The following is a 50,477-nucleotide window of genomic DNA, read 5'->3' on the forward strand; positions in this document are numbered from 1 at the left end:
TAGCCATTGCCACATAAACCCATGTCCTCCATGTCCACTGAAGTCCCTAATGCGTCTCTCTAGTAACATTTGTCTGGTCCAGGTAGCTTTCACAAGGCTACTTTTACTTCTATACTTAGTATAAGTAAATTTATAGTAAATAGTAAATTTCCAAGCCTGTACTTTGTTACTTTTACTTGAGTAAAGAAGTTTAATCAATACTTCCACTTTTACCGGAGTATTTTTTAACACAAGTATCTGTACTTCTACTTAAGTACGGAAAGTGAGTACTTTTGCCATTGGTAAGGTAATCAGAAATGGGTTTCTCTTTTCTTATATTACTACTACTACTATAAGGCCTTTTATCTTTGAGTCCCTGGCCCCCAAAATGTCTGCATGTCCCTGCTGGAGGCCTAGACCCCCCCCCCCCTCTATATCTAAATATGAGGAAACAAAAGCTAGAGTATATTGTGCGTTCAGGTGATCGGAAATATACAGTTCACATCTCCTGCAAAACTCATTCAAATCAACACAACTCTTAACACACGTCTCCAAACCGTCTCACTGCAGCAACACTCTGAACAACAAAGGTCGTCAGAAATGGGTTTCTCTCTGCATTTCATCACATGTGTTAATATCGGCCTATTTCAGATTGGGTTTAAATTTCTATTACTACTACTACTATAAGGCCTTTTATCTTTGACCCCCTGCCACCCAAAATGTCTGCACCACCTCCCCCCTGACAGAGAAATTCATTTTTATAAGTCTTTTATTTCATATTTCTCTGTATTAGTGTCTTAAAATATTATGACTTTCATTTATAGCTTTCATGATTATTATATTCATACCTTGATTTTCAAATGAACTTATATGCTTACTATATTTTATAATCCTAAATGCACATTTAACAATACTGCTTTTCTTTTAAACTGTTTTCTTTAGTCGCTGCTGCATAACCAAGAGGCAATAAATGTCTCGCTGTGGTATGTCATAGAGATAACCAGTGTCTTAGATTCGAGGTCAGTCAGAGGAGGCAGAGTGCAGGCCTGCACTTTGCCCTGGTTCTTTTAGGTAGCCATAAACCAAATAACAGATGTCCTCTCCTTGTTATCTCTATGTGTCTGACTTTCAATAAAGCAAGAACACTGCAGAGGAATCCCCGGAGTTCTGGAAAGGTCATGCTGCAGATAGGTGGCTATTCTGATTCTCCCCTCTTGCAATTGTCTTTTAACTGCTCATTACCGTCTGCGTCTCTTTTCTTGCTTGATCGTGTTTATTTAGTAAGTTAAAGTGTTATGAACCTGACACCCCCCTACCCCCCCATTTATATCTTAACACGAGGAAACAAAAGCTAACCACAGAGCTGCAGTAAGAGGAGGGCCAACGCTGACGGACAACATTCCTGCTCCAGTTTCCTTGGAATCAAACTCGAGGTGTGTACATGTTGTTATGAGGTCAGACTGTTACTCCTCAGTACATAATTAACAAAATGCAATCGAACAGAATTCTGGCCCGGGTCCCAGAGACCCGAAGGGCCAGGTCCGCTGTAGTAGACGTGACATGAACTGAAACCACCCTGAGTCCCGTGGACCCGAATGCCAATGCAAAACGTGAAATAAACGGAAGGTGTCTCTGTGACCCGATGGACAATACAAGGGTTATACTGTCAATATATCTGTGTGTGTGTGTGTGTGTGTGTGCGTGTTTGTGTGTGTGTGTGTGTGTGTGTGTCCAATAATTAAATTTAGTAGGCCGATACAAAAAGTCAAATAAACTGCACGGGTCCCCTTGACCCGATGGACAACACAAGGGTTAACTACAGTCTGACTACCAACAGTCACCTGAAATATACAGTTCACATCTCCTACAAAACTCGTTCAAATCAACACAACTCTTAACACACGTCTCCAAACCGTCTCCTGCAGCAACCGCTGAACAACAAAGGTCGTCAGAAATGGGTTTCTCTATGCATTTCATCACATGTGTTAATAAAGGCCTATTTCAGATTGGGTTTAAATTTCTATTACTACTACTACTATAAGGCCTTTAATCTTTGAGTCCCTGGCCCCCAAAATGTCTGCCCCCCCCCCCCCCATCTATATCTTAACACGAGGAAAAACAAAGCTAACCACAGAGCTGCAGTAAGAGGAAGCCAACGCTGACGGACAACATTCCTGCTCCAGTTTCCTTGGAATCAAACTCGAGGTGTGTACATGTTGTTATGAGGTCAGACTGTTACTCCCTCATTATATAATTAACCTGAAAACTGTCACGTGCCTTAGCTTGCTAACACAAAGCTAGCATTAGCTTAGCAGCAGATTCTAATGACCTGTACCAACAGGGTCAAAAACAAGAAATTCACACCTCACAGCTCAGTGTTTCTCCTCAAAATAACCTCACATAGAAGTTAGGTACAGTACCAACTTCACCTTATGTTAAGCCAGGGAAACATCTGTACACAAATAAAGTCATAAAAACATACGAGGAAACAGAAGCTAACCACAGAGCTGCAGTAAGAGGCGGGCCAACGCTGACGGACAACATTCCTGCTCCAATTTCCTTGGAATCAAACTCGAGGTGTGTACATCAATCAATCAATCAAACTTTATTTCTAAAACACATTTTAAAAACAACCAGGTTGACCAAAGTGCTGGACATAGACACGGAACAATACATAGACAGAATACAACACCGGACAAATACAACATACAGTTCTCATGCTGGATTAAAAGCCAGGGAATAAAAATGTGTTTTAAGTCGCGATTTAAAAACCGGAAGGCTGGGGGCAAGTTTGACATGTAGAGGCAGCTCATTCCACGGTCTCGGGGCTGCGGCGGAGAAAGCCCGATCCCCTCTGCTCTTCAGCCGTGTTTTAGGGGCAACAAGAAGAGACTGGTTTGCAGACCTTAAAGATCTTGAAGGAGCATGTGGCTTCAACAGATCAGTTATGTAGGCTGGAGCTAGTCCATGGAGGGCTTTAAAAACAAACAATAAAATCTTAAAATCAATCCTAAAAGTAACTGGGAGCTAGTGAAGAGAGGGAAGGACAGGGGTGATGTGATCTCGCTTACAAGTCCCAGTGAGGAGGCGAGCAGCAGCATTTTGAAGCAGCTGTAGTGGAGAGAGGGAGGCCTGACTAACACCTGCATACAGAGCATCACAATAATCAAGGCGTGTTGTAATAAAAGCATGTATAACCCTCTCAAAGTCTGTGAAGGATAAAAAGGCCTTAAGCTTGGTAGGAAGCCTCAGTTGAAAGAAACTTGCTTTCACAACAGAATTGATCTGCTTCTCCATTGTAAAATCACAATCCATTTTTACACCCAGGTTTGTTACAACAGACTTAACGTAGGGTTGAAAAATGCCCAGGTCTATTTGTGAGACATCAGAGGTGCCACTGGGTCTAAAAACCATAACCTCAGTTTTACTCTCGTTAAAGTTTAAAAAATGTAAGGCCATCCAGGCTTTAATATCATTAAAACAGTCAACTAATCTTGCTAAAGAACTACCATCATTTCTTTTGATGGGCAGGTAGATTTGTGAATCATCTGCATAAAGATGGAAGCTGAAGTTGTGTCTTTTTAAGATACATCCAAGGGGAAGCAGATAGAGTGAAAAAAGAATTGGCCCGAGAATCGAACCCTGTGGAACTCCACATGTGAGGGACACAGAAGGTGAAATAGAGCCACCAAAACTGACTCTAAAACCTCTGTCTGACAAGTATGACCTAAACCACTCTAAGGCAGTGCCCCTAATCCCCACGCCATGCTCGAGGCGAGAAATAAGGATGCTGTGGTCAACTGTGTCAAATGCTGCTGTAAGATCTGAAAGAATAAGAATTACATAAACTCCAGAATCAGTTGAGATTAAAAGATCGTTAAAAACTCTTAAAAGTGCAGATTCAGTGCTATGAAATGTCTTAAAACCCGATTGGAACACCTAAAGAACACCATGTTGTTATGAGGTCAGACTGTTACTCCTCAGTACATAATTAACAAAATGCAATTGAACAGAATTCTGGCCCGGGTCTCAGAGACCCGAAGGCCGAGGCCACGGCAGCAGAGATACGCAGTTGAATGCAGGACGAGTCCCAGAGACCCGAAGGGCCAGGTCCGCTGTAGTAGACGTGACATGAATTGAAACCAACGTTGGTCCCTGGGAACCGAATGCCAATGCAAAAAGTCAAATAAACGGAACGTGTCCCTGTGACCCGATGGACAACACAAGGGTTATACTGTCTACATGCCTGGGTGTGTGGTGGTGTGTGTGTGTGTGTGTGTGTGTAGTAAATAAACTTAGTGGACCAAGGACACGCATTTGGTTTTGTTTTTAATTTAATTTCCCCCTTTCATACAATACAACACAAAATGAGACCTGAAGGCCGATGCTGCGTTAGTAGAAAAATATGATCACATTCTTCCCCGGGTCTCAGAGACCCGAAGTTCGAAGCACTAGAGATAAGGCATCAAATGCAGGACGGGTCCCAGGGACCCGGGGGCCGATGCCGCTGTAGCGGAAATGCCAATGTAAGCAGTAAAATAAACTGAACGTGTCCCTGTGACCCAAGGGACTACACGAGGGTTATACTGTACATTTCTCTTTCTGTGTGTGTGTGTGTGTCTGTGTGTCTGTGTGTGTGTGATAAATATACTTAGAGGACCAACGTTGAGCATTTGCTTTTGTTTTTAATTTTATTTCCCTCTTTCATAATATAAAACCCAAAAAACAATCGACCAGATGGCATGGATGATGTGGAAGAACAACACAATCGCATTCTGCCCCGTGTCTCAGACACGCGAAGGCCGAGGCTAGAGATACGCAGTCAAATGTAGGACGGGTCCCAGGTACCCGAGGGCCGAGGCCGCGTTAGTGGAAAGATACTTTTGAAAACTGGCCGAAGGGCCAGGTCCGCTGTAGTAGACGTGACATGAATTGAAACCAACGTGGGTCCCGGGGACCCGAATGCCAATGCAAAAAGTCAAATAAACTGAACGTGTCCCTGTTACACAATGGACAACACAAGGGTTAACTACAGTCTGACTACCAACAGTCACCTGAAATATACAGTTCACATCTCCTGCAAAACTGATTCAAATCAACACAACTCTTAACACACGTCTCCAAACCGTCTCACTGCAGCAACACTCTGAACAACAAAGGTCGTCAGAAATGGGTTTCTCTCTGCATTTCATCACGTGTGTTAATAAAGGCCTATTTCAGATTTGGTTTAAATTTCTATTACTACTACTACTATAAGGCCTTTTATCTTTGAGCCCTTGGCCCCCAAAATGTCTGCACGTCCCTGCTGGAGCCCTGGAACCCCCCCCTCATCTATATCTAAATATGAGGAAACAGAAGCTAACCACAGAGCTGCAGTAAGAGGCGGCCAACGCTGACGGACAACATTCCTGCTCCAGTTTCCTTGGAATCAAACTCGAGGTGTGTACATGTTGTTATCAGGTCAGACTGTTCCTCCCTCATTACATAATTAACAAAATGCAATCAAACAGAATTCTGGCCCGGGTCCGAGAGACCGGAAGGCCGAGGCCGCGGCAGCAGAGATACGCAGTTGAATGCAGGACGAGTCCCAGAGACCCGAAGGGCCAGGTCCGCTGTAGTAGACGTGACATGATTCGAAACCAATGTGGGTCCCTGGGAACCGAATGCCAATGCAAGATGTCAAATAAACTGAACGTGTCCCTGTGACCCGATGGACAACACAAGGGTTATACTGTCTACAAGTCTGTGTGTGTGTGTGTGTGTGGTAAATAAACTTAGTGGACCGAGGACACGCATTTGTTTGTTTTTTTAATTTAATTTCCCCCTTTCATACAATACAACGCAAAATGAGACCCGAAGGCCGATGCTGCGTTAGTAGAAAAATACGATCACATTCTGCCCCTGGTCTCAGAGACACGAAGGCCAAGGCAGCGCCAGTAGAGCTATGCAGTCTAATGCAGGACGGGTCCCAGAGACCCAAAGGCTGAGGTCGCAGTAGTGGGGGGAAGAAGATTTAACACTGCCCCGGGTCTCAGAGACCCGAAGGCTGAGGTCCCAGAGACTCGAAGTTCAAGGCACTAGAGATAAGGCGATGAATGCAGGACGGGTCCCAGGGACCCGGGGGCCGATGCCGCTGTAGCCAATGCAAGGAGTCAAATAAACTGAACGTGTCCCCTGTGACCCAAGGGACCCAAGGGACTACATGAAGGTTATACTGTACATTTCTCTGTCTGTGTGTCTGTGTCTATGTGTCTGTGTGTGTGTGTCTGTGTGTGTGTGATAAACATACTTAGAGGACCAATGTCAAGCATTTGGTTTTTGTTTTTAATTTTATTTCCCTCTTTCATACAATAAAGCCCCCAAAACAATCGAACAGATGGCATGGATAATGTGGAAGAACAACACAATCGCATTCTGCCCCGGGGTCTCAGACACGCGAAGGCCGAGGCTAGAGATATGCAGTCAAATGTAGGACGGGTCCCAGGTACCCGAGGGCCGAGGCCGCGGTAGTGGAAAGATACTTTTGAAAACTGGCCAGGGTCCTAGAGACCTGAAGGGCCAGGTCCACTGTAGTGGACATGACATGAATTGAAATCCCGGGGACCCGAATGCCAATGCAAAAAGTCAAATAAACTGAACGTGTCCCGGTGACTCGATGGACAACACAAGGGTTGTACTGTAAATATGTCTGTCTGTGTGTGTGTGTGCGTGTGTTTTTGTGTGTATAATAATTATATTATAATGTGTTAATAAAGGCCTAGTTCAGATTTGGTTTAAATTCTATTACTTCTACTACTATAAGGCCTTTTATCTTTGAGTCCATGGCCCCCAAAATGTCTGCACGTCCCTGCTGGAGCCCTAGAAACCACCTCCCCCCCCCATCTATATCTAAATATGAGGAAACAAAAGCTAACACAGAGCTGCAGTAAGAGGCGGGCCAACGCTGACGGACAACATTCCTGCTCCAGTTTCCTTGGAATCAAACTCGAGGTGTGTACATGTTGTTATCAGGTCAGACTGTTCCTCCCTCATTACATAATTAACTAAATGCAATCGAACGGAACTCTGGCCCGGGTCTCAGAGACCCGAATGCCGAGGCCGCGGCAGCAGAGATACGCAGTTGAATGCAGGACGGGTCCCAGAGACCCAAAGGGCCCGGTCCGCTGTAGTAGACGTGACATGATTCGAAACCAATGTGGGTCCCTGGGAACCGAATGCCAATGCAAGATGTCAAATAAACTGAACGTGTCCCTGTGACCCAATGGACAACACAAGGGTTATACTGTCTACAAGTCTGTGTGTGTATGTGTGAGTGTGTGTGTGGTAAATAAACTTAGTGGACCGAGGACACGCATTTGTTTGTTTTTTTTAATTTAATTTCCCCCTTTCATACAATACAACGCAAAATGATACACATAGGCCAATGCCACAGCAGTAGAGATACGCAGTCGAATGCACGACGGGTCCCAGAGACCAGAAGACCAGTGTCTTGGTAGAAGTGAAATAAGGTGCACAGGTCCAAAACAATACGACATAAGTTGACGAGACATATGTGTCTACAGTTTATACTGTAAATATGTCCGTCTGTGTGTAAATGTGCTGTATTTATATAGCGCTTTTCAAGTCTTAACAACTACTCAAAGCGCTTTTACATCTACAAGAAACATTCACCATTCACACACATTCATACACTGTGGCCGGGGCTGCCGTACAAGGTGCCACCTGCTCATCAGATAAACACTCTCACACATTCACACTCCGATGCGCAACTCAGGGTTCAGTGTCTTGCCCAAGGATACTTCGAAATGGGACTGCAGGGCCAGGGATCGAACCACCAACCTTCCGATTGGCAGACAACCGCTCTACCACTGGGCCACAGCCGCCCGTGTGTGTGTGGTAAATATATTTAGTAGTCCTAGGTCAAGCCTTTGGTTTTGTTTTTAATTTTATTTCCCCCTTTCATACAATACAAAGCAAAATCCAATCGAACTGATGGCACAGATGTGGAAGAACAACACAATGGCATTCTGCCCGGGGTCTCAGAGACCCAAAAGGAGAGGTATGCAGTCAAATACAGGACGGGTCCCAGAGACCCAAGGGCTGATGCCACTGTAGTGGAAAGATACTTTTAAATACTGGCCCGGGTCCCAGAGACCCGAAGGGCCAGGTCCACTGTAGTAGACGTGACATGAACTGAAACCACCCTGAGTCCGTGGACCCGAATGCCAATGCAAAAAGTGAAATAAATGGAAGGTGTCTCTGTGACCCGATGGACAACACAAGGGTTATACTGTCAATATGTCTGTGTGTGTGTGTGTGTGTGGTGTGTGTGTGTGCGTGTGTTTTTGTGTGTATAATAATTATATTTAGTAGACCGATACAAAAAGTCAAATAAACTGCACGGGTCCCCTTGACCCGATGGACAACACAAGGGTTAACTACAGTCTGACTACCAACAGTCACCTGAACGCACCATAAACTCTACCAACAGTCACCTGAAATATACAGTTCACATCTCCTGCAAAACTGATTCAAATCAACACAACTCTTAACACACGTCTCCAAACCGTCTCACTGCAGCAACACTCTGAACAACAAAGGTCGTCAGAAATGGGTTTCTCTCTGCATTTCATCACATGTGTTAATAAAGGCCTATTTCAGATTGGGTTTAAATTTCTATTACTACTACTACTATAAGGCCTTTAATCTTTGAGTCCCTGGCCCCCAAAATGTCTGCACCCCCCCCCCATCTATATCTAAGTATGAGGAAACAAAAGCTAACCACAGAGCTGCAGTAAGAGGCGGGCCAACGCTGACGGACAACATTCCTGCTCCAAACTCGAGGTGTGTACATGTTGTTATGAGGTCAGACTGTTCCTCCCTCATTATATAATTAACCTGAAAACTGTCACGTGCCTTAGCTTGCTTACACAAAGCTAACATTAGCTTAGCAGAAGACCTTTTCTAATGACCTGTACCAACGGGGTCAAAAACAAGAAGTTCACACCTCACAGCTCAGTGTTTCTCCTCAAAATAACCTCACATAGAAGTTAGGTACAGTACCAACTTCACCTTATGTTAAGCCAGGGAAACATCTGTACACAAATAAAGTCATAAAAACATACGAGGAAACAAAAGCTAACACAGAGCTGCAGTAAGAGGCGAGCCAACGCTGACGGACAACATTCCTGCTCCAGTTTCCTCGGAATCAAACTCGAGGTGTGTACATGTTGTTATTAGTTCAGACCCTCATTGCATAATTAACCTGAAAACTGTCCAATCAGAGCGCTGACTGGCAGCCTACAGGTCCGACGGGTCCTGTTCTCAGGTCACATGACCTTTCTGGATATAAAGGTGTGGTGATGTGACGGATGTCAGTCAGATGAAGACAGACAGCAGCAGCATCTGTCAGTGTCTGCTGATGAAGGGACGACGTCTCTTTGACCTCATCTGAACGGGACTTTACAGGTAACATCACACACCTTTGATGGAGAAACTCGCCTATCATTTGGGAGATTTTGGGCTACATGATCTACTTTAAGATGAGAGCAGTGGTTCATTCTTTCAGCACTATTGTAAGATCTGAAGTAACTCAGTAATTATTCTATGATGTGGGACGTTTTGGCCAAAATGAGCCTTTTATGTTCAGTTGAGTCAGATTTAATCAGCACCAGGAAACAAGTTAGATTTTAATCTCCGCTGACTTCACTGCTGAGATATGAGGGAGTGTCCCAACGAGAGCTGCTTTGATTGACAGGTGTGTGTCACAAACCTCATCCCATCAAAAGTGTAAATGTGTCTTGGTTTTCAGATGCTCCTGCCATTGAGCCCTCAGGCCTTTAAGATAATAACTTTCTTTACATTAGACAAGCTTATGGCGTTTTTCCACTGCGTGGTGTCTACTCAACTCGCCTTTTTTGGTTTTTCATTATGAAAAAAAGTCCCTGTGTTATAAATAATGAAAACGTACCTCCAAATTCTGACTGACATCTTCCTTGCCAAGTTCATCCCAACTCATTTGAACTAGTTTTAAAATTACTTTTTGCATTCATGGTCCATAAAGTGTGAAAATGAGTAAAAAAAGTAATTTATGCGTAAATTGAGGAGAAAGTATTAGTTGTTTTGGTTTATAATAGACTGATACATGTCAGATATTAGCCAGGATATCACCAGGGGAAAACAAACAAACTGATGCTTTTCTTCCACAAACAAACAAGAATTGTCTTGAAAACGGGTGAAATTAGACTCAAGGACAACATGAGGGTTAATGAAAACACAGTAGGCCTACCACAGGGCCCTGCTGCACTAAACTAGAATAAAGATATCCAGGATAAGGGAAAGAGCAGGTTAAGCTATGTCCAGCCAGGTGGAGATAACCAGGATGAACAGGTGGAGCTATGTCCAGCCAGGTGGAGATAACCAGGATGAACAGGTGGAGCTATGTCCAGCCAGGTGGAGATAACCAGGATGAACAGGTGAAGCTATGTCCAGCCAGGTGTAGATAACCAGGATGAACAGGTGGAGCTATGTCCAGCCAGGTGGAGATAACCAGGATGAACAGGTGGAGCTATGTCCAGCCAGGTGGAGATAACCAGGATGAACAGGTGGAGCTATGTCCAGCCAGGTGGAGATGACCAGGATGAACAGGTGGAGCTATGTCCAGCCAGGTGTAGATAACCAGGATGAACAGGTGGAGCTTTGTCCAGCCAGGTGTATGCGCCATATGTTTCACCCAATGAGCAGCAGCTTCTAATAGAAAGTAACAAGGAGGTGAAGCAGAAAGGGAACTCCGTCTTTAATCAAACGGAGAGAAAAAGCCCAACAGACAATAGCGGACCGGCTGAATGTGTGAGGATGTAAAAATATCTCCTTAGCCACACACACACAACATATTTCTACCAAGATGTATGCTACACTGCGTTTAAATTAATACATTTAATGTGTTGGTTGTATTGCTGTCTCTGTTTTATGAGATAAATGTTCTGGTTTTACTGTAAAGTGTCTTTGAATAGCCTACCATGTAAACACAATATATATAAAATGTATTATTATTTAGCCTACTTATTAATGTTCCTGGGGGAATGGACCCTAGTCTAGGCTTCATTTCAAACCCTTATTCACAACACCAGAACAAGTTTTACAACCATACGGACAAATCTCTATAAGATATGTCTAACTCTAAATATCTTTATACAATTAATGTTCATACAGAACAATCAGAAAAGGGACAAAAACTAGAAAAAGAAGTGACTTCAATATACGCTGTGAGCATATATGTAAAACAATATTTATATTTTGTATTCTTCTGACAGTGACAGCAGCAAAATAAAAAGATGAAGAAGCGTTGTGGTGTTCCCGGTGTGATGAATGATAACTCCACTATATACGTATATAGGCCGCGTTATTGGTCCAGGGATGGGAGACTTACTGAGAAGGTTATGAAACCAAAGTAAAATATAATAAAAAACATTAGGCCTACATATTAATTAATTAAAGAGTTACACAAACTGTCCTTTATTAGAGAAGGACAAGCAAAAAGAAAATGAAGTCATGAAGTTATTGGTCTCTGACCAGTCTGCCTTTAATAATATATCTGGGAATATCGCTGCATTGTCCCACTTAATCTCCGGAGCGTCCTGTATAAACCTGAAGCTGAGACCACGGACGCCGCGCTGCTCATCTTTTACAGAGAGAGCGGACACTGACGTGATGCACAGGTCTGCCACCGAGCAGCGACCACACACCAGGCTTCCTCGACACACTGCCGTCCCACCAGGAAAAGTCCAGACTCCCCCGATTGCCGCTCCACATCTGGGTGCCAGTGCAACTATTTCTAACCATCTAAACAGCTGCTATAGTAGGGTTTAAATCAAACTCGTAACTATAGTGACAAATAATGCATGTTAATAAAAAATAAAGCAGAACACATTCAGAAGACAACGGAATAACTTAAACATGTTTATGTCAGATCAGACTGCAGCTGATTTAACACATGAGACTCCAGGATTAATCTTAGCCCGGCTGTTAGCCCGGCTGTTAGCCTGTCTGTTAGCCCGGCTGTTAGCCTGTCTGTTAGCCCGGCTGTTAGCCTGTTTGTTAGCCCAGCTGTTAGCCTGTCTGTTAGCCCGGCTGTTAGACTGGCTGTTAGCCTGGCTGTTAGCCCAGCATTTAGCCTGTCTGTTAGCCCGGCTGTTAGCCTGTTTGTTAGCCCAGCTGTTAGCCTGTCTCTTAGCCCGGCTGTTAGACTGGCTGTTAGCCTGGCTGTTAGCCCGGCTGTTAGCTTGTCTGTTAGCCCAGCTGTTAGCCCGGCTGTTAGCCTGTCTGTTAGCCCGGCTGTTAGACTGGCTGTTAGCCTGGCTGTTAGCCCAGCATTTAGCCTGTCTGTTAGCCCGGCTGTTAGCCTGTTTGTTAGCCCAGCTGTTAGCCTGTCTGTTAGCCCGGCTGTTAGACTGGCTGTTAGCCTGGCTGTTAGCCCGGCTGTTAGCTTGTCTGTTAGCCCAGCTGTTAGCCCGGCTGTTAGCCTGTTTGTTAGCCCAGCTGTTAGCCTGTCTGTTAGCCCGGCTGTTAGACTGGCTGTTAGCCTGGCTGTTAGCCTGTCTGTTAGCCCAGCTGTCAGCCTGTCTGTTAGCCTGTCTGTTAGCCCGGCTGTTAGCCTGGCTGTTAGCCTGGCTGTTAGCTCGGCTGTTAGCCTTTCTGTTAGCCTGGCTGTTAGCCCGGCTGTTAGCTCACTCTGGACCAGGCTAGCCACAAAGAATAATCTCCATGGTTACTGGGCTGAGTTTAACTCAACCTGGTTTCGTGCAACCGAGTCAAAGCTAAATTCATCCAGGATAACTTGAATATCCCGGATTAATCCCTTATCCTGGTTTCGTGCAACAGGCCCCTGGTTAACAATGATTTCCTGGTAAAATGAAGGTTTTTTGTTTCAATTTTCTTTCAGTTTGACAAAACTTTGTGATTTCAGCAGGAAGCCACGATGACTGCAGTGGACCTTTTCAACACTTTGGAGAATTTAAAAGAAGAGGAATTAGCAAAATTCAAATGGCATCTGCAGCAAGACGTCCTGGAAGGCTTCCAACCCATCAAAGTGTCCAAGCTGGAGAACGCAGAAAGGCAGGACACGGTGGATGTGATGGTGAGCACCTATCAGCTAGAGGGAGCTCTGACGGTGACCAAGAAGGTTTTAGAGAACATCGACAGGAATGATCTGGTCCAGAGTCTGCCAGACACCGACTCAGGACCACAAGGTTAGTCACCTTTTCTTTTTATTGATTTTTTTCTCACATAAAATGACAAGCATACATATAAACAACACATACTTTAGGAACACACATTAGGAGATGCTCTGGCAGTTTCCCTTCTAACCGATGATCATGTCCTCGCCTCCTGTCTCCAAACATTCCTTCTTCCGTCTTAAAAGAAGAGAACCTGAGTAACCTGTAGCAATAAGAACATACCTTCAATGTCAAGTGTACTGTAATAAGTATAAAATACAATTATATAATACAATTAAGTTAAGAGAAAAAAATGAATAAACCAATAAAAGAGGTAACTAGAGTTCTGACATTGTCTGTGTTACTGGTAACCATTTTTGATCAAACCGGTCTGACTTGAGCTGTAACCTCGCTGTGATTTCCTCCATGATGAACCCAGTTTTTACCCTTTCTCTCCATTCCCTTACACTGGGAGGTTGTGGCTTCAACCAAGAGGCTGTGATAGTTTTCTTTGCTATTAAAAGTAGAATTCTTAGTGAGGAAATCAAGTTCCCATCTATACCCATATGTATGGTGCTGGATCTAACTTAAAGTCAATACCCAAAACATGTGCTAATTCCTTTTGAACATTCTTCCAATAAACTACAATTTTCGGGCAATCCCAAAATATATGTGTAAAGTCCCCTACCAACCCGCAGCCCCGCCAAAATCTCTCCGAGGTATAACTGTATTTTGATGTAATAGATGGGGTGTTAATATACCTCATTTTGATCTTCTAATCAAACTCCCTCCATGTTGGGCTGCTAGTTACCTTATGTCCTTCTTCGCAGTGTTCATCTGTTATTAGAATATTTGCTTCCAATTCCCATTTTTCCTTGACATCCAAATTGTTATTGTTAGATTCCAGTTGTAGTATCTTATACAATTTGGATCTAATCCCTTTCTTTGTCCCTCCCTAGGTATACATCATCAGTAATTCTTCTAGTTTCGAGGGGATGTTAGAGATCTTCTCCCACTCCTTATGTGTCGTGAGGTGGTGTCTCAGTTGTAGAAACTTATAGAAATCATGGGCTGTAAATTAAATTCTTGTGTTAACTGCTGAAATGACTTCAAGGTTTGTCCCCTAAACATTTGTGCAATATATTTTAACCCCTGTCGTGTCCATCTATTGTAGCCTGCATCCATCATACATGGTAAACAATCAGGGTTAATTGAGATTTGAGTGGCTCTACAAATAGAGTTTGACAGTTCTTCTTTCTTACGTACCCTCGGCCATTTTCTCATCGTCCCCCTGATCCAGTAATTGCCCACCTTCAGCCTCTTTAGTGTTACTTCACTCAAAAATGGAAGCGATTCTACAGGTACATTTATAGCATTTTGTTCCATTCCCACCCACAATGCATCTGCATCATTAGTAATCCAAATAATTAGCAGCTCAGTAGTAATTTCTTTAAATTGGGTAAATTCAATCCTCCCTTCTCTTTTGGACAGAGAAGTGTCTTCTATTTAATTAATTCTAGCCTTTTTCTTTTTCCAAATAAATTTAGATATAATCTTGTCTAACATGTTAAAGGTAGAGTTAGAGACCATAATAAGCCATGACTGGAACAAAAACAACAGTCTTGGTAATACATTCATTCTCACAGTTTCTATCCATCAGAGTCAAAGGCAAAATCTCCCACCTGGTCAAATCGTTTTTAATATCAGTTATCAATTTCCCATAGCTTGCTTCAAATAGCTGTGACGTATCAGAAGTAATAACAATACCCAAATATCTGAACCCTTTATTGGTCAATTTGAACTTGAATTTTCCCTTTAAATTAGCCGAACAGTGACCTGAGAACATCGTAGCTACTGCTTTGTTGGTCAGATATCCTGAAATCTCCCCATACTCGTTCAGGTTATTCACCAGGGCTGTTAATGACGTGGAAGGTTCACTAATATATGTTAATACATCATCTGCGAATAGTAATATTTTGTGTTCTGTTCCCCCCTCATCCCTTATTCCCTTTATATCTTTATTCTGTCTTATTGACTCAGCCAGTGGTTCTATACTTACAGTAAAGGACTCAGACAGTCTCCTGGTCTGACTCCTCTTTTAAGTAGGAAGTAGGAAAAAGTCTGAGCAACACCCTTTGACTCTAAACGATGATTTGGGGTTTTTGTATACCATTTTCACCCAGTCTATAAAGGTTGTATGAAACCCGAAATTTGCTAATGTTTGGTAGAGGAAGCTCCATTTTACCCTATCAGATGCCTTTGGTGCATCTAAGCTAAGCAACATGGCAGACTGGGATCTGTTTGTACCACATGAGATAAGATGTGATGTCCTCCTGATGTTGTTAGCACCTTGCCTTCCAGGAATAAAGCCTGTCTGATCTGATTTAATCAATTTAGTTACAGTAAGGAAAATAAGTATTGGAACACCCTGCTATTTTGCAAGTTCTCCCACTTAGAAATCATGGAGGGTCTGGAATTGTCATCGTAGGTGCATGTCCACTGTGAGACATAATAAAATAAAAATCACAATGTATGATTTTTTAACTATTTATTTGTATGATACAGCTGGAAATAAGTATTTGGACTGTCTATCAGCTAGAATTCTGACCCGTCAAGTTCTAATGCCACTATTTCATCATATATATATATATATATATATATATATATATATATATATATAATATATATATATACACAAGTCTCCATTACGCCTACGAATGCACCCATTTCTTTTAAAACTAATAATAATTGTCTTTCAAATTACATGTATTTTTTCTCTCACACTGTGTGTAGATCTGGCTGCTGCCAGCAACGTGCCTGAAGAAGACCCTGTGCCGAACCTGGAAGGCACGAAGTGTAAGGAGCACAATAAACCTCTGGAGGAAAGTAAGACCAACCAGTCTGTTTCAGACCACAAGCCGCATGATGTTGTTCCTCTGAAAGAAGAATATGAAGGAAAGAAGGCAGAGCTGGAAAACACAGATGCTGAAATTCAGCAGATGATCCAGAAGAGACGACTGAAGATTCAGGAGATCAAACACTCAGTCGACCTCAGTGAGAAAGATGCAGACAGAGAGATAGCAGAAGGTGTTCAGGTCTTCACTTCTCTGAAGGAGTCTGCTGAGAGAGGCCTGAATGAGCTCATCAACACCATCAAAGAGAAGCAGAAAACAACAGAAAAACAGGCCGAAGCTTTCATCACAGAGCTGGAACAGGAAATCTCTGAGCTGATGAAGAGAAGCACTGAGGTGGAGCAGCTCTCACGCTCTGAAGACCACCCCCATCTTCTCCAGAGGGTCCAGTCCCTAAACATCCAACAACCTCCACTCACCAAGGAGTGGACAGAGGTCAGCGTCCTTCCATCATCATATGAGGGGACTGTGGTGAAAGCTGTGGCTCAGCTGGAGGAGACACTCAGTAAAGAGATGAAGAAGCTGCTTGAAGCCGAGCTGAAGAGGGTCCAGCAGTATGCAGTGGATGTGACTCTTGATCCTCATACAGCACATCCTGCTCTCATCCTGTCTGATGATGGGAAACAAGTGAATGCTGGTGATGTGAGGAAGAATCTCCCAGACAACCCAGAGAGATTTGATTATTGTGTTTTTCTTTTAGGAAAACAGAGTTTCTCTTCGGGCAGATTTTACTTTGAGGTTCAAGTTAAAAGAAAGACTAATTGGAATTTAGGAGTGGCCAGAGAGTCGATCGACAGGAAGGGAGACATCAAATTGAGTCCTAACAAAGGTTACTGGACGATATGGTTGAGAAATGGGAATGAGTACAGAGCTCTTGCTGCCCCTCCAGTCCTTCTGTCTCTGAAGTCTCCTCCTCAGAAGGTGGGGGTGTTTGTGGACTATGACGAGGGTCTGGTCTCCTTTTATGACGTAGATGCTGCAGGTCTTATCTACTCCTTTACTGGCTGCTCCTTCAATGAGAAACTCTTCCCATACTTCGGTCCCTGTCCTAATGCTGGTGGTAAAAACTCTGCCCCTCTGATCATCTCTCCTGTCAGAGTAAACTAATCACTGATCTCATATCAGGTATTGATTCATTTTCAATCAAGGGAACAAATGTACATATTCATATATTTTACATCTTATTTTCTACAGAATCTGTTTCCTGTGGTGACTGATTTATACTTTATACCATTTATTATCATATGTTAAATGTGCAGCAATTCTTTCCAAATTGAATCAAACTTCATCTTGACATATTTGGTGTCTTTAGAAACTGATTTCTTCTGGAAGTTATAATAAATGTCTGTGGGTTTAACAGAGGTTTAAATAGATATCGTCTACATAACGTGTGTCATGATGCATCAAATTAATGTGTTGATGATGTCATCAGATCCACATTTATTAGTATTTGATGAGCAGCCACAGAAAACAAAGTCTTTTGGATAATTACTGGTCACTTTGGCCATTTTTTATTGGTTTCATGAATTCTGTAAGATGGTTTATGAGTCAAAGAAATGTGTAAATATGTGATAGTAGAATAAAAAGTGTAAAATAAAGCAGGTGTTGAACACAAGGCCTGAGGAAGCAGTGAGAACAGAAAAGCTGGTTTACACACAAGTTGGATTTCAGTCGAGGATGATCTTTATTGTTGAGAATAAAGTTGAACTTTCAGTATTAGTGCCAGACATAAAACAATAAACCAGAGATAGAAGTTGTTGTTTTTTGGATTTCGAGAATTAAGTCGAAATGTTGAAAAATATTTTGAATGAAAGTCTCTACCAATTTTGAGAATAGGGTCTAAATATCAGAAAAAATATTGAAATATAGAGAATAAAGTTAACAATTCTCATTTTGACTTCATTTTCTAAAAGCTGAAACCAATCTGAAGATCTTCCTCCTCTGATCTTCTCTTATGTCTGGTACTATGTGGACAGTTGCCATAGTGACTGGTATGAAAATTCAGATATCTACAATAAGAATTATGATTAGAAACAAAGCTATTGCAGATATCCACTAATGGAGAAACGAAAACATATCTAAATAAATATCTAAAATTAAAAAGATAAAGTTCAAATCTGATTGGACGATAAGGATCCAAGAGGTATCCAATCATAATTATATGACGTGTCTTTTTGACACCGTTACTAAAACAAACTGTGTACTCTGAAATCTTGTGTATTTCTTAAATTTGAATTCATTTAAATTGGTTGTCTGATTTTTATTTTTTTATGTTCCTCAATAATGAGACAGGAATGAAAAGGATGAATTATTGGTGTATAATTGCAGAAATAAAGTCTGTTTGAGACCAAAAATGATAATGGTGTTTTTCCTAAATCAGTTCTCCTGATATCACTTTAAACTGCTGGGTTAGTTCTTTCTACCACAACAGGACCTGATAGATAGATAGATAGATAGATAGATAGATAGATAGATAGATAGATAGATAGATAGATAGATAGATAGATAGATAGATAGATAGATAGATAGATAGATAGATATTAAGGTAGGCAGTTGGTTTCATATTTGGAACAATTCAATGCAAAAAAATGAAATCAAACGAGGCCTCATGCTGATTATTTGTGACTTGATTTGGTGTATTTCTCCTTCCTGCCGTTTCTGTGTTAAACTCTTTGATAAAGAACGTTTCCATCCAGTAAAAGTGCTGACAGACTCAGATTATTATTCTAAGTGTCTGATAACATTACCTACAGAGATAGAGCTTTTAGTGAAAGAGGAAGATCCTTTTAGTTTAACATGAAACAGAAATCACCATCACCAAACCCACCAGACTCCATGTAAATAATCACTACTTTTAGTGTGTATAGAGCAGCATATCTCCACCAGACTCCATGTAAATAATCACTACTTTTAGTGTGTATAGAGCAGCATATCTCCACCAGACTCCATGTAAATAATCACTACTTTTAGTGTGTATAGAGCGGCATATCTCCACCAGACTCCATGTAAATAATCACTACTTTTAGTGTGTATAGAGCGGCATATCTCCACCAGACTCCATGTAAACAAAACAAGTACCTAGAGTTAAGTCCAGTACTTGAGTCCCAGTCCACCACTAACTGAGCCATTAAGTGAATGTGGAGCTGTTGTTCCCCTCCTGACCTCCAGGCGGCGGCCTTCTTTCATTTGAAACTTTAATCTGAAAAACCCTGACTTGGAGGAAAGCGGAAGTCTCGTGTGTTCCCTGTGATCTCGGGCTGGCGGCGGGATAGCTGTGTTCTTTGTTCTTAGTGAGTTTTAAGAAGACAGAGCTCCAGGTGACCCCGCACACACTCAGGTAAACTCTTCAACTGCTGATCTTTACACGACACAGGGTTGTAGCTTTTGAGTGTGTGTGCTGTAGCTTTTGTGTGTGTGTGTGTGTGTGTTGTGGTGTGTGTGTGTGTGTGTGTGTGTGTGTGTGTGTGTGTGTGTGTGTGTGTGTGTGTGTGTTTTGAAGCTTTTGTGTGTTTTGAAGCTTTTGTGTGTTTTGTAGCTTTTGTGTGTGTTTTGTAGCTTTCGTGTGTTTTGTAGCTTTTGTATGTGTGTTGTAGCTTTTGTGTGTTTTGTAGCTTTTATATGTGTGTGTGTGTGTGTGTGTGTGTGTGTGTGTGTTGTAGCTTTTGTGTGTGTGTTGTATCTTTTTTGTTTGTGTGTGTTGTAGCTGAGAGCTGGGCGATGAGGAGTTTCTCCTTCACACTAATGTGTCCCGGGTGTGTCAGCTCCTCCAGCTTGTTTGTGTGTGTTGTAGTTTTTATGTGTGTTTGTATTGTAGCTTGTGTGTGTTGAACAGTCTGGGCCACCGTAGCAGTGTGAAGGGAGATGACCTAATAAAGTTGTGTGTCCATGTTTTCCCTTTAGATTTCTTCCCAGTGTAAGCAGCCACAGTGGAGATCTGCTGGACCTCAGGACCAGAGAGGAATGGAGGAGGACAACCAGGACCAGGAGCAGCGGAGCAACAAGGTCCCCAGAAGACCAGCAGCAGACTGGGCCTCTGATAGCAGCCATGTTCAGGTCAGTGTTCTCCTATCATAGAACCTTCCTGGCTGGGCCCTGGTGTCTCCACTGGTCCCCCAAATGCTTGCTGGTGTCCAATGGTTGTCTCTTTGTAAAGTAGATAGTGTGGTGTAGACCTCCTAGATCTGTCCTGAGAGGACTCCTGCTGGACTTAGACTCTAAAAATGAAATGTCTGCTGCTGATGCAGTTTTATTTAGGGGTGCACTGATCTGACTTTTCCAGTCCCGGTCCCGGTGCCTGGTCTTTGTGTATCTGTTGATACCCGATACCGTTGTTAATTAATAATGAACTGTAGACCTTCCACCTTATACCATCCTTCACCATGTGGAAGAGACTGAAGGCACCAGACTCCTAACTACACATTACTTTCCTAACCCAGACTAAATAACATAGATGTAATGGACTGAACTATAACTTGGTACCCCCCCCCCGAGGGTCCTTTTCTTGTGGCCCTTCAGCCTCTGATGCTCCAGCTGTGCTGCTCCTCACGTACTCACGGAGTACTGAAGGAAAATGAAAATTGAACGGAAGTACGTAGGAGGGCGGAGACAGGCCAGGCTAAGGCTAACTCATGATTGGCTGTTACTACACAGCATCTTCTTTGCCAATGTCTTTAGCAGACCCCTCACCCCCCACATTATTGGCCAATCCCTATCCTTCTCACGCTCATTGGCCTGCCACAGATTCCAGATTGGTTGACCCTTCCACATTTAATTTTGGTAAAAAAAAAAGACAATGTGGGTGGGAGGGCAAATTTACTGGTGTCACATGTCCGACTGGATGTAAAATTCAGTTGCACACTCTTTTGGGTGCAAAATACAAGCATTTGGTGGCATCTGGAGCCCTGACTTTGGCTCTGCGAAATAGTCTCAGGAAGGAACTTGTTCAGGTGCAACATGTGCTGAACACATGCTGCCTCCACAAGATCTTTTGCTTCAGTAAAAATGACAGTGTCATCGGCGTAAAGCTGGACATTAACATGTAATCAGTACTCAGGTAAGTCAGTAATGTATAGAGAAAATAAAATGGGCCCCAATATGGAGCCTTGGGGGACTCCTACTGAACAACCCGTATAGGCTGAACTAACCCCGCTCACCACAGTTAAATCTCCAAAAAGGAGGATTTCTTTTTTTTTTATAAAATATCGTAAGGAGTGCTTTTAGCTGGTCAGAGAAATCAAGCTTAGCAGTAGGTTGGCGATAGATGCAGATAGCTGTTAGAGACATCTCTCTCAAAAAGGAGATATTTACACCAACGTATTCCAGGGTGATGTTACTGGGTGACGCGCTGGGTAGTATCTCTGACTCGCCGGAGGCAGCTAGGTGCAGCTTCGCTATTGTTAAACCGGTCAGGGGCGGTAGAGACAAGTGTCCTCCACGCTCCCGCTGTTGTAAATCTTGCTCTCGGCTCGGCACAGCTATGTGAACTGCCGGCATCTAGATGGTGGTGGACCGGTCCAGCGTCTCTGATCCAGCAGTTGTTGCAGACGGGCAGCCACTACAACCCCGGCTCTGTGATGTTGGCCCTCGGCACATCAGCTCTGTAGGACAAAACACTTCAACTTGCCATGGCAGCTGGATAGGATAAGCTATCAAAGGTAGCACTGCTACTACTAGAATAGCAGTGGTTATTGTAGGAATTAAGTAGCTGATTATGATCACAGGAGCCCAGGGCCATGTGGGGAATGATCATGATTGATGGATGGCCGTGGCCACTGGCCACATCGGCCCTGGCCGTAGCTGTGTTAGCCAGTGAGAGTGGGCCAACTGAGCCTGTTGTGAGGCTAAACTAGCCTGAAAGCCATTGTTCAAAGGATGTGGGCCAGGGTTGATCTCCAGGTCACCTTCCAGCAGCACCACGCATGCTAAATGTAAAAGTCTCACAGTTTTACAAGCTGAGTTCATTCCTTGATTTCCCTGTACTGTACATGGCACTTGCCCATTGTTTAGGAAGGTAGAGTTCAGAAGACACTGACTTCCGTATGTCGCAAAAGCATTGTTTTCCGCTGCTGTATGGTTAGTAACAATAAACAAATAATAATAACAGCATTAGGTATCCAACTAGGGGATGGAAGGCTTTTTTGATGACTTTGACCGGGTAAGACAGGAAACACGGGGCACTTTTCCACTGATTATTATCAGTGGAAAAGTTTAGATTAGCCATTTTATATCTAACTAGGATGAATCGCAAACTGTGCTAACGGCTAATAGGAAGAGGGGACCAATCCACAGGACTTCAGAGTGTCCTATCCAACTAGAATTCACTCACACCTCCCATTAGTTCTACTAACCCTTGTATCATTATCTCTGCATGTTTCCCCCTTGGGTCTACCAAAGGAGTCCTCAGAAGACGGCAAGCTGGCCACCGTAGCAGGAAAGGAGGAGGAGGAGGAGGAGGAGAAGGAGTATGTGGTAAAGGAGGTTTTGGACCGCAGAGAGGTGAAGGGAAGAGTAGAGTTTCTGCTGAAATGGAAGGGGTTCTCAGAGTAAGTATGAGTCTATAATATTAATACTTAGTGTTCTTGGTCCTGATATATATAATATATTTACATATTGCAAATAAATGTCAGCATTGTATCACGCCCTCATAGTTGAAGGTTTGGTATTTAGACTCTAAGTTGCAGACCCACAAATAACCGTAGAAATAGAAAGAAGGACTAATAGGAATGATGAATTAGAGTGAGAATGGATTGCCTAAAAACAAAGTGTGAGGAGATGTCCTTCTGTCTGCACTCACCTTTCCAGTGAGGATAACACATGGGAGCCGCAAGACCACCTGGACCTGGACCTTATCACCGAGTACATGCAGAAACACGAGGAGGAGGAGGAGGAGGAGGAGGAGGAGGAGGAGGAGGGCAAGAGGAAAGGTGTCAGGGAGGCCTCGGGAGACTCAGAGGAGCGAGGGAGCAAGAGGAAGAAGGAGGAGGTGAGTGAAGGAAAGAGGTTACTCCAGACTGAAGACTCCCAGAAATCTAATCTCAATATTACTGAATGCACAAAGATGATTTCACAAATGTCTTTTAGGATTTATATATTATACCGTAATTCCTCAAAGAAAACCCGGTAGTCATTAAACTCCGCCCTCTGAAAGTGGCCGGAGGGGCAACACGGGCAATTAAAGGCCGGGGGAAATCAGAGTGGATAATCTCCTCAGGGCCTTTCATATAATGTGCATTCAAGGTCATCGTAATGTACGTTTCTACCAATTTAATTTAACAGATTCAATATATTCATGCCAAATTTTAATTAAGGGACGCGTGGATATGCAAAACTCGTCCTGGGTTTAATGACCAATCTGCCTGAAACTTGGCATATAGCATCTTGAGGTTGCTGTTACAAAACTTAACTCAATTAATTTTCTTTTGTTCTCAAACGCGTAAATTATAAAATGTTTTTTTTGTGAATAGAGACCCAGACAAACCTTTTCTATATCTCGTCAAAATTAAATCCTATCAACGTGAATCCTGAGATTCTTTTTTTCATCCCACTCTGAGACTCTGGACCAAATCTGTACAAAGGTACATATACAGTGTATATATCTCTATATGAACTGCCCATGTGATCTTTACCATATTTGAAGTGGCCACACATACAAGGCCACAAATACAATGGTGTACTGATTGGTTAAAATGGGCGCCCAGGACACCCCAAAAATCCTTTTTAGGAACAAAAAAACAACTGTCTTTTGAACTTGTCTGTGCTAGACGAAATGTCTTCAACAACCTTTAACCAAGTCCAGTTGCCCTTGATTTGAACCCTCCTTGGATCCTTTATCCTATTAACCTATAACCTATAAATGTGGACATAATTTCTATTTTAAGATAGATCTCTATAGCGGCACCTCACCAACTCACTCTGTTGTTTTGTGTAGAAACGGAGAGAAAGAGGAGTCAAACATCACCGCTGTCAGCACTGTGACAAAACCTTCACAGCATCAGCACATTTAAAGATTCATCAAAGAGTTCACACTGGAGAGAAGCCATACAGCTGTGATCAGTGTGGGGCAGCTTTCACACAACAGAGAACCCTAAAAATACATCAACGCATTCACACTGGAGAGAAGCCGTACAGCTGTGATCAATGTGGAGCAGCTTTCACACAACAGAGTACCCTAAAAAGCCATCAACGCATTCACACTGGAGAGAAGCCGTACAGCTGTGATCAATGTGGGAAAAGATTTTCTCGTGGTGATGCCCTTAAATCTCACCAGCGCATTCACACTGGAGAGAAGCCGTACTCGTGTGAACAATGTGGGGAAACTTTTTCTCGGAGTGATGCCCTTAAATCTCACCAGCGCATTCACACTGGAGAGAAGCCGTACTGGTGTGAACAATGTGGGAAAACCTTTTCTGAAGGTGGTAGCCTTAAAAAACACCATCGCATCCACACTGGAGAGAAGCCGTACTCGTGTGAACAATGTGGGAAAACGTTTTCTAGGAGAGGTAACCTTAGATCTCACCAGCGCATTCACACTGGAGAGAAGCCGTACAGCTGTGAGCAATGTGGGAAAATGTTTTCTCATAGTAGTAGCCTTGAATCTCACCACCGCATTCACACTGGAGAGAAGCCGTACTGGTGTGAACAATGTGGGAAAACCTTTTTTCGTAGTGATCACTTTAAAAAACACCAGCTCATTCACACGGCCTCGTTGTGAACATGTTTCAGAGCCAAGCTGTTTCCTCCTCCTCATGCCCTGATAGCTGTGTTGTTATATTCTGATCTTCTCTCCACATTGAAGGCGGACCAGCAGTAACTCTAAATTCTGAACAGCATGTATGTTGTCCTGGCTATGACTACATATTACGCTCCTTCCCTTTAAAGGGGTAGTCCTATCATTCATGTTAATAGTTTTAACCCTCTGCTTTGAACCGGATCCCACACGCCTCTTCAGTGGATCAGATTTAAGTCTGACTCTTCAGTCCCATTAAAACAGCTGGTTCGATTCAGGGTGAAGTTTAAGAGCTGAAGAAGGCCGTGGAATTTGGTCAAAAGCTCCAATTGAGAGAATGTAAGCCTTGTGGTGAGAATAATCTGTTAAAGATGTGTTCCCATTATTTGTTGGTGTCTGCCTTATACATATTCTTTTTATTATTCTTAGTTTAACATGATCTTTTCTTACTTTGTTTACCTTTTCATTTAATAATCTATATTTTACATTTTAAATGAACTCTTAGTTTTTTCTGTTTCTCAAAGAGGTTTAGGATCTGTTGAATTTTGTTTACTGTATAACTGAGAACTATAAATTCATCATCTTACTTTGATTTTCAATTAAACTGAACAAAAAATACCTAGTGGCATTGTAAACTTTGTTGAAGTAGTTACTTCAGGGGACTTCAGGTGAGGCTGCCACGACAAGTGCATGTCCAGGAAGTCGAAAAAAGATGTTCCAAAGAAGGGTGATTCGTCATTGACTGCCACCCCGCTAATGCTTGTGCTAGGAGAACACGGGGCTTTGCTTTTGACTAAGTTCAAGTCTCTCTTCCAAGCCAGATTTCCAAACTCAAGGCAAGATTAGATACGGTCCAGACTACTATATTGGATCACCAACAACTTTTTTCATCACTGGAGTCACTTGGCTACACTACAAGCCAGGACATAAAAATGTGGAGTCTAAGGTGAATGATAAGCTACATGCTAAACTTCTTAATCTTGAAAACCGACACCGACAATAAAACGTAAGAATAATCAGCCTCCCTGAGAACATCGAAGGGGCAGAACCAATGTTTTTCCCCCTCAGCTCCAAGCTGAGGTCCTGGCCGAACAAATGCTGGACTCATCTTTGAGATGTCGTGTTGCAGTTTTACAGATTCTAGACTCAGGAGTTGGTTGTATGCGAGGCTCGAAGGCTTTGTGGCAAGCTGACATACAAGGGTGTTCCGATCCACATCTTTGAGGACTACCTGTCCAAGGTGGTCGAGTAACGATCCGCATATTGAGATGTTCTGAAACATCTCTATAACCTGGGCCTTAGACCTACACTGCATTTCCCAGCCAAGTTGTTTATTAGAACCGAAGACGGACTGAAACGGCTAATTCCCCCTGAGGCTACCCAGGACCTCATCTCCTTCTGGGGCCGACTCAGCTCGGGACCTTTTATAACTACTATTATTAGGCCTTTCTTGTTGAGCCCCTGCCACTCAAAATGTTTCACAAAAACTTAACAAAACCCTTTAAACAAATAAAAGAGAATGCATGTGCACATGGTGAGACAATCTGACAATCATAGGCTATGAAAGCATATATTCTTTATTTTGTAGGGAAATATGAAAGAGAGAAATGAAAGTCCATTCTTTATAAAGCCCTACTTCCTGTTCCTCCCTTAAGGGATTGGTAACCCTAAGAATCCTGAAAGTGATACCCAACAACAAGTATTCTGTCATCTAGATATTTAGAATATGAATGCAGTTTGATTATGACATGCATTTATTATAACTCTCCCTCTATCTGTGTGCATTCATGTCCCATTAATGCATGTTACTAACTTAACTTCTTCCCCGGAGTTCTTGTGCTTTCTTGTAGATTTCCTTGGATTGGGGCACCTGATCGTGTTTCCAGCTGCTGCCCTGGTCCTGCTAAATGCTTAAATACATAGTTTAAAAAATACCACTGTAGAAGAGCTTAAATGTGTCTGGCACCTGTTAGATCACAAGAAACATTTCCACATCTCCAACACAGAACACAGGTGGGTAACAAACAGCAATGATTAGCCCCTCCCCTCAGGCAGGTAGGGGGGAAGAAGCAGGAAATATAATCCCTTTTCTAATTGGCTGACATCTACTATCTGTTGGACAGGCTTTGACGTAGTGTTAGACTTGAGACCTGGACTCTGGACTTCTGAAGGTGTGTCGGTGTCCTCGGATCAGATGCACACAGACACCCAGACGGACGAGGAAGAAAAGGAAAGAGCAGCTTGGTCTCTGAAGGCGTTTCCTGGACACACGGAGGTGGACAGAGTCTGGAAGTGGACCTGAAGGGTTCAGCAGGTGAGAATCCTACCAGAGGAATTTGGAAATGTCTGATAATCAGGATCACTTTGATCACATCGTGATGTGTCGCTGTTTAACTGGACAGTAGAAAGGGTTCTTCATGCTGATTGGCTGATTCAAAACATCGATTTGATGCTTGCAGATATTCTTCAGAACTTCTCTCTGAGGTAAATAACGTAGATCTGGTACTGAGTCCTTGGCCCTAAATAGCCAATGGTAAGAGGCTTCTGAACCCTTTCTAGATGGACCAGAGCCAGCCAAGGGTGGAAGGGAACTTAGTGGCTGCTGAGGGCCCCTCAGCTGTCAGGGGCCCTTCAAGAAGAGAAAATGTGAAAATAATAATTAGGGCTGAAGCACCGAGACGCTATGTTATTGAATGAGGACCGACGGGTTAGTTAATGAGTAGTTACTGATTAACTGTGATCCAGCACTAATGATGAGGGACTGTATTATGCTTCATACTGAGTGGTTAATCATTAATGATTATACAACAGTAGATCCATCCAGACGATGATGTGGGTCAACATTTAGAACGAGCTCAGATCACACACCCAGAGCCATTGAGCACCCGGCGCATCACTTAAAGTATCACTCCGCCATTTCTGTCAACATAAATAATAAAAAACAGTTTGAAAACATTAGTATTCATGTAAGTTATTCAGTAAGTTGACTGACTAAACGGAGGGACTAGAAATCCTCTCTCTTGATTATTATTTTGAGACCAAATTGCCCCACAATATGAATACAGTTAGATTATAATATATATTATATATATTATATATATATATATATATATACACTATATGTACTTTGTTGGTGCCAGTTGTTGTATGGGTTAGCAGTGCGTGCTAACGTCTCTCTCAGCAGAGTCAGCAGCTGTCTCGTGTTCCCAGTAACGACGAGTGGAGCTCACAAAGCAAAGGTCCTCTCCTGCTGTAATCTCCACTTCTTTTACAGTCGTCTTGTTAAAATGTTTCTGCCATAAAACAAACCACTCGGCCGGCTGCTCCTCCATGTAATGCTGCGGCTTGCTGGTCTCATGTGCAGGTCATGAGTCAGATTTAATTAGCACCAGGAAACCAGTTAGATCTGAATCTCCACTGACTTCCCTGCTGAGATATGAGGGAGTGTCACGACGTCTCCATCAGCCTGAACACCTAATTCTCTGAACCTGGATCAGCTGTTTGTTCTCTTACTCTACAAAACTACCCGAGCCGTTAGTGAAGGCAGAGAGTTGTTTTTAATTGGTAGGGGCGAGCCGGGACAGTTGAAACACTTTTCAATTAAACGCAATTTACAAAGTGGTCGTATCACACTGAAAGCTGATATTTTGTCAGTAGCAACCTACGCACGTCATGTGTCAAATACAAATGCATTTTTATCTTTGAACAAAACCGTTCAGGAATTCTTACAGCGGGGGGGGGGGGGGGGGGCGTGTGTAATGTTTCATCTGTCCCTCCTGGACGTGACAAATGAAACATACAGTTTAAGACATATAAACTTCCAACAACTTTAATATTTTACTGTATATCATGGATGGTAACAGCTGTTATTATAGATAGATTGTTGCAGGGCTGTACGTCTTTGTAAATGTCTGTTAACAACTAACTGCCGTCATCCTGAAGTGTGTATGAAGCGGTTATTGGAATATCATCAGCACTGTGGATGATTCTGACATTTCTATAGCTAGAACAGTAGGTTTTTCCATTTGTGCCATGTTTCTAGTGTGGAACATGTTGTTTCACTAGGTGTTTACATGGGTTACACCACTGGACATAAAAATACCCCCCCAGCCCACCAGTCTCCATAGGATAACATGGGAAAACTCGACCCCCCCTACCTGGTGGGCTCAAATATATTTTAATTTTTCTAAAACTGCTTTTCTATTTTATAATGTTCCTGACTGTTTGTCATTAAAGTTTTAGTGCGTAACTTTTTATATTAATGAACGTCCGTTACATTCAAGCCATCGCTAAATGGGTTGATACAACAATTAAAGGTCCATATTCTGCTCCTTTTCAGGGTCATAACTGGATTTAGAGGGTATATCGGAATAAGTTTCCATGGTTTCCTTTTCTAAAAACACCATGTTCTTGTTGTACTGCACATTGCTGCAGATCCTGTTTTCACCCTGTGTGTGTTTAAGTCTCTGTTTTATTTCCAGAGTGAGACATCTCACTAGTTTTATCTCCAGAGTGAGACGTCTCACTAGTTTTATCTCCAGAGTGAGACATCTCATTCTATCCCATCTCTGTTGAGAGTTGCACATGCTCAGTAACTAGTACTGTGCAGCGCTACTAGCTAGAAGCTAACGCTGTTCATGTTCTCAAAGGCAGAACAATAGCAACAAAAGCTACAACACACATGAGTTCACCCTAATCTACATAAGAAACTGTAGAGGACTACTTCCACGTCCCTCGTCTGCAGGTAGTCCTCGCTAAGTTGGAAGTGTGTCCTCGTTTAGAAGAAGTCTCCCGGATAATTCTGCCTCGTACTGACCGAAGTTGGAGAAACAGCTGATGTGGTTTTAGCTAAAGTGGTTAGCACACACCAGATGTTTGGGCCAAGGGCGTAGACGGCCCTGCTGATTCTGAACAGCTCACCTGGAGACTGAAGACAGAGGACATTCAGAAACGGATCTCACTCAAAACACCATAGAGGGTGTTTTTTCCCCAAGTCTCTATACGTGTGGAAGCACCAGAGACACAAAATAACACCCCAAATGCCAGAAATTATATTTCATTTTTTCATAACACGGGCACTTTAAGACTCACCTCTACAAAGCTCTCTATTTCTCAGCATGGTGTCAACCGGCGACATTTACGTCTGAATTATTGTCATTACTTAGAATTCCTCATGGGGAAACTACGCACTATATCTTTAAGTCTCATTTGGTAAATTATGACAGTTTTAATGCTAAGTTAACATTGTTGGACATGTTTGTGTTTTGACATCTTGTCATTATTGATTATTGTCATAAATATTGAATGTCTTTTTCTTTTTTATTCCCACTGTGTGTAGATATGGCTGCTGCAAACTATCTGCAGTCTGAAGATCAGTTTCTGTGCTCCATCTGTCTGGATGTGTTCACTGATCCTGTCTCCACACCATGTGGTCACAACTTCTGCAAGAACTGCATCGCTGATCACTGGAACACTAATGACCAGTACCTGTGTCCCCTGTGTAAAGAGCGTTTTACCAGAAGACCTGATTTGAAGGTCAACACCTTTATCTCTGAGATGGTCGCTCAGTTCAGACAGTCAGCTCAACAGAAAGCCAGCAGCAGCAGCTCAGAGCAACAAGTGTCCAAACCAGGAGAAGTTCCCTGTGACGTCTGCACTGGAACCAAACTGAAGGCCCTGAAGTCCTGCCTGGTGTGTCTGGTCTCCTACTGTGAGACTCACCTGGAGCCTCATCTGACCATGTCAGGTCTGAAAAGACATCAGCTGATCAACCCTGTGGAGAACCTGGAAGGCAGGATGTGTACTGAGCACGATAAACCTCTGGAGCTGTTCTGTAAGACCGACCAGACATGTGTCTGCATGCTCTGCACCGTTTTAGATCACAATAAGCATGATGTTGTTCCTCTGAAAGAAGAATATGAAGGAAAAAAGGCAGAGCTGGGGAAGACAGAGGCTGGAATTCAGCAGATGATCCAGAAGACACAACTGAAGATTCAGGAGATCAAACAGTCAGTGGAGCTCAGTGAGGAAGCTGCAGACAGAGAGATAGCAGAAGGTGTTCAGGTCTTCACTTCTCTGAAGGAATCTGTTGAGAGAGGCCTGAATGAGCTCATCAACACCATCAAAGAGAAGCAGAAAACAAGAGAAAAACAGGCCCAAGCTTTCATCACAGAGCTGGAACAGGAACTCTCTGAGCTGATGAAGAGAAGCATCGAGGTGGAGCAGATGTTACACTCTGAAGACCACCTCCATCTTCTCCAGAGGGCCCAGTCCTTAAACATCCAACCACCCCCACCCACCAAGGACTGGACAGAGGTCAGCGTCCATCCATCATCCTATGAGGGGACTGTGGTGAAAGCTGTGGTTCAGCTGGAGGAGACACTCAGTAAAGAGATGAAGAAGCTGCTCGCTGAGTCTGAGCTGAAGAGGGTCCAGCAGTATGCAGTGGATGTGACTCTTGATCCTGATACAGCACATCCCGATCTCATCCTGTCTGATGATGGCAAACAAGTGAATGATAGTAATGTGAGGAAGAATCTCCCAGACAACCCAGAGAGATTTTCCAAGTGTGTTAATGTTTTAGGAAAGCAGAGTTTCTCTTCAAGCAGATTTTACTTTGAGGTTCAAGTTAAAGGAAAGACTAAATGGGATTTAGGAGTGGCCAGAGAGTCGAGCAACAGGAAGGGAAACGTCACACTAAGCCCTCAAAATGGTTACTGGACAATATGTTTGAGAAATGGAAATGAGTACGAAGCTCTTGCTGACCCTCCAGTGGTGCTCTCTCTGAAGTCTCCTCCTCAGAAGGTGGGGGTGTTTGTGGACTATGAGGAGGGTCTGGTCTCCTTTTATGACGTAGATGCTGCAGCTCTTATCTACTCCTTTACTGGCTGCTCCTTCACTGAGAAACTCTTCCCATTCTTCGGCCCCTGTACTAATGATGGTGGTAAAAACTCTGCCCCTCTGATCATCTCTCCTGTCAGAGTAAACTAATCACTGATCTCATTTCAGGTATTGATTCATTTTCAATCAAGGGAACAAATGTACATATTCATATATTTTACATCTTATTTTCTACAGAATCTGTTTCCTGTGGTGACTGATTTACACTTTTTTCCATTTATTATCATATGTTAAATGTGCAGCAATTCTTTACAAAGTGAATCAAACTTCATCTTGACATATTTGGTGTCTTTAGAAACTGATTTCTTCTGGAAGTTATAATAAATGTCTGTGGGTTTAACAGAGGTTTAAATAGATATCGTCTACAAAACGTGTGTTATGATGCATCAAATTAATGTGTTGATTATGTAATCAGATCCACATGTATTAGTATTTGATGTGCAGCCCCAGAAAACATATAGCTGAATATTTGATTGTGTGATGAAGCTTCATTTAAGAGTGAGGCCTATTCCATCCCATAATGTCTCCAGAACACAGTATGTGTCCTTGTTATACCGGGTAGAAAAAGTTAATGGATGCTTCTATCTTGTGGGAAAAGTCTTTTGGATAATTACTGGTCACTTTGGCCATTTTTTATTGGTTTCATGAATTCTGTAAGATGGTTCATGAGTCAAAGAAATGTGTAAATATGTGATAGTAGAATAAAAAGTGTAAAATAAAGCAGGTGTTGAACACAAGGCCTGAGGAAGCAGTGAGAACAGAAAAGCTGCTTTACACACAAGTTGGATTTCAGTCGAGGATGATCTTTATTGTTGAGAATAAAGTTGAACTTTCAGTATTAGTGCCAGACATAAAACAATAAATCAGAGATAGAAGTTGTTGTTTTTTGCATTTTGAGAATAAAGTTGAAAGAAATGAAAGTCTAAATCTTCTTTTGTTTTAATTTAGGACAAGCACTTCGTTTTAAATGAGCTCCTTTGATTCGTGCCTTTTAAAAAGCACATTGTATCGAATAATAAAAGTTGTTAAATTGTCACTTTCATGTTTTCTAACATTATTAGCTGATTATAATTGTGTGGTGGGCCGACATCAGATTTGCAGTTTAGAATTAATTTTGATTGTATTTACCACATTATATGAGTTTATATATATATGAATTTTGAGTGAATTACTCCCTAATTATAAGTTGAGGGATATCAATAATTATAAGATAACATTTAAATAATTTAAGGCAACTGTAAATGTAATTGTTATTTTATGTATACTTCACCAAAATATTTTTGTGTAATATGTTACAAAATAGTTTTTGAGTTCTGTGAACTTATTAGGGTTTACAGTGAATTTTGAGTGTATTCTAAATATCAGGAATAATGTTGAAATATGGAGAATAAAGTCAACAATTCTCATTTTGACTTCATTTTCTAAAAGCTGAAACCAATCTGAAGATCTTCCTCCTCTGATGTTCTCTTATGTCTGGTACTATGTGGAACGTTGGTGGAACCACCCTAAATCTGATGGTCTTTAAAAACTTAAGTAGAGATAATGTGATCAATAATTGTCACAACACAAAGTATGAGTTTCCTATCTTCATTTATTAATCAGACACCAATAGTTCAGGTTACACCACTTTGTATTCATTGAGGAATTTTAATTCTCAACACTTTTCAGCAGTGGTAAACATTTTGATTTTCGATGAGGTCTCTCCTCCTCTGGAGTTGGAGGATCAGGTCTGGGTTGTGTGAGACGTCCTCTACGGGACAGCCTCACTGTGTTGTGTGTGTGTGAAACTGCGTCTGCATCTAGGGACACCAGACCGGATCAGGACAGCACGTTGACATCTTGGACAGAGACATCAGCCCACAGCAGTTATCAGGAGCTGGTTTTTATTAAACTACTTAACTGGGATCGTAGAGTGGAATCGTTATTTTTAACAGAAGTAGAACAAGAATGGTTTATAAAGCTTTTTCTATTTCACAGTAAAATGTCAAATAAATGAAATAAAATCCTCAACTCCTAAAAGGCATTCCTAGAGTAGAAATACAGTTTATCAAATATATCTTCACCACCAGAATACAGCTCCTACATCAACACTGGACATCTTCATTTAACATCACATTTTACACATAGAAGTAAACATCGCATTCAATAACAGTTACCTGCATATTTATATATTCATATCCAGAATTCATAACTTTCAGCCCTGCAGCGATGTGAAGGTGACGCCAGCAGACGGCGCTGGTCCCATTCATGCAGGAATTTAACAGAACCTGTTTCCAACCCGGTACATGTGGACCACTACACTGAAGGGACTACTGCTGCAGCAACACTTAAACATGGAGTTATGTTGTTATTACACGACATGTTGGGTTAGTAGATGGGAGTGTTACAGTCATGGTTGGACATTAGAAATAATATTTTTTAAATAAAAGAGTTCCAGTGCGGTTGGTTTTCATTTCTCTGCGTGAAGTCAATAATCATCTCCAGCCAAAGACTAATTAGTTATTGAGTGTCAGTGCATCTGATATCTATCTTCTCTTTATCCCTGAACCAGGACATCGCTGAAAGGATTTAAGTAGTGATCCACTGGAGCTGCTATGTTTTTGCAAGTAATGTTGGAGGCTGATCACAACCTGGTTACACTATGGAACAATAGTAATGTTGGAATGTCGGTTTTACAAAAGGTGTGTGTGTGTGTGTGTGTGTGTGTGTGTGTGGTGTGTGTGTGTGTGTGTGTGTGTGTGTGTGTGTGTGTGTGTGTGTGGTGTGTGTGTTTCCTAGGATGGAGACGTTCTAGCCCGCTCTACTTGCCTCTGATTGGCTAGTGCACGTTGCCTTTGTTTGTCGGATTGGTTACGTTAAGGCATGAGGAGTGTGATTGGTTAAGGTTGCGGAAAGAATGCAATGGTAAGCCAATCAGAGTGGAGTAAGCCAGGATAGGGCGGGACATGCCATCACCGTCTGGAGGAAACGTAAACACACGTGGAGCACACTCCTCTTCTCATGCTGGACGGGTTGTTGTTGTTGCTATGGAGATATAAATCGTCCGTACAGAGTTTTGCTCGCTTTGGACTCACAATAGGAACCCAACTGTAACGTTTCTGCTGTCCTGCGTCTGATTGTGTACCTGAACGCACCGCAGAGTCTCCGGTGGTGAGTACCGTTCCAGCTGGTCATATTTACCCGTTCAACAGCAGGGTGGACACTGAACTTCAGCAAGTCGCACTCTTCCTTTCAGCTCTAATAACATATTCATCACGTTCCCACGTCTTAGGCTAGCTACTGGAAAGTTTAGTGAGCTAACCTACAGCTTATTCTACATTACATGAAGCTAACGTTAGCCCACAAATAAATGGAGCTAGCTAAGCTACAGCTACACGGAGCTAGCTAAGCTACAGCAACACGGAGCTAGCTAAGCTACAGCAACACGGAGCTAGCTAAGCTACAGCAACACGGAGCTAGCTAAGCTACAGCAACACGGAGCTAGCCAAGCTACAGCAACACGGAGCTAGCTAAGCTACAACAACACGGAGCTAGCTAAGCTACAGCAACACGGAGCTAGCTAAGCTACAGCAACACGGAGCTAGCTAAGCTACAACAACACGGAGCTAGCTGAGCTACAGCTACACGGAGCTAGCTAAGCTACAACAACACGGAGCTAGCTAAGCTACAGCAACACGGAGCTAGCTAAGCTACAGTAACACGGAGCTAGCTAAGCTACAACAACACGGAGCTAGCCGAGGTCCATCCAGGACGGGGGTTTCCTGGCATTGATCCTCTGTCTTATTCTCTCAAGGAGAGAGGGACATCTACCAAAAGCCCTTTTCAACATTTAGTTTGCAGGTATTTTTATTTTGTACACTAATGTGGCCACCAGCACAGAATGATTTTTTTGTTTTTCTTTTCATTAACAAAGAACAGTTACAGAGCCAGTATGTAAACATTCAAAAATCAATAACCGTAAAAAACAACAAAATAAAATAAATGAATTACAGTAACAAAGAAAAGTGTAGTGTGAATAAAGTCAGATGTATCACCGGTACATAGGGCAGAGTTACCTCCTGTATACAACTCCTGATGGTTTATCTGAACATTTATTTTTGGTAATGTCAATTCCCCCGAGGAATATACCACTACACTACTGACCCTCTAAGAAGGAATATACCACTACATTACTGACCCTCTAAGAAGGAATGTACCACTACATTACTGACCCTCTAAGAAGGAATGTACCACTACATTACTGACCCTCTAAGAAGGAATATACCACTACTGACCCTCTAAGAAGGAATGTACCACTACATTACTGACCCTCTAAGAAGGAATGTACCACTACATTACTGACCCTCTAAGAAGGAATATACCACTACATTACTGACCCTCTAAGAAGGAATGTACCACTACACTACTGACCCTCTAAGAAGGACTGTACCACTACATGTAATAATTGTGTTCTGCAGCTCAGAGAGCGACGGTTCTGTCTGTTTGGCCGGGACGTGTTTTCTCCGTGACCTCTTGTCTTCTTAGGGTGGTGTCTCACAGGTGTAGCAGGAGAGGAACTGCAGTCTTCACCATGTCCCGCTTCACAAGCATACGAGTGAATTTCGCTTATGTTCCATTTTTCTTTATTAATTACAACCTCCATATCTTCCAGTCGCTGGAGTTCATCTTTCTCCAAGTTGTCCATCGCTAGCATGTGCTAACGTTAGCTTTAGCTTACAGCTAGAAACCGATAGCTCCACCTGTCGTAGTTTCAGATGTAGACATAAAAATATGCAGTACATCAACGGGAAATGTCCATTTGCTTCTTCAAATACAAATCTGAACTTCTTTAGGCAACGTAATGTAGTTACATTAATAATGTGTGCAGTAATTCCCACATTATTATTCGCTAGTACGACTTCTCATGTCGCCATCCTGAGTCGACCTCCGGTCCGCCGGTCTTACAGTCGGGGAAAAGACACTGCAGCCGCCTCGCTCTCGTGAGATTGTCGTTTCCTACGTGTGCACGATGTCAGAGCAAGTCGGGATCAAGTCGGACACAAATCTACCCAGCATGCAACGGCCGTTGATTGATTCTGCGCAGACCTGGCTCATCTCCAACGAGCCCAATATCAGAGGGAGATTCTCAGAAAGAATGAAGCTCCGCCACATTTCTAACGTCTTGGCTTTTATGCTTTAGTGTTTCTAATATTACACAGAGATTAGTTCTTCTAACCCTTGTATCATTATCTCTGCATGTTTCCCCCCTGGGTCTACCAAAGAAGTCCTCAGCAGACGGCAAGCTGGCCACCGTAGCAGTAAAGGAGGAGGAGGAGGAGGAGGAGGAGGAAGAAGAGCAGCCTGCAGCAGCAGTGAAGGTGGAGGAGGAGGAGCAGCCTGCAACAGCAGTGAAGGAGGAAGAGGAGCAGCTGCAGCAGCAGTGAAGGAGGAGGAGGAGGAGGAGGAGGAGTATGGGTGGAGAGGTTTTGGACCGCAGAGTGGTGAAGGGAAGAGTAGAGTTTTCTGCTGAATGGAAGGGGTTCTCAGAGTAAGTATGAGTCTAGAATATTAATACTTGGTGTTCTTGGTCCTGATATATATATATTTACATATTGCAAATAAATGTCAGCATTGTATCACGCCCTCAAGTTGAAGGTTTGGTATTTTGACTCTTTCGACCCAAATAACCTTAGAAATAGAAAAAAGGACTAATAGGAATGATGATTAGAGTGAGAATGATTGTCTAAAAACAAAGTGGAGGAGATGTTCTCTGTCTGCACTCACCTTTCCAGTGAGGAGAACACATGGGAGCGCAAGACCACCTGGACCTGGACCTATCACGAGTACATGCAGAAACCCAGGAGGAGGAGGAAGAGGAGGAGGAGGAGGGCAAGATGAAAGGTGTCAGGGAGGCCTCGGAGACTCAGAGGAGCGAGGGAGCAAGAGGAAGAAGGAGGAGGTGAGTGAAGGAAAGAGGTTACTCCAGACTGAAGACTCCCAGAATCTAATCTCAATATAATGAATGCACAAAGAGGGTTTCACAAATGTCTTTTAGGATTTATATATTATACCGTATTCCTCAAAGAAAACCCAGTAGTCATTAAACTCCGCCCTCTGATAGTGGTCGGGGGGCAACACGGGCAAATAAAGGCCGGGGGAATCAGAGTGGATAATCTCCTCAGGGCCTTCATATAATGTGCATTCAGTTCATCGTAATGTACATTTCTACCAATTTAATTAACAGATTCAATATTTCATGCTTTCTTCTCGCTGTGTTTTTCTGGACTATGGTCCTCATGTAAAGTATTATTTTTGTGTGATCACATTTTATTTTTTATATATTTTTTATGCCACCAGAGATATCAATCCCAACTTTATTAACATACACAAAGAGCGTAGTCATGGTAATTTATCAGCCTAACGTAAACACAGACATGCTGTGAATGATGTTTCTGGTTTTACTTAGCTCGCTTCACCATGGCGCCTTATTAACTCACTCAATCTGTTGCTATAGAAACGGAGATCAATGGACACGTACAGTACAGGACAAAAGTTTTCTTTATTTTCAGGACTATTTACATAGCGGATTCTCACTGAAGGCATCAAAACTATGAATGAACACATGTGGCATTATCTACTTAACAAAAAGTGTCAAATAACTTAAAACATGTCTTATATTCTAGTTTCTTCAAAGTACACCCCCCCCCACCCCTTCCATCCCTTTGCTCTGATTACTGCTTTGCACACTCTTGGCATTCTCTTGATGAGCTTCAAGAGGTCTTCACCTGAAATGGTTTCCCAACAGTCTTGAAGGAGTTCCCAGAATGCTCAGCACTTGTCGGCTCTTTTGCCTTCACTCTGCGGTCCAGCTCTCCCCAAACCATCTGGATTGGGTTCAGGCCCGGTGACTGTGGAGGCGCAGCACTCCATCACTCTCCTTCTTGGTCAAGCAGCCTTTACACAGCCGGAGGTGTGTTTGGGGTCATGGTCCTGTTATGAAAGAAATTATGGTCCAACTAACGCAAATCGGATGGGATGGCATGTCGCTGCAGGATACTGTGGTAGCCATGCTGGTCCAGTATGCTTCCATTTGAATAAATCCCCAACATGTCACCAGGACCCCCCCCCCCCCCCCCCCACCACCACCATCACACCTCTCCTCCATGCTTCACGGTGGGAACCAGGCATGTCGAATCCATCCTGTCACCTTTTCTCTGTCTCACAAAGACACGGTGGTTGGAACCAAAGATCTCAACTTGGACTCATCAGACCAGAGCCCAGATTTCCACTGGTCTAATGTCCATTCCTTGTGTTTCTTGGCCCAAACAAATCTCTTCTGCTTGTTGCCTCTCCTTAGCCGTGGTTTCCTAGCCTTGTTTCCTCTCCTTAGCCGTGGTTTCCTAGCTGCTAGTGGACCATGAAGGCCTGATCCAGTCTCCTCTTACCAGTTGTTCTAGAGATGTGTCTGCTGCTAGAACTCTGTGTGGTATTCATCTGCTCTCTAATCTGAGCTGCTGTTAACTTGTGATTTCTGAGGCTGGGGACTCAGAGGAACTTATCCTCAGCAGCAGAGGGGACTCTTGGTCTTCCTTTCCTGGGGTGGGGGGGCGGTCCTCATGTGAGCCAGTTTCGTTGTAGCGCTTGATGGTTTTTGCGACTGCTCTTGGGGAAACATTCACAATTTTAGCAATTTTCCGGACCTTCATTTTTTAAAGTAATGATGGCCATTCGTTTCTCTTCCCTTAGCTGATTGGTTCTTGCCATAATATGAATTCTAACAGTTGTCCAATAGGCTGTCGGCTGTGTATCAACCTGACTTCTGCACAACACAACTGATGGTCCCAACTCCATTAATAAAGCAAGGAATTCCACTAATTAACCCTGACGAGGCCCACCTGTGAAGTAAAGAAATCCCAACCCCAAATGGATGTGGCCAATGTCAAGTGATGAAGTTTTAATCAAGCGATGCGTGGATATGTAAAACCTACTTTTCAAAACTCGCCCTGGGTTTACTGACCGATCTGCCTGAAACTTGGCATATAGCATCTTGAGGTTGCTGTTACAAAACATTACTAAATTAATTTTCTTTGGTTCTCAAATTATTTTTTTTGTAAAGAGAGACCCAGACAAACCTTTTACATATCTCGTCAAAATTAAATCCTATCAACATGAATCCTGAGATTCTTTTTTGTCTTTCATCCCACTCTGAGACTCTGGACCAAATCTGAACAAAGGTGCATATATATATAAACTGCCCATGTGATCTTTACCATATTTGAAGTGTTTGATCTAGGGCCACTCCTAAGGCCACACATACAATGGTGTGATGATTGGTTAAAATGGACGTGGCCCAGGACACCCCCAAAATCCTTTTTTAGGAACAAAAACAACTGTCTTTTGATCTTGTCTTTTTGTGCTAGACAAAATGTCTTCAACAACCTTTAACCAAGTCCAGTTGCCCTTGATTTGAACCCTTCTTGGATACTATATCCTGGATGACTCAGAACCTTTACATACATCAAAGCTACTTTTAAACCTCCATGATCACGACATATGCTCCGGTGTTTGTCGGTGGCATCAGTGATCCTCAGCAGTTTTATTTCAGAGCACAGCAGAAAGCTCTGCTGAGCTTCAGAAATGCTTTAGGTAATGTAGCTTGTGTGGACAATACCCCATTACTTGCTCAATAAAAGAGGTACACCTCTGAAAAGCTGTTTGATTCAGAAACCAGTGACGCTACTGAGAAGTAGCTAAACTAGTATCGTCACTGCTCAATACTGCTGGAGATACAAGTTTTATTTAGCAACAACACCAAGCTAAAACAAAAGGTCAATGTCAAAGGCTAATGTCTATCAGGGACATTGGTTCCAAATTACTTTACTGCAGTAGACCTAGTCCAGCAACATAAAGACAACACGATAACCCCTACAGATACAAGTGCAATGTAAAAATCTGATAATTAAGAAAGGTAATGCATCAGACAAACTATGTTCCACAGACATTCTCTAAATGTGGACATAGTTTCTAGTTTAAAATAGATCTCTACAGCGGCACCTCACTAACTTACTCTCTGTTTTTCTGTCTAGAAACGGAGAGGAAGAGGAGTCAAACATCACTGCTGTCAGCACTGTGACAGAACCTTCACAAAATTAAAATATTTAAAGATTCATCATATAGTTTACAATGTAGAGAAGCCTTACAGATGTGATCAATGTGGGGCAGCTTTCACACTACAGAACACCCTAAAAAGCCATCAACGCATTCACACTGGAGAGAAGCCGTACAGCTGTGAACAATGTGGGGAAACGTTTTCTCGTGGTGATAACCTTAAAACTCACCAGCGCATTCACACTCGAGAGAAGCCGTACTCGTGTGATCAGTGTGGGAAAACGTTTTCTCAAAGTAGTGCCCTTAATTCTCACCAGCGCATTCACACTGGAGAGAAACCGTACTGGTGTGAACAATGTGGGAAAACCTTTTCTCAGAGTGGCAGCCTTAAAAAACACCAGCTCATTCACACTGCCTCGTAGTGAACATGTTTCAGAGCCAAGCTGTTTCCTCCTCCTCATGCCCTGATAGCTGTGTTGTTATATTCTGATCTTCTCTCCACATTGAAGGCTGACCAGCAGTAACTCTATCTTCTGAACAGCATGTATGTTGTGTATAAAAACAACCCCAGTACACTAGACCTTCACATCAACTGCAACTAGACTCCTGCAAACATGCCTAAGATTCAAGGTGTTTAGCCTTGACTTTGACTATAAATATGAGTTGATGTGGACTCTCTCTTCAGCGCATACCCACTTATCGGGTTTTTTCTATTCTCTGATTTGATACTCTCTGCTTTTAGGGCAGAAGGGGAAAGATTATTTCTGTATTCTGTACTTGTTTTTTGATTATTCACTAAATAATAAAACTACCTGAGCTTGTTGTGAGCTAGGAGACCAAAGACTTGTATTCCTTGATTTTAAAAAAAATACAGTGCCTTCCTTTTTCTTTGGGTCTCATCATGATCTTGTTCATCTCGTCCCTTCCAAGGGAAAGCTTTGTCTGAAGTAGTCTCTTCATTTCAGATTGTCTCAGTGAAGACATTAAACACAACTCAGTTGATCTATTTATATAGTACCAGCGTATGGTTACATTAAGGTTACTGTTCTCTCATAATGTTAAGATAACAACATGAATCATACAGTTAACAGCTAGCACACCATATAAGGTAACGTTAGCATTCATCCAAGTGGAACTAGCTAACATTACATTAATATTGGATGGCATCAACGGCCACTGCACTGTTTGTATGCAGCGCGACAGCGAGGGAGCTTTTTGTCAGATGTCTGGAGATTAATAGCATTGAAAAGTACATTTCTACTAGTTATATACACTAATTTGTCTGTTAAGTACCTGCTGTAGTCACTAGAAAGAAAAGCTGTTTGTTGACACTATACCCAAAAACAATGATGATGGTCATATACTGGATAGTTACCACGGCAACATCCACTTCACCGCCTACTCAGTCGTCGTCGTCCCCCACACACACACACACACACAAGATGACCAGACAGAGGAACAAGTTGTATCTTGGTGTTGTACAAGTTTTATTTAGGCAGTTTCATCTCTTTTTGGGGGGGGTGGGGGGTGATGCAGAGGAGATCCAGACCTCCGTGTCCTTTAATGGTAGATACGGCCATGGTTGTAAGATTCTGTTGCTAAATGCTATTGAAGTATAGTGTAAATATAGAGTACAGTAGGAACATAAAGTACAGCGTGAACATGAGTGGCATCAGTGAATAAATAGATATTGCACATGGAACTGAGTGATTATTGCACATAACTGTCCAAGAATATTGAGATTCAGATGTAGACGTGTGTGTTATTAGTCCAGTTGTGACTCTCTAAGTGTGTAATGCTTGAGGAGGAGTTATATAGTCTGATAGCCACAGGCAGCAATCACCTTCTGGGGCCCTATTTGGGGGGGTGGGGGGGGGTCTCAGCCAATGTGCTGTCGAGTGGGGGGGGGAGTCGTAGATAGTATTATGAATAGCATTCTCCTCCAACTTATTTCATTTATTGATTTATTTCTATTTCCTGTGTTGATTGATTTACACTTCATAGTTACCAGGTTGTATTATATGTATCTGATGACATCATCAACACATTAATTTGATGCATCATGACACACGTTATGTAGACGGTATCTATTTAAACCTCTGTTAAACCCACAGACATTTATTATAACTTCCAGAAGAAATCAGTTTCTAAAGACACCAAATATGTCAAGATGAAGTTTGAGTTCATTTGCAAACAAATGATGCAAAACATCCACATTTATTAATATTTGATGAGCAGCCCCAGAAAACATATAGCTGAATATTTGATTGTGTGATGAAGCTTCATTTAAGAGTGAGGCCTATTCCATCCCATAATGTCTCCAGACACAGTATGTGTCCTTGTTATACCGGGTAGAAAAAGTTAATGGATGGTTCTATCTTGTGTGAAAAGTCTTTGGATAATTACTGGTCACTTTGGCCATTTTTTATTGGTTTCATGAATTCTGTAAGATGGTTTATGAGTCAAAGAAATGTGTAAATATGTGATTGTAGAATAAAAAGTGTAAAATAAGCAGGTGTTGAACACAAGGCCTGAGGAAGCAGTGAGAACAGAAAAGCTGCTTTACACACAAGTTGGATTTAATGAACCTTTTAATGTGAAGCAGTGGCAGGAGGAAACGTTTGGTTCCAACAACAGGGATTTTAAACTACGTCCAAAACCTCTGTAAGAAAAACTGGATGGAGGTTCTTATTTCAAGAATCATACCAAAGACAAATATATTTCCCTTTAGTTTCAGTGGTCAAAGGCACACACATCACTGCAAAACACTAAAATATGTATCTAAGTGAACAGGATGAGCTTATATCTGGATTAGGAATCTAGAAAACAAGAAGCGTTTTATTTGTAGCTCAAAGTTGTGCATGAAGACCGTCCTGCTGTTGTATATAAGCCCTGTCAAGACAAATATCAGTAGTTAATTATATTATTAAAATCATGCAGGTGTTATTTTATGCAACTTAAACAGGTGAACACCATAAAAACCACGGTGCTGACTCCACAGTCATGGTGATTGTTGCACTACAGTAACCACAGCAACCAGCGACCACTGGATGGACCAGGACCCAGAGAGCCAACCAGCATGGAGTCACTATGCTGTTAACCAATCACTGAGAGACCCTCAGGATGCCGTGTTCCAATGGTCCGGTAAATAGTTTGGGCTGCTAGTAGTGTAGAGTATTCTTCCTCTTCCTCTTATCGAAGGGTGTCTACACAGCTCAGTGATCCCCCTCAAACTAACTTATCTCATGGATAAGGTACAGTACCAAACTCATACAGCACCGCCTCTCTTCACCTCCTGTTAATAAGCCAGGGAAACCCTGTCTGGGTGAAGGGGCGGGGCCAGACGTTGGGAACATCGGGGACTCAGACAAATCTTAGGGGGGCATGCTCCCCTGGGAGATTTCTGGGAGATTTCTTCCCTTTACAGCAGCTATATGCACCATTTATAAGCCAGAGAAAAGTTGTGTGTGACTAAAATCATGTCTGAACATGAGGAAACCAACCTAACAACATAATAACAGATTCCTTGGAGTCAAACTCTTTCTACATGTTGTTACACGTTCAGACTGTTCCTCCCTCATTACATAATGAACCTGAAAACTGTCCAATCAGAGCGCTGACTGGCAGCCCTACAGGTCACAGACCTTTCTGGATATCAAGGTGTGGTGATGTGACGGATGTCAGTCAGATGAAGACAGACAGCAGCAGCATCTGTCAGTGTCTGCTGATGAAGGGACGACGTCTCTTTGACCTCATCTGAACGGGACTTTAACAGGTAACATCACACACCTTTGATGGAGAAACTCGCCTATCATTGGGAGATTTTGGGGCTACATGATCTACTTTAAGATGAGAGCAGTGGTTCATTCTTTCAGCACTATTGTAAGATCTGAAGTAACTCAGTAATTATTCTATGATGTGGGACGTTTTGGCCAAAATGAGCCTTTTTATGTTCAGTTGAGTCCGATTTAATCAGCACCAGGAAACAAGTTAGATTTTAATCTCCGCTGACTTCACTGCTGAGATATGAGGGAGTGTCCCAACGAGAGCTGCTTTGATTGACAGGTGTGTGTCACAACCTTCATCCCATCAAAAGTGTAAATCTGTCTTGGTTTTGATTTGTGGACACACGTCCTCAACAACAAGATAAAGATCCTTATTAATATTAGGGTTATTTAATCCTGAACTATAGACTGAGTGAAACCACATCCAGAGGTTTCTGAAGGGACAAGTTGAAACCTGCAGTTTGTCTCCGTCAGTTACTGGAGCCGGGTAATCCTAATATGGGCAAAATGGGCGGGTCTTGGGTGGAGCTGAGGTGTGATAGGCTGGGACAGTTTGTGGTGTTTTGGTTGGGCAGGACTGCCTCATAAATAACTTCAGTCAAGAATCTGGCAAAATGCCAGCTGGCAAACGGAGGGTTGTCCCAGTCCAGACCAGATGCTCCTGCCATTGAGCCCTCAGGCCTCTCAGATAAGGACTCGGTCTTTTCAGTAGACAAGCTTAGATCTTACACTTACGGGGGGGGGGGGGGGGGCTCCACTCACTTCACTCACACGTGTTAATCTTAAAGTTGTAGTTTGATGATGATGTCATCTTTCTGGTACATTATGGTAGTGTTTGGTGTGGTGCTGCTAGCAAGGCTAACACAACAAGACAAATTACAACTGATGATTAAATTATCAAATAATTGTCATTAACGATGACCACTGTGTAAAATGTATCTAAAGCCCAAACTGCCTTGACAAAGCTGTCTGTGTGGAATCGGCATGGCCATTATTTATATAGTTATATTGTTATTATTCATATAGTTATATTATTATTATTTATATAGTTATATTATTATTTATATAGTTATGTAACAGCCTTGTCCCAGAGGTTAGTCTGTCTCAGACTCTGCTAGAACCTGCACAACACACGTTCTCTTGTTGGACAAGATTAATGTTTTATTGTCTTGAAATAAATAAATTACAAAAAATCAGACGTCTAGCTATATGAAAAGCTAAACAAAGTAACGTTTTTTAATAATTGTACATGAAGCGACTAATGTAAACATGGACAAAATCCTGAATGTACTAATTAGCTTTGTTGATGATGACCTGGACAAAATAACAACAACATCTAGAAAGTTTGGTTTTCACAATGATTCAGTCTAGGATTATGATATTTTTGCAATATGAAAATCTACATTGACTTTTAATTTAATATACTGGATAGTTGGAAGAAGTAAAAATGGATCCAAAATATTTAACCTCTTAACAATGATGATCTTTATTACTGTGGAATGTAACAAGGACTTCGACTGTTTTACCTGTCAAATTAACTTTAATGCGTGCATATCAAAATATTACACTGTAGTGTAATATTTCGATATGCATGAACTCTAATTACCCAATAAGTAAAGAATCAGGCAACACTAATCAAGCATAGATCTCTTTTGTTGTTTGAGTTGCCTGAAGAAATCCTATTCACATTGGGTTGGGTTGTTTTAGTTTTTACTTATTATTTCTACATACGTTGAAATATGGGAACTAGAGTATAGTTATAGCATTTATTTTTTGGTCTTGTTGAGACCTTGTTGCCTCCTGTTGCTCTAACATTCCTGAGGATGGCAGCAGAGGACAATATATATCCAATCCAATCCAATCCACTTTATTTATATAGCACAATTTTAACAAACACAAGGTTTCCAAAGTGCTGCACAAAATGATCATACAGAATAAATAGATAACACAATAAAAGCACAAATATAATAAGGTGTAATAAAATAAAAACAACAAAATGCACTAGCGGCATGTGGTAAAGGTATACACATAAAATCATCACTCTACCTGGTGTTAAAAGCCAAAGAAAAGAGGTGGGTTTTAAGAAGAGTTTTAAAATGAGACAGAGAGGAGGCCTGTCTGATGTGCAGAGGCAGCCCATTCCAAAGTTTTGGAGCTGCGACGGCAAACGCACGGTCCCCCCTGAGCTTAAGCCTAGCTTTAGGCACCGTCAGGAGCAGCTGGTCAGCTGACCTGAGAGATCGGCTAGGGTTGTAGGGGTGCAGCAGCTCAGAGAGGTAAGGGGGGGCAAGGCCATTCAAGGCTTTAAAAGCAATTAAAAGAATTTTAAAATGAATCCTAAAATTGACGGGCAGCCAGTGGAGTGAAGCTAAAATAGGTGAAATGTGCTCATACTTGCTAGTGCCTGTTAAAAGACGTGCAGCAGCATTTTGTACAAGCTGAAGACGAGCAATGGAGGACCCGCTAGCCCCCATATAAAGTGCATTACAGTAATCCAGCCGAGTGGTCAGAAAGGCGTGGATTACTGTCTCAAAGTTGTTGTTTGTCTCTGAAGGACTGGTTTAATTTTTGCTAGCTACCTTAACTGAAAAAAGCTAGACTTCACCACTGCTTTAATCTGGCTGTCAAATTTAAGTTCTGAGTCCACTTTTACACCCAAATTTTTTACAATCAGCTTGCGATACTGCGCCAAAGAACCCAAATCAACTTGGGAGGAGGTCAGAGAAGTGCCACCAAAGACCATGACTTCGGTCTTTTTTCATTAAAATTTAGAAAGTTTAAGGACATCCAAGCCTTAATGTCCTGTAGACACTGTAGCAGTGGGTTCACAGTGTTAGAATCTGATTTTTTGAGGGGGACATAAATCTGGCTGTCGTCCGCATAACAATGAAAAGAAATGCCATGTTTCCTGAGAATAGAGCCAAGTGGGAGTAGATAGAGAGAAAATAAAAGAGGGCCAAGTACCGAGCCCTGTGGAACCCCACATGAGAGAGGAGCAGTGGAGGACACCGAGTCATCAAAGCCGACACAGAAAGTCCGATGTGACAGGTAGGACCTGAACCACTCCAGTGCTGTGCCACTGACGCCCACCACTGCTCCAAACGAGCAATCAGGATTTCATGGTCCACTGTATCAAATGCAGCAGTCATATCTAAAAGTACAAGAACAACACAGTGACCAGAGTCAGTAGGTAAAAAAATATCATTAAAAACTCTTAAAAGTGCTGATTCTGTGCTGTGCAATGGTTTAAAACCGGATTGGAACTTTTCGAGAATTGTTTGTTCATTTAAAAAGTCCATGAGCTGGGAATATACAATCTTCTCTAAGATTTTAGAGACGAAAGGCAATCTGGAGATAGGCCTAAAATTAGACAAAATAGTAGGATCCAGCCCAGGTTCTTTAATAAAGGCAGCACAACTGCATGTTTAAGATTCGCAGGAACTACTCCAGAAGACAGGCTGCTGTTAATAACTGTGAGACAAGGTGGCCCAACAGTGGTAAAAATCTCCTTAAAAAATTTAGATGGGACAGTATCAGCTGGAGAACCCGAGGGCTTCAGATGACCCACAATGTCCTGCAGAAAAGGCAGGGTCACAGGCTCAAAGGTGTCAAACACAGCAGGGCAGGGGACAAACACCGAAGGGTCGGAAGCAGAAGGTGAAATAAGTGCTCTGGTAGAAGTGATTTTATCAATGAAGTAGTTAAGAAAATTCTCACACACAGCAGGAGAGGCCTCAATTAGAGTCTGTGGTGCATTCAGAGCAGAGTTGATAACTTTAAACAACACGCGGGGTTTACAACTGTTTAGAAGAACAATATCAGAAAAATATTTTCTTTTAGCCTCTTTCACAGTGGATTGGTAATGACGCCAGCAATCCCTCAGTATTTGAAAAGACACTTGCAATTTGTCCTTTCTCCACTTTCGCTCAGCTCTTCGACACTCCTGTCTGGCAGTGCGGGTAGTTTCATTCAGCCAAGGCTCTGATTTGGCTTTCTGCTGCCTGGTCTTTAATGGAGCCGCAATGTCTATAGCAGTTTGACAGGTGTCGATAAACATAAATTAAGAGCCTCTGTATCATCACACACAGACTCGGGAATGATGCAGATCTTGCTGAAAACCGCGGAGAAGTGAGCGGCAGTGGAAGGGTTAATAACGCGACATCTGCGTGCAGCGGCGCGAGACTTCACTGTTTGACAGTGAACAGCAGCTTCAAACAGTACAGGCATATGATCCGAGAAAAAAGGATCACAGACCACCAGGTTAAGAACAGGTAAACCATAAGATAAAACAAGATCAAGTGTGTGACCACGTTCATGTGTAGGCCCAAGTACATACTGCACAAGATTAAAAGAGTCAATGATGTTTAAAAAGTCTCGCGCCAAGAGGTTATCAGGGCAACACACATGAATATTAACATCTCCAACAATAAGGACCCGGTCATATTTAGGCATAATGTCAGCCAAAAACACAGAAAATTCAGTTAAAAAGTGTCTGTTGTATTTGGGAGGCGGTAGACCACAGCACACAGCACAGTGTGAGAGGGTCCCAGCTCAAACAAACTGAGTTCAAAGCTGGTGAAGAGGGACAGCGATAACTGTTTACATTTAAAGTCATTCTTAAAAACAGTCGCAATTCCTCCGCGGCCAGACGTCCGAGGAGAGTTAAAAAAGGAGCACTCATCAGGTAAAAGTTCAGTGAAGACACTAGACTCACCAACACTCAGCCAGGTCTCGGATATAAAGAGGAAATCCAGCTCCCGGGATATGAAGAAGTCCTTAAGAATAAATGATTTATTCGCAAGCGATCTGGCGTTTACCAGACCAAACCTGGCAAGAGCTGGCGGGTCAGGGCGACCAGCCGGCCAGGAGGCCCGACGCAGAGGCCGCAGGTTCCCCAGATTTACTCCGCGCCAACGGAGACGATGATTGCAGGGTCCGCGGGGCCGGGACACCACCACGGGGCCCACCACTGGCACCAACCACTCAGCATCAGGATCCAGCAAACGTCGAGAGGCACAAAGGCGAGGCCCCGCTCCGCATCCACCCCGATCAGGAAGTACCAATCTGGCCCTCAGCCTCACGAGACAGCCACCACGCTTACCCGGGCGGCGATGCCGCTTTCGCCGCGGGAGTGGCGCTGTAGCGCGGCAGAGGTATGTCGGGATGTCAGATAGGAAAGGGGGCAAAGTTTTCTGTCCATAATAATCAAAGTTGACAAGACTTTTGGCTGATATTCTCAAATCTAGCAGCGTTTGACGATCATACACCAGCAGAGCGTTGACAGTATGTGCCACAAATGTTACAAGCAATATAAACATGAACAACAGTCGGAGCTGCTGACGGCCTGCCTCACACACTGGCGCCATCATGCCACAATATATATATATATATAGATTATTTCCTCTGATGAACTATGGTCATGTAAAGACTGGGATTCTCTGAGTTTTTCTATTCTAAAGAATCCTTTCTAGTTTTTGTTTAACTGTTAAACTAAAGTCTGCAATTTCAAATTTTGGACTCCAACAATGTAAAGATGTCACGTCAGGATTATAAAGAGAGGAATTATATATATTATGCTATTACTTTATCACACATGAGTGGACAGATAGCATTTATTAAGTCATGCTTATAAAAAAAATTATCAGGAGGAAAGTCTGACCTGAGTAAAGTCCCTCAAGCAGCTTTGATGTGTCTAAAAGCTTTAACAGCAGCACAACATTACAGCAACTGTTGATGAAGAAAGTAGAAATGGAAGAAGAGGATATGTATCATCTGGTTCTTGACTGGTTGTGACATAAATAGAGCTCTAATACAGTAGAAAAGATGTGAGTGCAAACGCAAGTTACTAATACCCTGGGGGCTGTGCACCTGTCTT

General features: G+C 42.5%; 3 protein-coding genes across 4 annotated transcripts; all 3 read left to right on the top strand.

Annotated features, from left to right (window-relative positions):
• Window positions 1–11,541: 11,541 nt before the first annotated feature.
• On the top strand, window positions 11,542–32,114 carry LOC116685438 (zinc finger protein RFP). Of its 2 annotated transcripts, XM_032510500.1 has the most exons (3): window positions 11,542–11,552; window positions 26,837–26,843; window positions 30,169–32,114. In XM_032510500.1, exon 3 carries the CDS (start codon window positions 30,171–30,173, stop codon window positions 31,818–31,820), a length of 1,650 nt encoding a protein of 549 aa, XP_032366391.1. In that variant the 5' UTR covers window positions 11,542–11,552; window positions 26,837–26,843; window positions 30,169–30,170; the 3' UTR covers window positions 31,821–32,114. The 2 variants fall into 2 exon arrangements, with proteins under 2 accessions (XP_032366391.1, XP_032366393.1); XM_032510502.1 differs by lacking the exons at window positions 11,542–11,552; window positions 26,837–26,843 and adding an exon at window positions 27,124–27,144.
• Window positions 12,947–17,265, top strand: LOC116685440 (pyrin-like). Its single transcript, XM_032510503.1, has 2 exons — window positions 12,947–13,226; window positions 15,987–17,265. The coding sequence occupies exons 1-2, from the start codon at window positions 12,956–12,958 to the stop codon at window positions 17,210–17,212; spliced, it is 1,497 nt and encodes a 498-aa protein (XP_032366394.1). The 5' UTR covers window positions 12,947–12,955; the 3' UTR covers window positions 17,213–17,265.
• On the top strand, window positions 20,066–41,515 carry LOC116685441 (zinc finger protein 345-like). Its single transcript, XM_032510504.1, has 5 exons — window positions 20,066–20,158; window positions 22,499–22,600; window positions 24,066–24,803; window positions 36,255–36,258; window positions 40,899–41,515. Exons 1-5 carry the CDS (start codon window positions 20,066–20,068, stop codon window positions 41,237–41,239), a joined length of 1,278 nt encoding a protein of 425 aa, XP_032366395.1. The 3' UTR covers window positions 41,240–41,515.
• Window positions 41,516–50,477: the final 8,962 nt, after the last annotated feature.

The sequence above is a fragment of the Etheostoma spectabile genome, unplaced genomic scaffold (assembly GCF_008692095.1).
Source record: "Etheostoma spectabile isolate EspeVRDwgs_2016 unplaced genomic scaffold, UIUC_Espe_1.0 scaffold00569835, whole genome shotgun sequence".
NCBI classification, from domain to species: domain Eukaryota; kingdom Metazoa; phylum Chordata; class Actinopteri; order Perciformes; family Percidae; genus Etheostoma; species Etheostoma spectabile.

What these genes read in the sequence shown, in the direction of transcription:
- LOC116685440 (XM_032510503.1), top strand. Translation starts at nt 12,956, where the DNA reads ATGACTGCAGTGGACCTTTTCAACACTTTGGAGAATTTAAAAGAAGAG. An exon ending in CACCGACTCAGGACCACAAG is followed by an intron (nt 13,227 to 15,986) that starts GTTAGTCACCTT and finishes CACTGTGTGTAG; the next exon opens with ATCTGGCTGCTGCCAGCAAC.
- LOC116685441 (XM_032510504.1), top strand. Translation starts at nt 20,066, where the DNA reads ATGGAGGAGGACAACCAGGACCAGGAGCAGCGGAGCAACAAGGTCCCC. An exon ending in CTGATAGCAGCCATGTTCAG is followed by an intron (nt 20,159 to 22,498) that starts GTCAGTGTTCTC and finishes GGTCTACCAAAG; the next exon opens with GAGTCCTCAGAAGACGGCAA. An exon ending in AGGTTTTGGACCGCAGAGAG is followed by an intron (nt 22,601 to 24,065) that starts GTGAAGGGAAGA and finishes AAACATCACCGC; the next exon opens with TGTCAGCACTGTGACAAAAC.
- LOC116685438 (XM_032510500.1), top strand. Translation starts at nt 30,171, where the DNA reads ATGGCTGCTGCAAACTATCTGCAGTCTGAAGATCAGTTTCTGTGCTCC.